This window comes from Centruroides vittatus, unplaced genomic scaffold, assembly GCF_030686945.1.
Source record: "Centruroides vittatus isolate TY-2023 unplaced genomic scaffold, ASM3068694v2 contig_394, whole genome shotgun sequence".
NCBI classification, from domain to species: Eukaryota; Metazoa; Arthropoda; class Arachnida; order Scorpiones; family Buthidae; genus Centruroides; species Centruroides vittatus.
The window spans coordinates 230,194-302,282 of record NW_027122210.1 but is presented as its reverse complement, the minus strand read 5'-3'; the positions used below and the strand labels follow the sequence as shown (position 1 = coordinate 302,282).

Below are 72,089 nucleotides of genomic sequence, written 5' to 3'. Positions count from 1 at the left end.
AAAGGCAAATAACAAGTATATGAAAGATTATGATAAAAACAAAGAATCTAATTATTTGATGTATTTAGATGCTAATAACTTATATGGATGGGCTATGAGTCAATATTTACCATATGGTGGATTTAGATGGTATTCTTTTTATAAGAGTTTATCTCATTTTAATGATCAATTCTATGGAATAAAGGATATTTCTCTTGAAGAAAAAGAAAAAAATCCTAATGAAAATTCCTGATGACAGTGAAAAAGGATATATATTAGAAGTTGATCTGGAATATCCAAAAAAATTACATGATTATCATTCTGATCTCCCTTTGGCTCCAGAGAACAGAATACCAGATGGATCAAAACAATCCAAATTATTAACCACATTATATGATAAAAAGAAGTATGTGCTTCATTATAGAAATCTTAAACAATATTTTAAAATGGGGATGAAACTCAAAAATATATATAGAGTATTAGAATTCAATCAATCAGATTGGTTAAAGAAATACATAGATCTAAAATACATAGATCTTTTTCTTGCAACATCCGATACACGAGAAGCAGCGAAACACACATTCATAAATAAGAGAGATGGAAATGCATTCATAACAAAAACCCCAATACTGTGGTTCGTTTCAAACATTGATAACCAGGAACAAGAAGAGGAAACGATATTTCCTCCTGCGACAATTGTCCAAATCAACAACAAGAAGGAATAAAATTCTTCAAAATTGTCCACGATTACCTTGATTTTCATAAATTCTTTGGGCAGATGAGAAATTTCTCTGCAGAAGTCTTCAGGCGTACAATTCTCTATTTTACGCAATAATTCGATAAATTCCATTTCTAATTCTTTGCAGATTGAAATGAATAATATGAAACAGAAATGCTGTGGCATTGTTAGAAACACAATCTCAGATATGTCTATGATATTTAAAGTTGCAAGTAAAATATTTTTCGTGATTGCAATTCCGAAAATAGTTTTTATATTATACGTTTTAATTAGCGTTTTCTTCCATTTTGGTAAAATAATAAAAGAAAAGAAGTATATGAAAACTACAGCATGGATCCAGGTTAAAGCTATTAATATTACCGCGCTTTTGATATTTAATTGTTTTCAATTTCTTAAAGCAAACAATTCTTTCAAATTACATATAAGATTCTTTTTGAAGATTACAAATAAATAGAAGGCAATTACTGACATAATTGAAAATAATACGTAAACTGATGAATTTAGCAATTGACTCACCAAATGCTTATCCTTATATCTAGTAATTGTTATGTAAGAATTCCAAACGATATTAAATTTCTGTATAATTAACAGAATGACACAATAAAGCGATAACTTTTCGTTTTGCATGTTTAAACCTAAAATTTTCATATTTAAGAAGAGAATTTTCCACGAAATCGATAGCCGATTCGTCTGTTGTTGTATTCTTGGTTGTACGTTTACCACCAAAGATCTCAAGATACTTCTCTTAAAACATAAATTCATATCAATGTCTTATTAAATTTTTCCGTGCGAAACAACAACTGTTTCTGACCTTGTTCAAGTCACTTTTAAAAATAGACTGTGACGACAACTGTATTAAATGAGAGACAAATCAATATTGGTAAACAAATATTAACACGAGTGTTTTTATAAAAATAGTGCTATAGCAGTAATTTCCGCTTTTCACAGACGTGACAACTTGAGGACTTTCTCAACAAAGACGTCATTTTGTATAGCTTAGAATATATGAAACTGTAATGTTTCGACGTCATTAGCACGATGTCATTAGCAAACATCCCCGTTTAATTTTTAACACCCCGTATTATGATATTAAATCGATAAGAAATAGGCATTCGAGAAGCATTTTCTAATGAAACGAGAAGTCGCGAAGTTTTGTATACACCAATTTCAAAATGCAAGATGCAAAAAATCACGCAAACGAAATTAACGAACCTGGATGTAGAAAACTAATGAATTTCAAAAATAAAACCATATTTAAATCGATAATAAAAACTGCAAAACTTCGAACTGCTTTATAACACGACTGTTCATTCTGTTCGTCCATTCTTTCGTGTTTTTTTTTTTTCGCTGGCTTGTTTATTCAACTGTATTAAATTTGCCTTACTTATATTATGAAGTTTAGACTATTTACAAAATATTTTTACATTTTTGAGTCTATCTTTTAATCCTTTACACTACTCCAGAAGTAACAGTTACTATGGTTATTTTAAAGAATAAACTTTTTTTACAAAGGTAAAATAGGTAAAAAATTCACAAAGTTAAAAACGATCCATTGTCAGCCTTTTATTAGAGGTTCTGACACTTTTCCATTAACAACACAAAGAATTCTTCTCACCATACTATCCTTTTCCAATACTTCATAATATGAAAAAATAATATCCTGAGTCAACATTGAAAATTGCATTTCCTAGCATTGTTTCGTTATCTTGAACACATATTAAGGAACCCATCTATCATCTTGTCATACATTTTTTTTAATAGACCTATTATAATTAAGTGCGTAAAGATTTCATTGTAGAAAAAAGTTATTTTTCATTCAGAAATTCAGTCTCATTTAATGTATTTTCAATACTTTTTGCAGTAGATTAAAATATTGACAACATTACTTTAACCTGAAATATTGACAAAAATCTGCAATCCATCATTCGTCTGTGTGTGAAAAGAGTTTGCTGTGTATTGCGTATGCTTTTTCTGTGACAGAAAAAAACGTTCTTGAGTACTTTATGTAATTGTTTTCAATTTAATAAGATAGTAAATATCACGTACTATGTTAAATCCACATATAACACAATACATTACTTAAAACACAGCAAACTTTCTCCATCCAGCGCCATTTGTTATGATATTTTGTTATAAAAATTTTTTATATTTTCAATTAATATAAAGTCATGAATAGCTTAATTTTGGAGATAGGGCAAATTTTATGAAAAGGTATACATAACGAATATAATCTCCATTAAGTCTTGTCCCTCTCGAGATTTAACACTCGACATACTTGTGGGCAATATTTGCTATTTATGGCGAAATTGTTAACGAAGGACACCGGTTTAACTAAAGTGTATGTCCGTATAATATACGTTGACTTGTCCATTTACAGATGTTTAGATAATAGCGTAACACAGCTTTAAACTAAACAAACACGTCTTATGTATTCGTTGTAACTTTGCGTATGTACAATTGACATCACAGTGTCGCTGTTTTATAGACTTTACTTTAATCACCGCAGTGTTAATATCTAACGAATCCACACCACTTATCACGATCACCTCGCGACCACATCCTCACCGAGTGCCGCTCAGCAGTCATGATGCTCAACACGATAGATGCGTCACATGTGGTACGTAACCGGCGGTCGCTGGTATAGATCACACGACACGTACTCTCCACTCTCGTACATCTGTCTATGAAATGCATCTATAGCTATACCCCTGTGTCGACAATAGCCCTCCGCGTCTACTGCATAACTAGCCCGCGAGCGAGCCACTCGTCATCGACTCGTTGCTGTGCGCTATCCGCTGCCGGCCTCCAACCACGTGCTCGAACTCTCGTCTCCTCCTCTACAGTGACTCAGACTCGAGTCTCTATACGTATCCTACTGTACAATAGCTGTTGAACACGAACAACTGTAGCGTCTGTGACTCTCTACCCTTGTACGATACACACTCGAATAACTATGCGCGTCCATCGACGCTAACTACCGCTAGTGCTGTGTAGCTACCACCCGCCTCATATCATGATCCCTACAATGCGCTCCTCATCTCAACTCTGAATATACTGTGTCGATTGCTGTCCTCCTCACCATCGCTACATATAACATGTCACTCAGCTGTTCTATGCTGAGACACACTGATTGCTAATCGTGTGTGACTCAACTCCCGAATAATCATGACATCGTTAGTTTAAATTACATACTGTCTATTTCTCAGTGAGACTATCGTGAATATCTATTATACACACTAACAATATCCTTCGACTCTCATCTTCTGCATACGATTACGCCGGTAATTCTCTCCATTGTACACGTGACAGACCTCGTACCATTATCCTGATTATTGATATCGTCATTATCCATCTTTCAGAGTTTCTACACATCTCTCAGTCGATCTCTCTCTCCTGCCTCGAATTTAATGAGGTGTGGTGTAACTCGCGCAGCGTTCGCAAATAACGCAGAGTGTTTTGAACGACTTATAGCAAGCTGAAGATATACAAAATATTGCTCTTCCCGAATCATCGCTCTGTATACTATCTGATCTACGCAGATTGCAATTATGTCGATCTCTTACATCGCGATATATAATAAACAGCTATTCTCCTACTATCTGTTTCATGAGCGTCGCGCCGATCCTCAGCTGCTCACTGACGAAATCTAGTTACAATTCTATAAAGATTCTTCATGATCCATTACTATTGGTTCGAATCCACTTCACAAGTAGGCGATACATCAGTTTCACTCATCTAACTAATGGAAGTCCTGTACCTGAGATTGACACCCCTTCCAGCACTGTCCAATACTGTCTAATCTGTTCTCATCTCGACGACATCTTACAACATCCACGAACATCTCTTTTATCGCTTATAGAAAATTGAAATATACTATGCGACTTTACTCTAGTACACAGCTAACTTGATTTCCATATCGCTCTGGTTCTTCACATAGAATGAGACACCTCTGCTGACTATTGTGCATGTCCATTTCTTTCAGAGAGAGTGAGCTCGAACAAGGCTCTGAGACTAGTCCTCAAAGATTCAGATGTTAATAGCAGTGTAAAACTTCTTACATAATTTCTTTGTAACTAGACGCCAAGCAATCTCTTGATTGTTCTAACGGTCTACTGCCAGGAGATAAACAAGATAATTTTACTTAATCATGCATAAAAGAATGACAAGTACATGTTATATTGATTTTTTGTGGATCTCACTCAGTTCATCACAAGAAATTATATATTTTATTGATTGTATAGCTAATCTTGTTCGTAGCCAACGAGCATTATACATGTTTTACACATAGGTTAGTCTCAGATCTTACCTACCTCACTGCATACGTCTCTATCACATCTGCGTGAATCGTCTTATCAACGATCCCACACACATTGCTATTATTCTTGTCTTTTTAATAAACGCTACTTTCTATATAATATCTTTAACGGAGGTGCAATTTATTAGAGGATGCGAATTTTAAATACTTCGTTTTCGGGTATAGATTATAGATGAAAGCGTTCTTACTCATACTCGTCATAATATTCAGTCTCCCACCCGGGCATGGTAGATAGTTTAGGTGTACTATAGAACGAACCGTGCAGAATACTGCGTCTACTCACGAACTACTCACTCGCAGTATAGTGCTCAGAAGACGATGCAATTTCGGATTTAATCTTCATTAATAATCTGTACTGATCATCGTGACTCCTTACGCTCTACCAATCACTCCCGAAGACACTGTCTGCAGCGAGTGACACGCGCACAATCATATCAACTATGACAATAACACAGCTCTCTTCGCTATATACACGCCGAACCTACGACGCGTGCGACACTATCGGCAATCTGAGTCTACATATAAACTACATCCTATGCATCGTCGACCGTCTACTGACTCTCCAACGGCTCACCCTAATGAATATCACATGAGCGAGCACTTCAGTCATAATCACTCACTTCTCCATCATATCAAACCAGCTTGCCTCTATCCTTCGCCACGGCTCTGTAACGACACAAATACTCTGACTCTCTCTCAATATCTAAGTACACTTATTCATCTAACCTAACCGTTTCTCTAATGTACGTCTACTCACACAGATCAATAGAGCCAGAGTGCATATACACCGATAGTTATTCTCAGAACGAGTCTGGCGCGAGCAGTGCGTCTAAATATGATATACCTGAACATAAAGTCAGCGACAACTCACAGCATCGATAGTCTCTAGAAGACATATGTATGTCGAGCGTCATCTGAACAAAACACTTAGATCTCACACTAAATCCATACTCTGTACGAGCCTACCGTATCTACTCGCGTAAATGTAACAAAGTCGAATACTTTTTGAAAAGATTACCTAATTTTTACACTGTTAATTTATGCAAGTCGCACTCAACGTCCTCTTCATCTAAGCTGCATATGAAATCAGTTTCCGACAATTCATATCATCACAACCATACCTAACAGAGTGTGAGTTGGAGCGTAGATGCCCACTACTCTCTGCGCGAAATCAGCCTCCTGATACTTATCACACGCTACTCTCCGCCATCAGTTAATCTCCACTTAGCTATACTATCGATATTTCTAATACTTTCTATATATCAACTTTATATACTAACCACTGTCATTCTGTAAAAATGCTACTATCAGTAGCTTGCGATCTCTCATAAAAAGCATGACTCGCTGTATTAGCACTACATTCTACTATGTTTTATAAAAACGGCTACTCGAGTTTACAGAATCTATACTCTACGAACTATAAATTCATACACTACCATCAATATTTGCAATGGAGTGACTTAACTACAGTACATGTTCCTGTACATTGGAAAATCGTTCACATCTTTATTAAAGAAAAGACTAGAGGAATGGATACATTAAATATGAACACGATTGCTTCGTACAGAAGATGTTGCTTAGCGACGCTAGCCTCCAGCATCATAAGATGATATACAGTATCAGACGTCCAACTGTCGCGCTAACATGTGACTACCCACCTTCATCTCAACGTATATAGTCCATATAACTCCACTAATCGAACCTCTCGAACAATACCAATCTGGTACGCATATATTGTCGCAGCCACATCATGGCGAGCTAAAGAAACACGACGTTTATTTTGTTACCGACTCACATCAGAGTACTCGATCAGATGTCTCTCTTACTCTGCTGATCGATCGTGCGACGTGTCATATCTCACTTACGTAGCACAAGCTTCGCCTAGCAGTGATATAGAACAGTATCACCTCTGTCAACATCATCAGCCTGCATCAGCTCCTATGTAGTTTCTTGAACTTGTTATTAATATATATTCCGAAGCTACTGAAAAAGTGAAAATATTATGTGAAACAACCGATTCATTTGTTGTCGATATAGGGGTTTGCAAGGTGAGATTTTCAGCCCTCTGCTTTTTAAGTTTTACGTCAATTATGTGATAGTTCGACTTACTATATCTGATTTACGTACAATTTCTCTCTTTGATCACATTAAGATACCTGCATAATGTATGCCGATGACACTATAATTTCGGCTGACTCTGCACTAATGATACAAAATACATTTAATTCTAGAAAAATTTTGTCGCGAGTATGAGTTAAATACAAATGTTTCAAAAACAAAGATCATTGTATTTAAGAACGAAGGTCGAACTTCACCCAAAAAAAATGATTTCTTAATAACCAAACTTTACACGTTGCTTTAAATTATATATACTTAGAAGTTTTATTTTCGTCTGATAGGATGTTCTTAAAGACTAAAATAACAGTATACAAAAAACTGAATTGGCACTGGGTTTTATGTGGCCTTTTTCTCAAGAGCGAAAATTAAATCTGCTTCTACTTATATGAGTGTTTCATTCGATGATTTCATCCGTATTAGTCTATGCCGCTCCAGTATCAGAATACACTTACTATAATAAACTGGAAAACGTTTTTGCTTTATATTTTAGAACAATTTTCATGTTAAATAATAAAATTCCGGCGTACATGTTGCGATTGGAGTTTTTAGTTTCTAGAATAGCGGCAATTGCTATAGAAGTTATAATTTTATTTTGGATACGTCTATTAAAATTAGACGATAAGAGCTACGTTAAACTAGATTATCATAAACTTCACAGATTGGATTCTATATCAAACGATTACACACATAATTGGGCCTCGACATAGCAAAATCTGTTGGATTGACTTTTCTATGGCTATTTCAGGTTCCTTATTTGATCGAATGTTTTCATCCGTTAATTATAAAACTGTACTGTGAACAAAATAAACAAGAAAATTGGTCTCTACTAGAAAAAATTAAGTACTTTTAATTATATCATAGCATTAAAACGACGTTTACCTGTGAAGATTATTTGCTTATGGATATAAATGATTACGTTAAACGATTAATTTTTCATTTGAAATGCGGTCAAAATTATATCTTAACGTATAATAGCAGATTAACAATAGATCTTGAAAAAGATGTGTAGTAACTGTATTATGGTGATACGGGAAACTTGGGAACATGAATTTCTTCATTGTGTTAAATAATATCAGTAATTTTTGTTTTTGTTAACCCTTTGTAACGAATTCAGGTTTATATATTTTAATTTATGGTTTTTGTAATTTTCTTGTATTGTAGATAGATCTAATGAATACCATTTATAAGGCAAGATTTAATTCAAGAACGATTAATGAATAATTATTCGATTTAACGATGATAGCAATTTGTCAATTCTCTTAACTTCTGTCTGTGAGTAGATGCAAATCTTGAAATTTGTCCAAACGGAAAAGTTTCAAGGCGCAGAGTTAGCATTGAAAGGTTAAGAAATTGTCACATCACCCCTAAAGTCGACCGCTGTTAAACTGCCGAAATAGATTCTGCCAGAGACCTTACTATATTTTCACCCAACTGAACACTACTAGTAAAACGGAATTATGAGGAAGGTTTTAATTTAAGAAAGATTAATAAATAATTATTCGGTTTAAACAGTGATAGAAATCTTCCAACTCTCCTAACTTCCTTCTGTGAGGATGCAAACCTCGAAACTTGTCCAAACGGAAAACTTTTAAAAATATCGATAATAATTCACATAAAGTTTTATTTACGATTTCGAACCTGGAGTATTTTACAATAATTAACATGTTTTGTAAGAAATAATCAAAATACGTGTTAATTAAAAATCGATTGTTCGTAAACAGCAGTGAAAATTATAGAGAAATTCCGCCATACTCTCAATAATAATAAAAAAATTTCGGTTATATTCTTAAACTGAAAAAATTCAATTGTTCTAGTACAGCATTATTTTAATTTATAAAGTAAACTTTTTCTTTAAAATAAATATATTTCGAAAAATGCGCTATTTAAACAAAAATTTCGGATAATTCTTATAAATAATAATTAAAGTGAAACATGATTCACGACTAAAACGCAAAAGACACATTTTTCCAATTCAAAACAAGTTTGCGTGATAAAATATAATTAAGGAAAACTAAGTTCTCTGTCTACTCACAGGCAACTTTAAAAACAATATAATGACTAAATTTTTCTCTCGTTTATTTTCAATTCGTATATACAAGAAATAAAAGAAAATTAAATAAGTACATTCATTCAATAAAAGAAAATAACAGTTTTCTGCTTAGCTTCTTTCCGAATATTTAAATATAAAATTTCATTAACTTTTTTCGGCAACATTTGGTAACTCCATTTGTTATTATAATTTTGGGATGTATTTTTGTGGGTAAATTAACACAGAACGTCATTTACAATTCAAGAAAATGTTCTTCATATTATGAGTAATTATCTGCATTATAAAATAGCTGTAGCTGTTCTGAGAGTTTTACCATCTGATCTTGGACATTCAAAATAAATAATAGCCTATTGTCTCACAAAACAATTCATGTTGTAAAGTTTTCAATGTCGTTTTTGTTATTTTATAACAAGGTTTTTAAAAAAAAGTCTTTACTATGACGATTGTGACTTTTGATAGCAGTAAGTGAAAAAACAAATACGGTAATTTGGTACTTACATATGTATTCAAATATATGAACATTAATGCAGAACGCCAACGATTATTGTCATAATTACTATTTAAAATTAATAAATTTTAAATAGTAATAATGACAATAAAAATACATTCGTTTCACAAACACATACTTTAATAACAACAGCTTTATTTATTAGTTTGTTTTAAAGATTTTTAATTTATGTTACTTGTCAGTAAATATAAGAAACAAAGTAATTACTTTTAAAACACAATAAGAGTGTGTTTTGTAAAATATATGATTAAATATAATATCACGTGTAATTAAAAAGTTGTGAGAATAATTAAATAGTAATTTACAATACTTTTTTCTTGTTAAACCTTCTTTTTCTATCTCTTTTACATATAAAACTTAGTTCGAACTGAGCGCGATTCGCTGGCGAAAGCGAAAAACAGAGTGAATAACACGTCAGATATGACGTCGTTTCCGGCGAATTTTACCATTTCGTTAATCGCTTCGAAGTTCGGAACTTTTCCGCTAGCGAAAAAAATATCGCACCAATCGTACTCCCGCTAGTTGTCACGTGGTTTTCGTTGGTTTCAAGATGGCTACATAAACATTTTCACGTAACAGAGTACACGTTGTAATTACGAATTTTTAATATTTCTCTCACCCAGCATGTTCTTTTTTTTCGTCTTATCTTTCTTTCTCAAGTTAAATATTATAAATAGATAACACCAAACCAAGTTGTAAATTTTACTGGGAAAGTTTAATAATACTCTTGCATTTTCTGCAAAAAATATTGACAAATGTTTATTCTTTACGCTGCTGAGGTTAAAGATTTAGTAAGGAAAAAAAGAAACAAATGTGTTTCGTTTATTCTAAACTAAATTTATGATAGTAATTTTTTTTCCTCTATTCGTTTTGCAGTAATTTTGATAGTTTTGAGTAAATACAAAACCTTAAAATTAACAGATTGTTGTTTCCGATACCGGTTTTGATAATAGCGATGCTCTATAGAAAAAAGAAATTTTCAAACAAATTTTACAGAAACCAAGATAATTTTTCAAATTGTTTATACCTATAGATTTTATCTATAAGACAATAGACTATTTATGATCTGAAGGTTGCAGATAAGCGTGGTAAAATTTGCGGGACGACATCAGTCAGAATAATAGTGTAATTAATATCTTGAATACAATTGTATTAAGTATCAGATATTAGAAATAACATGGAAATATAAAAAAATGTTCAATATCTCGGCCTCACCGAAGGATTTCATTTAATTTTTATTGATGTATTTTCCTTTATAGAATGCATTCCCAAACTTATCGTAAAGACCACAAACTACTTACAGTTACTATTGTTTATTTATTTATTTTTTATTCATATGTACAATATGTACTACAGAAGAAAATTTCTCACTCTTAAGAATAATTTTATGGAGGAAAAACGATGTTTTCCATAAATTAGAATGTATGTTTTCTTGCAATTGCTTGAATTTTTTCCTCTGTACGGATAATTCTCATACACACACTGGCATGATTATCTACACTCATAAACGTAAAACATTGATAAAATTTTGCAGATTGGTTTATACACCAATTCTGATATTTTTCAGTAAATATAGAAATTTAAAATAATTAGATTGTTTTTTCTAATTATCGGTTTGAATAGTGACGATGCTCTACCAAAAAAATTTAAAAATTTTTCTATACCTATAGATTTCATTTTTAACTCGATAGATCACTAATAGTGTGAAGGTTGCAGATAGCGTGTTAGAATTCGCGGAACTACATTATTAGTTAAAATTCAAGACAAAGGCTTATATACGTGAAAGTCGACGGCCGGATGGCCGAGCGGTAAAGGTGGCAGCTACCGCTCTGGGGGACCCGGGATCGAATCCGAACGGGTCGAATAATCCCCAGGAATTTTTCGGTGGGGTGGTCTGTTCGGATATGTCGGGCCCCGTCCCTCACCACCCGGTCGCCCCATTGTGGGCCTGGCCGAACCCATAATGGGCCTACTAAAAGACGCCCTCTTAGTGCCCACAGGGCGGAAAGAGTTAAAAAAAAAAAATACGTGAAAGTCTTCCGTGAATTTCAAAATAATTTTTGCTGACGTCGTTGTCGTTTTGCCAAAAAATATGCATAAAATTTCCATTGAGAATTATTAAAGGTACTATTTTCATGAGTAATAGACACTGATAGTTCTTGTATTACGATTGATATTAATAGGAATGTGTGTTTTATACAAACCATAATATTTACTCTAATGCACAAGAATAATTCAATACATTTATTTTCGTATAATACTTGATTAATATTCGTGTTTAACAATTTATTCACAAAAAGCATTTATTATAATACATATTTATTAAATTGATAAGTGTTTTCTAAAACGATTCAAATAGGTTTAATGAATAAATTCTAAACATAATTACTGTACGAATGAAATAACTATTGTTGTAGATAACAACTGTAAATGTTCAAAGATACGATTCGTTCGTTTTTGTGGATATAAACTTCAATATTTTAATAATTTGGGGTTAAATTTATTAATATTAAAGTTTTAAGAATCGTCGCAATTTAGAACTTCTCAAATTGCTTCGTAAAATAATTTAATTAAATTTACATAAAACATTCTTTTAAATAATTACGTGATTAATTCTTCGATAATTACTTATTATGACTGAAATATAATTAGGGCTGTACAAATAAGTTTAAACAATAAATTCTTTACAGCTTACGAAAAAATCTAGCAACGAGATGCATAAATTTTTCGACGTAACATTGAATATAGGCCTATGTGGGGCCATCTGTTTCGATATTTTATTCAAAAAATTGTTTATGTTAATAATTAATATAAACTTACATAAAGCATAATCAACACGATAGAGCTGTCTTTATAAAAAGAAAATTGCAAAATGTACTTATGAGCAAAATCTTTATTAAATTTGACTCTTCTGGAATATTGTCACGTGGCTTCCTCTCTCTTTTCACTCCTTGACACTGAACCATCGAAATTCAAAAGCGTCAACCCGCTCGTACAAACAAACCACTATGCATAATTTCAGAAATTTTCGAAGAGAAGCAGTTTTCCTCGCCCACTTCGAAGTTACTAAGCTTCGAAGTGGGTGAGGAAAACTGTTTTTCTCCCCACACTAATTCTACATTTACAGAAAAATCTTGCAAAGTTTTTGTATTTCTCAACGTTTAAAGCTTCTCCGAGTCTAAAAATGTAAAATTTTGAGGATTGTTGTTTGACTGATCGTTATACTTTTTTATGTTATATAACAGCGGAGGAAGAAAAAGTATCGTAGTAAAAAATTTAGTTACAAGTAACGAGGATATAGTTTTATCTTCTACACGTATACTAACATGAATCATTATTTTATAAACAAAAATAGCAGGCTAAACATTTCCTTATCAGGTATGCTGCATGACGAGTGTGGTTATGAAGACAATTTTAAGTCTCCATAACCACACCTGTCATGGATTCGGCCAAATTCTCAGGTTGGGCCAGGTGCAAAGATTTGGAAAGTTGTATCATTCTATTTTTTATAACATGTTTGAGGAAAACATAAAATTTCCAAGATTATTTTCATTACTATAATTTTTTAAGATTGATTATGGCCGTCATTATGGATAGAATTCTCTTACTTCAATCGTGAAAACAATGCACAATAGATAAATTTTTTGATGTCATTTTTCTTCAAATGACTGCTACCGAAATAACTTCCTTCATCGATAAAAGACACGCGATACGAACCGGGAAATTAATTAAAGATTAAAATACTTATCATTAAAATTAAAATTCAAAACAATAGTAAAAAGGATACCACAAAGAAAAAAGGCGTTTTCTTTAATTTTTACAAATGTAAATTATAGATAAATGTTCCACGCATTAATAAATTTCGTATTTCTTACGAATGAAAGATCAAACTATAAAGTGAAGTACTCATTCAGCAAATAAGATTCATTTTTAAATAAATTAAAGCCATCGTTTCTTGCTTGTTAGTCGTATGAAATAGAGTTTACCCTATAAAAAGCGGAGGAAAAAATAAAATTAAAAATAGAATTTTTTTAAGGTTATATTGTTTACATCTTTGTTTAAGAAAACATTTTTAGGCAGCTTATTAAATAGGTTTTTTTAATACAGTCAAATATTCGATGATATTTTGTTAAAATTTATTTTAATATAAATATGCAACGTTCAATGAAAAAGTTTTTGAAAAAATCTATTTAACAAAGACTGGTTTGGATTGGTTAAATTCAAAAGAAATCAACCAATGAGACGTAGAACAGAGGAAGGATATGACGTGACAAAACAACTACAGTTTACAGAAGCACTGATTTTCTACTCAAAATTTTCAATAGATGAGGAAAATAATTTTAAATGTGAAAGGTACATCATTCAATCTGATTGAGTCAATCTTCGTGAAGCAGTTTATGCTGAATAATTTAAGGACAATTCAGAATTTTCATAAATCAAGATAACAATGAATAAACAGGTAAAATCACTTCACTATATCAAACATTTCAAATGCATATGCTAAAGTAATTTATATTTAAATTTTTTAGGTAAGAAGAATCGACACTACAAAGAAAACGAAATGTTTGTGTCTGACAAACACCGTATCTAGTATAATTGGTCGACTTGGTGTGGTAGTTAGTCGATATCCCCTTTATTTTGTCGTTGTTCCTGTTATTCTCTCTGGTTCATTATCAATCAGACTAATCAGAATTCAAACCAATGACGACATCGATTCTCTCTTAAGTGCGGACAGAGGTAAAGTTTTTGATACCAAACAATTTATAGATAAGACATTCCCTATGAAATCGGATAATTTCGATTTTTTACGACTTACTAAACGCCCGCTTTTTCCAATGATATTAATAGTTAATGACAGAGAAAGCAACATTCTACACAAAGAATTCTTAGACGAAATACAAATTGTAGATAAGGTTGTAAAAAATACCACAGCTTTTGTAGATGGACAGAATATTGTTTACTCGGACGTGTGCCAGACTGTAGAGAGCAAGTGTTTAGAAAATACACTTATTGATCTCCTAATCAACTCCGAATATGCAATTAATAAAATATTAAAAATGAAGTATCCCGTTAATATGGATCCTGTAACATACGCGTACAAAATCCTTTGTCTGAATTTAGGAGGGGTGACGACAGACGACAAAGGATACATAAGTGAAGCAAAAGCCGTTCGTTTATATTATGTACTAGACGAATCGGATACAAGTAAGAAAAGTTGGAATGAAGAATGGACGAAGGCAGTTTACAAGAAGTTGAGGGATTACAGCTTCGAACATATTAAAACATTTCCCGACCCATTCTTTTCTACCGCTTCTCAAGTAAAACGTATTTCACAGAAATTAGTATCGTTGATAAGCGTGGCTGTGGTTGTTGTGGCCATTTTCTGCATGTCGACGAACATGACTAACAATTGGGTGAAATCCAAACCTTGGTTAGGCGTAGCTAGCGTCGTATCCGCTGGTTTATCCGTCGCTACCAGTTTTGGAATATTATCCGCCTGTGGAATAGAAAATCTTCAGTGGAACGTCAGCCTTCCTTTTATTATTCTTGGTAAGATAAACCAGAAAATACTTGCAAATACTGATACATTTTGCTTTACTAATTTTTATTATTTTGATATACTAAAGCTACGGAAGTGGACGACTCGTTTGTCGTATTGGCTTGTTGGAAGGTGACAGATTGCGGTGACAGCGTAGAAAAGCGTATGGAACAGACGTATAAAAACGCAGCAGTGTCCATCACCATAACGTCGCTAACGAATTTCTTCTCCTATTGCATTGCCATGACGTCCCCATTTCCGGGTGTAAGAACGTTCTGTTTGTATGCTGCAACGTGCATCTTCTTCAGTTATTTCTTTCAGTTATTATTTTTTGGCGGGTGTTTGGCTATAAGTGGATACAGGGAAAAAAAGAATCTTCATCCTTTTACATTTAAACCAGCTTCTGGTAAAAATTTTAAAATTATTTAACTTAGAAATTTTTTCATAGATTTTCTGATAATAATTTGATAATAATATTTAAACTGTACACGCCTTTCTTTTTATTATAGAGCATTTCACTTAAAACATAGACTCTGTTAAACTGATTTTAAATAATGGTGACTTTGTTATAGATAGGAAATTATAAAAGTAGTTAATATTATGTATTAAGTGTTTTAATTATGACTTATCTATATATATAAATGAGAATGTTCGCCACTCATGCCTAGGCCGTTCGACAAAATGCTACAAAACTCAGTAGTTACGTTTATAAACCGCTAACATGGACAATGTTGGACATCTCACCTTAAAATAAATATTGCGTTTCTGTAAATCAATTGCTTTCTATTTCCATTCGATTTGTCGATTTACACGTAGCGTTTTCTGTTGGCAAAAAGTTTAAAAAAATAATAAACTAAATATAATTTTTGTAAAAAAAGATACAATTTAAAAATATATATATTATATTCACTTAATTACTGCGACAGAGATAGAGTGCGAAATAGAAGCGCTATATGATTACTGCGACAGGAAGTATATAGCACTTGCCTGCGTGCAATCGAAAGTGTTATCCTGTGTAATGTGTGTCAAAAGGTACTTAATTTTTTCATTTTCGAACAGATTTCCTGCATGGGTTTATTCATTTCTTAACGGTACTGACTTAATTCTAATAAGCACCATCCAGTATCCGAGTACATAAAACCACCGAACTCTGGTAGTTAGTTAGTCGTGGGTTCGGGCATAGCAACTCGGCTGGCCATGTACAGTTTTCCCGGTTTTTTTCATTTAGATAGAGTTCAGGTTTCCATAAAGATAACTTCGGACGCATTCCCGCAGCAGTCGCTCACGTGTCGTGTTGCAGTAACTAAATAAATCGAATTGTTTCTAACGAGCGATTATCTATTGTGACATCGTCAGAATGCCGCGCTGCGAATTTTCGTCACAATGTTTCCAGTTCTTTTATGATATACTTTATGACAATTTTTCGTCATAATAATAAAATAGATAAAAGAACATTGGTTTAAGGTTGAAAACGTTTGTTACGCTTAATAAATAATTTTCCGTGAGATAAGATGTTTTTGAGTAGTTACAGGTATAACAGAAAAACAATTATTCCCATAGTTTTACAAAATTTTCTTAAACAGGTCATATGAAGTCTTTCGGACATTAAGGTTAGCAACTCGATCACACAAAGAGTTATCACGACCTGTCTAAAGGTGATCGCTCTTCAAATAAAAATAAACCAGTATTAATTAGTAGTGTTTGACCATTTTCTCTTCCAAGAGAACGTCAGCGATTACTTTTGCTGGAATTACTCCATTCCCCTCCGCAACAGTCATTTCTTTTTATCGGACCGGCGATATGGTAGGATTGGAATTGCAAAATCCGAAATAAAAAATTACCGGCTTGCACAAAATATGATTTAAGAGGTTTTCGAAGGTGTGAGCTTTAAACAAAAAGACTGTTTCTCGCAAAATTTGAATTGTTGTCGGATGACCATTTGATATTCGGCTGTGAATGGAACAGTTTTTTACAAGTAACATTCTTAGAGGTAGAGAAAATATCATATCTGAACAAATTTAAGATACCACATTTTCAATTGGTGTCTACTTCAAGCTGGGCCGGATTATCGAATAGGCAAAGTAGACAAATGTCTAGGGCCCGTAATTCGGAGGGGCCCGGCTTTAGTGCAGAAAATTTCTCTGTTTGAAAACGAGTTAAAAATTATTTAAGAAATTCGACAGGACGGAAAAGGCTGTATTTAACAATTCTTTTCTTACTAAGCTCCGCTCGACTAGCCATTACCTAAAAAAAAAAAAAAAATAATAATAATAACAGCCACCCGTGCATCAGAAGTAATGTACAGTACGCCACGGGATCTCTCGCGCCATTTAGAAATATTCCTAGGGCCGCGTCTCGTGGTAGTACTGATGTATGGATGGTTATGATTTATTTTCTAAATTTACACTTATACGTCGCGACATCACATATTCGATATAGCGTTCAAGTTGCTCGAGTGTGAAGATATTACAATTCAATAGTGTTTTATAAAAGAGTTATAATGGGTGACACTACGGTGTGACTTGCACCGGGTGTCACCCATGCTAGCTACGCAAATGTAACATTATATAAGATTTGTTTAGAAGCAACTTATTTAAATGGGGCCCCAATTTAAATTTTGTCTAGGGCCTGCTAGAGGCTTAATCCGGCGCTGACTTCAAGAAATTATCCTATTTCGTACCGTTAGAATATCGTGATAAACGTGACAATAGTAGGTTACAACATCCAAACTGTTTGTATGGTTTGCGTATTAATATTCATTATATTATAGTATTTGATTTATGTAACTACAAAGGTTATGTTAGATTGATCACTTGGTATGATAAACCCTTACCTAACACATTTTCAAAATTCTTTATTCTTCTACTGTATAAAATTTATACATAAAAATCCTCGAATTGTTTTCATTATGTGGATGTTAGCATCATGCTTAGGGACGAATTTACTCGTTATTGGAATGTACAATTTTTTTTTCAAAACTTGTTTCTACCCTCACAATTAAGCTTTTTGGCACTTTATGATAATTAAAAATATAATAAGATTTTAAAGAAAAAAATCATAACAGATGGCACCACACCAATTTTGAAAGGTTTCCGGAAAAGTTAAGAAACTCGTTGCTGAATTTTTTCGTAATTTTCACTATGAATCTCGCATTCTAAACATGTACATTATAAAAACCTTCAAAAGTACAGCAAAGCACTTTTACAATCATACAGTACAAATACCATTTATCAGTATATCAAAAAAGAAAACAGAGACTTTGTTGCTTTTGGACAAATGTCTTCACGGTGTTTACAGTATTTTGTATTACCCACATAGAATATACATTAATTAAACGTTCTTTCGTTGTGCCTCATACAACGAACATTTGAACCGATTCAAAATATAAACTAGATCATATAGACAATTCTGTGAAAAAAAAAACCAGTTTAAGCGGAGAAATCCCAGACTATACCGACAAATACCTACCAAAAATTCTATTGAAACGATATAGAACTTGATATTAAATTATAATTATTAAGTTTTTGCGATTGAGATTAAATCTTTAATATGTGTAATTAAAGAATAGAACTGAGAGAAAATTCAGGTTGATTATTATCATTATCACTTACTTAAAATCCATATTTTGATTACGTTGCTAGTAATTTCATTTTATCCTCCAGTAGTTTGTGAGCTTCTCTCATCTTCAATCGTCAGACAGGCTTTTTTTCTTGTGTACAATGGATACAGTCGTAGTTTTTCTGCTTGACGTCTATATAACATTTGTGTAAAATTTCTTCAGATTTTGTTATTATACACTCATTTACATTATTTTGAATTCATAATTTTCATTTCAATGCAATAATTATATTTTTGAAAATATATAGTATATAAAATGTGTAAAGGTATATAATCTTAAATCTTGATTTCACAGACGTGAATATAACGAATGCACTTAATAAATTTAATATTTTACCTATCAACATTTATAGTTATTGTTTACAACGATATATAGATATTTATTGCTTGTTTTCCTCAAAGATCCTTTGTTTCTGATTTCAAAAAATGGTTTCTTTGTAGGTCCATCTTTATTTTTATCTGCAGTAAAATTGTTAGTTAATCTGCTGTACATTATAATCGCTTTTATCCATGTGTTGTATTAAAAAAAGGGTTAAATGGTTTTTAAAGTTTTTATAAACTCATCTCTGTTTAGCTTATTATAGTTTCAATGATATTTTGTATCATAAGAATTTTTTATTATTATCAAATATTATGCAACTGAAATTAATTCATCTATAGAAAATCATTTAATTTTACAGAAACAATCGGACAAAGTGACTGTTACAATGAAGAAAATGAAGACTGCTTTATGAAGTTCTTCAGAGACACATTTTCAGCTTTTATTTTTCACCCTGTATCACGAATTTTTATTATCTTATTATATTTTATATTACTGTCGACAGGCATATGGGGTGTTATGTCCTTAAAAGAAGGGTTGAATGTTTACAAATTCAATCCAGAAAGCTCTGAAATTACACGGGGATTTCATGTTTTTTATAAATATTTTACCGAATACCCTTTCACTGTGCACGTGGTAATTAACGAAACTTTAGATTATTCTAATCCACGAGTTCAAGAGTCAGTGCATGATTTTATGCAGAAATTTCATACTATTGAAAATATAGCCGGATTCGAGTACGAATTCTCTTGGTTAAAATATTATAAGATATTCCAAAATCATTCTATTTCGAAGTATTCCTTGAGCGGTTACGATCTGTCTCAAAAGCAGGATTTTATGGATGCTCTTAGAAACGTTTTTTTGAAATTTACAGGAGCCAAGCAATTTAACAATGACATCATTTTTAATCACAATTGTACTGATATTGTCGCCAGTCGCTTTTTATTCTTAGCGAAAGATGTTTCGAATAGAGTCACCGAATTCAAAATAGCAAATGATTTAGCGAAAATAGCCGAAGAAGCGCCATTTTCCGTTGTAATTCACACACTAATAACACCTGTAATCGAGCAAGGAATTGTTATCAGACAGATAACATTTCAACTGTTCTGGATTACTTCCTTGTTAATCTTTGTCATTTTTGTTACTTTAATTCCAAATTTGCGTTGCGCTCTTATCGTCTCTGTCTGCGTTGTTTCCATTACCGTGCAGACAATCGGATTCATGTCTTTATGGGCAATCAATCTGGACATCGTGTCTCTGATGTCTCTGATTCTCTGTATCGGGTTTTGTGTCAATTATCCTACTCATATATGCTATTCTTTCATTATTTCGCCACTAACAAAGACTGAAGAAAAATTAAAAAATAGTTTATGCCACGTCGGCTTTCCGTTAATTCAAGGGGCGATGTCTACTGGATTAGTATTATTAATTTTCGCCTATTATAATATATTTGTGTACACCACATTCGTCAAAATCGTTTTCGTAATTGTACTGCAAACAATATTTCACTCATTATTTCTTATTCCTACAATAATCTCGATAACTTCGCCATATACAAAAAAATGTGAAGAAAGCAGAGCATCCATACTTTTTGGATGCACATAGATGTTACCATTGATAAATGTACTCGTAATTTTCCGATTTACTTAATTATTGTAAATTGGCATATATTAACGAAGATCAATATTTCTTGAATTTGCTTTGGCGATTTCAAGTATTCCAGATGTTTGAAAATTATTTGTTATAGTTTGCTTGGTTATTTGAAAATATTGTATACATGCCTTTTAACAGGAGAAATTATACATTGCACAATGGATTGAGAAAGTAAACTACAACGAGGAATGACGAAAAATTGTTTGCAAGATCTTGAAGGATAAAGGTGAAGTAGTTGATTAAATTAAATCTGGTTTTAGATCATAAACTTACTATTAGGTGAAATTTTAATGGCAACGTCTTTTGAATAATTTGAAAATTTGTTTTTAATGAAAATATGATGGAGTAAGAAACATAATACTTGAGCGATCTGAAAGGAGTATCTTCGCAGATTGCTTAAATGTTGCATAATAACGGACACTTGACTTTTATTTATGTGTTGGACATGTGACGAATTCCGAAACATCTCTCATAGTCATCTGTATATTTTTGTTGCCTTATTAGCAGATAGATAAACTTTTGTGAAAAGGATAAATTATTGCAAATATTAAACATGAAATAGGCAGGAAGCGCGCCATTATTTGGCTTCTGATATAAATAATCGAGTAATTATTGCTATTTATGAACTGCTGACATTTTGCTACTGTATAAATTCCATATTTCCGACGCATATGCGATTAGAGCGCTTCCAGATAATATTGTGCAGGATTAACGAGTTTCTAATGTTTTAAAATAGCGTTTATAAAAAGATTTTATTGTGGAAGCTGTGTAATGTTTCTTTCATATTCCACGGAATGTATAAAAACTTTTTTACAAAACGTTTTGTTAACTCACCAGAAGTATATTCGAAAAAATCGCGTAGAATTTTAAACACGTTTCTTTTGTTCTATAAAATAGATTTAAATATATTTAACGATAAAAATGAGCGAACGTTATTTTATTAGCAAGGTTGAGGCGGAAGTTTTAGACGTAAAAACGTGTACGTCAGACGTTTAGCGCCGCATTCCTGTAAGCCTATTTGTTTGACAATGGAGTTTTGGAATGTCGAGCACGATTGCACTGACTTTTCAAACTCCATTGTCAAACTTTTAAGCTTACAGAAAAGCGGCGCCGAACGTCCGACGTACAGATTTTCGCGTTTAAAACTTAAGCCTCATCCTCGCTATTGTTTATTTAATGCTCAATTGCTATTGTTTTTGTAATAATGCTTTTGTTCAAAGTTCATTCCATTTACGTAAACTCCGGTTTCGTGTATCTCTCAAAAAAAGAAAGTCTTCAATTATGTTAATTCAGAAATTTTTATAATAAATAATTTCAATTTTATTGATTGAAAATGTATCGTTTTTTAATAAGGACATATTTAACAATAACATCAGGTTGGTATTTTAGTCATTATTCTACTGAATTATTATGTAAAATGATCACAATAAAAGTAAAATTATGAAGGTACATGATTTAAATGTCATCAATTACTAGACATAAACACGTTAAGACCATCAGATAATATTTTTGAACATTTAATTTATTAGTACTATTCGAATAGAACGAACGTACTCAGTTTTTTTGGTGCGTTTTTTAGTAAAACGGGCCGAATAAGCAACCAAATGGCACAGTGCCTGCCATATGAAGCGGGTAATGTCATTGGTTTGCTTATCTAGTGTATTAAAGTTTCTTTTCCATGCAACGTACCTTTATTTGTGTCATAGTTACCTGTTTAGTGGAAACCCACTAGATCTAGTGTAAATATCTAAATTTGATTTATCCTTTTACGCAAAATTTGTTGTTTGAATAAATTCGGTAAGTATAGGGATGTTCAGCCTGAGCGATACTCGAGCTCACGTGTTAAAAATATCATAAAAATGTTATATCAAGAGATCAAGCTTTAATTCTAACGCTTGTAAAAATTGGAAGAAAAACGTAAATAAAATCGAAAAATAAAAAAATTATTAATCGTGAGAGAAGATGCTTTTACATAATTTTAATTCTCGGGATATGGACAGAAGGAGAACCCCTTTCGTCCATATCTTGAGATATCTCGAAAGTGGGCTTTAAAATTCCCTTAAAAAGGGCCTTGAGTTATAACTTTTCCAAAACTGTATGGATTAGCATATATACTTCGATATCTATCATCTTTGCAAATTTCATGAATTATTTTTGCTGCGAAATTTTTTATGACTATTTATTAATTAGCTAATTAATTGCGCTTTTGTTTTTTATGGGAGTTCTTTTTTTTATCAAATCAATAAAATTGTTCTAAACTTCTGTTTCACGGATTTGAGGTCTACAAAGTTTTTTAATCCCTATTAAATGTTTTTCATGACATAGGCTGGATTTTGTTTAGTAAAATTTTTTCTCATACGTTTTTTCAGTCCCACATATTTTAATAGCATTAAAATTTAAAATTTTGTGTAATATTTGAACAGACGCAACGAGTTAGCTCTTCTCCAGTTTTAAACCAATATTCCCCAGAGGTGTACATGAGAATGGCCCAAAAAAGTTGAGACCGGCTGTTGTCAAGATCAACCAGTTTGTAAAGAATATAGCCTGCACCTGTGAAATTTTACGCTTTATTAAATGAAAGAACAACAATTCATGCAGTATATTTTTGAAATAAAGCATTTATTTTAAATTATTTTAAATTTTAATATAGTTTTTCTGTAAAAACACTTTTTTGGGTATTTATTTTGCGGAAATTATTTCCTGGCAATTTTTTAGTTGTCAGATTACCGTTTGAGTGGAAATAATTATTTAATATAAAAAATCAATTAATCGTGGGTTTTCCAAACGACATTCCGGGCAGATCAATTGCCTTTAGGGAGATGAATATTAGATCAGTCAATTTCGAATACTTGCTTCAGTATAGAGACAAACTTTCGTTTCATGGAACGGTGCGAAGATTTTTAATATGTACAGTATATTGTATACAAATTATAGTTATTAATTACTGAGTCTTTGGTTATTTCCTACTTTGATATAACCTGCCAGCATAAAACTAATTAGTAGGAAATTCTAGTAAAACTATTTGAATTGACTGAAACAGAACGGTTCGTTGCTCTTCACTAGTAACACGCAATAAAACGTGATAAGTTCGTTGTGAAATGTCCAGTCGATGATGACAGTTCGAATGACAGTTGTGCCGATAGCAGATAAGTGCGATGAAAATGAGAAAACTCGCAGACAGGATTGATAACGATTGTTTTTCGAGTTGACAGTTAGGCGGTTAGGAAATTGTTACATCGCGTTAGAATGGCCGAGTGGTTTAATGCGCCTAACTTAAGATCTGGTCCTCGTGTGAGAACGTGCGTTCGAACCCCACTTCTGACAGATTGTTTTTCTGGATGTAAACATTAATCTCGGTTCAAGCTTGTTGTTACATTTGCATTCAGGATGTTGTATGTTTCCAGTAATTCGGAAAATGTCAAGAATAAAATATTATGGTTAACGTTAATTAAAAAAACTGCATTAATGAAGCATTATTAACACTGAATTGTAAGCAGTCTCAAAACTGGTTTCGTTAAAACAAATTTGTTGTTTTCGAAATTGAATTTTTAGTACTAACAAGTACTTCAAATAAAACGAAAAATATCAATTTTCCTGTTGTACAATAGTAAAAGAAATTAGAACACAAATTTAATACACACTTAGAATCATAAGTAACAAAAGAATTTATTTTACTTTATTATGTACATGATTACGTACTTTTTATTTTGAATTTAATTTCACCAGTATATTGTGTTGTACGTCTCAATAAAATTTATACTTGTGTTTCATTGAAATTGATTTTTTTTAAATAAATTCTTTTGTTATTTTTAATTATTTGTATGTATTTGTAGTTCTAATTTCGTTTACTTACAGTAATGTTTAGTAATGTAGTCTTTACAGTTCGAGTCTAATATAATAAATGTAAAATAAGAAAAAATTCGAGCTAACCTTTAAAAAATAGTGGTCAATATCATTCAGTGCTTACATAAGAAAATAGATGAACAAACCTAATTTATCATGTGCCTACTGTAGACAAACAATATGAGATTCCAATTTTGTGTTTTATCTAATTTTATTGTTTGAGATATTTTTTAACAGAAATTCTTCCTCCGTGTTCTGATATGATTGTCTCAGTGTTACGACGAACAGTAGACGTTTGTAATATTGAAAAAATAGATATCTTCGAAAATTAAGTTTAGAATTTTCTGTTAGATGTTAGGAAAGTTTCCATTTTTTTCTGGTGCGAAAACTGTGAATCGAAGTGTCATTTGTATAATATTAAATGTTGCAATTGCATACACTCGTACTGTATTAATAATTCGGTTGACAGTTAGATGACAAAACGTAAATTTATATATATAAAATATTTATTAACAATTGTATTATAGGTATTAATTGTTTAATGTAAAACAAATTATTTCCACAAATTAGTAGTTGCTAGCTGTATATGATACTTTTCGTTTAACAATAGAGTCGTACCGGTCATCTATCTAACATCTTACATGAGAAATATTTTGAATTGAAATACAGTGAAACCCTGGTTAACGACCAAATCGGTTAACGAACTTTTAATTTGAAAATTTTTTTTTCTGATAACGAACGTGATGGTTTTTTGTTTCAAATTTTGGCTGCTGTTAGGCATGCGTGAGTTAAACTTTGCTTTTCCGAGTTTTTATGCTTGACTTCTTTTTCAGTTTTGTGATTTATGTATTTAATCAATATGGCATCCAAGAAAAAGAAAAGTGAGAGTGGCAATAGAAAACGACAATGCCCTATCGCATTTCAGAAAAATTTTAATTAAGAGTAAGACTCAACTTTATACCAATTTGTTGTTCCTTTCCAAAAGAGACCTGGAATCGAAGAATTTCCCGATGAAGTGCTACCCATTATAATTCTGGAGGGGGATTTTCCTTCTAAGCATTAAGCTCTGTATATCTCTATTTCTCTGCCACCAACTACAACAAACAAAGGTATGTACAGTGCTATTTTATTAAATAAAGCTTACATGTTTGTTGCTGTAATGATAGATACTATGTTTTATACGTTTTCATCAAATAAAATCACAACAATTTTGGAGGATAGAACGTATAAATTGTATTTGCATTAATTTCTATTGGAAAAATTGCTTCGGTTAACGAACGGAGTCGCGCAACGGATTAAGTTCGTTAACTGGGGTTCCACTGTAACGTTACTTCTGGTTAATTGGAAGTTCTGATATAGTTAATCAGGGCCTCCTGAGCTTAAGCTTTCCATATTTGGTCTTGCCTTTTATCTGTTAAAAAAAAGACAGGCAGACGGGCAGAGAACAGTGGGAATACATAGGTGTACAATTTTTCAAATTGCAGCTTAACAATCTGTATTCATCCACATAAAGTTCGCTATACGCGTGTATGTGTAAAATTATAATGTGAGATCTGGAAATCCCCTTGAACGTAGAGTTTTAATAAATTATATCCGAATTAATAATTACCTCTTTCTTATATCCGGATATAATCCGAATATAATACGAATTATAATAAAATTGTTCCCTATATCGAATCGAAAATTTTCCTAATATAAACAACCTGCCTAAAAACGGTCCTGGACGAGAAAATATGCGTCCCCGGCCGTATAACTGTCAACTATCTATTGTTCTTACGCTGAGTACAGATCATCTTGCAACTTAAGTTTATAGTTAGCGCCCGAATTCGCCGTATTGTTTCCAATCCCGGGAACACCTATGGCCTAAGCACATGCACGTGACCAAATTCCCCAGCAAAAAGCTATATAAGATGCTTCCTTCCCCCCTCTGGGGAGTCAATCATCGATTTAGATCGAGTCGCGATCTCGTCCATTTTTGTCCTTTGTGCCTAAGGGAATATTTGACGTTGTGCCTCAAGAGTTACCGATCCTTCCCTTCAAAAGAATTACCGATCCTCGTGACCGACAGAATATTGGAAATACTGATTGTCTAAGAGGTATGGAACCCACTTATGTGAACTCTCTCTCTCTCCTCGCGTGAGAGGGATATGTAGCTTTTTATATGTCACCCCTTTTATGTCAGATTTTTGTAACGTATATTTTGTTTTCCATTAAATCGTTGTTATCCTGTTAAATGGTGTCTTGTTTGCTCGAATATTCGCTTATCGCCTTACCACGACTCCACCTTCCCTCCTACACTCGACCAGATAAAAAGTAGTCCGTCCCTACGGGATTCCTACCGGCAAATAAGCCATCCCTGACACGTGGGCAAGTCCCTCTGACTTGTTAGCCGAAGATAGACAGAGGGCTGTCCTCGTCGTCCCTCCTCGGTACCCACAATAAATATATGGCTGTATATACACAAAACACTAAAAACAATAATATAGAGCAGTGGTTTTCAACCTTTTTGTACCTGCGCCCCCCTTTAAAAACAATTGTTGCGCCCCTTAATTTTTCTAACAATCTAATTTCATAAATACTCAAAGCGCGCTCGGCTCCAAACGCGAAAGCGAGATGTTCTCGTTCCAGCAAGAGTATGGATGGATGTTTTAGCATTTGTACCCGAAAAATTCGCGGCGAGGATTGTGGATTACGTATACCTATTTTGCTGATTCATTTTTTGACACCTATTCGACTTTTTTGGTTTGTATTCGAAAATGATATTTTGGAAACAGCTGCATGCCCCCTTGCAACAATCTCACGCCCCCCCTAGGGGGCGCGCCCCACAGGTTGGAAACCACTGATATAGAGTGTTCAGTTCAGTATGAAACAAGATGTTTTCAGCATTGCGCGAGTATAAGCAAATACATTGCTTTTGTTGCGATATTTATATTACAATAGTGTGTAACATTCAAGTGTATGCATAGCAAGAGCCCAGATTTGGCAAATTACAGTGGTGATTTGATAGAGCTAGCTAACCTTGTCTGCTATGAATCTTTTTTCGCCTTTAATGGCCGTCAATACAAACAAAAAAGAGGACTCCCAATGGTAAGTCCTATGTCAGGATTGTTGTGTGAACTTGTATTGAGAAGGTTGGAAAAAAGTGTTCTTTGTGGCTTCATGAATGACATTGTATATTTTAAAAGGTACGTGGACGATGTCCTGGTAATATGGAAGAATGACCAAAAGGTCGAGGAATTTATTAGTAAGATCAACAACAACGATGACGGCCTCAAGCTAAAGATTGAACAGACGTGTTCCTCACGGATACATTTTTTAGACATTGGCATTGAATTCAAAGAAGGACATTTTGTCACCAAAGTGTACGTAAAACCGACGCATAGCCCTCTGTACATTCCGTCACGTTCTAACGATCCTTACCAATACAAAATGGCTGCTTTCCGTGCCCTCATTCACAGGGCTTTTCTCTATTGCAGTAGTGTGGTTGATAGACAAAAAGAAATCTACAGAATATCACATATCGCTAGAACTCTAGGGTACAGGGCGGATATGGTAACAGCACTAATCAAAAACTACAAGATTAACAAAACAAAAGCTCAGGGAGGGGATTTCGGCAAATTCACAAAGTTCACGTATGACAGAAAGAAAGAAGCTATCATGAAGGAAATCTCAGCCCGCAAGAATTCAAAATTAATTTTCAAGAGGGCTCCCAACCTGTACAAGTTATTAAGAAACGACAAAGACAACATTGATAAAGAAAGAATGGCTGGAGTGTACAAAATTCCTTATGAAAACCAAGAACTAGGCATTTATAAAAAGTACATTGGGGTCACTAATAGAAACCTAGGGATTAGATTAAGGGAACACAGGTACAACATCAGCAAAAAATCTAACGCCACAGTTCTATCTCAGATGGCGCAGGTTGAAGACTCGATAGTCAAATGGGGCGAAGCAGGCATTATTAAACCTGTACATTCCCCGACTTTAGCGTTTAGCGCCGAAAAAATTAAAATATTTAAGAGCAGATTGCATAATACCTGCATTAATGCCAGGGATGCTGAAGGGTTGCCCTCATCCTGGAAGTATTTAAGTAAAAGATTTGAGAGCTCTTAATTTAATGCCTTGATTTTGTTATCATTGCATATCTTGCATTTATTAGAATTTTATGTAATGTATTATTATGTAATGGCTTAATATTTATTTATTTAACCTATACATATTTTTATATTTCTTTGTTATTTATTATTATTTTTTTATTATATGTGTATTTTATCCGTTATTTTATTTGTATTGAAATTTTTGTTCTATTTTGTTTGCATTTAAATATGTTTAGCCTGATGATGGCCAACGGGTTTGGCTGAAAACGTTTGCAACGTTATTTATTAAATTTTTTCTCAGCAACATAAGGTGTTTTGTTTTTTTCTAATTCAAGTGTAATATGTGTACAATACATTACGTAAAAGTTCATACATAGCAAATGTGGCACACAAAATAGTATATGAAAGTAAATGCTTCAACGTGTAATTCAAATGAAATAATCTTAATATTTCATACGTTTTATAAATTAGGTCAGATCATTAGGAGGTCCCGGAACCGCCATCTTACGTCTAGGCCATTCGGCCATAAAGTCACAAGTCCATAAAAACTATTAATTAGTAATAAAATACAGTGGAAGTTTATTAATTCGCAACCCGATAATCCTAAATTGTTCGAAAGTAATTTATGCCTGTGTAGCTTTTGTGAATTGATGGTAGGCAGTACATATTTGAAATATAAAAATTGAAAACACATAAATCATCGCCAATGCTGATTTTGTGCAATAAAGTTTTACAGAATTATTGATCAATTTCAATGTAGTACAGCCGTGTTATTCACCATTTCCATGGTGGTTAAAAAGCGTGCATAAACGATTGGGAAGCATAACACAACGTACTCTGGTACGAAATATGCAAGTCTGTTGTAGATATTGAAAATCGCAGGTAAATTATCGAAATAAGGGAAAAATTCGTTTAAATAATATACCTGGATGTATTGTATAAAAATTATATTTATTAAAAAATGATTTTTTCATACTTTTATGATACGAAAAATCTGTAAATCTTGAATTTTAAAAAACCAAAACTGGCCAGTTTTAGTTATGGGGACTTGTACTGTACATACGGATTAGAATAATTATGAAAAGTACAAAAGTATTCATTCGAACGCAAAGTACAAAATAGTAGCTGAAAATGTAATTTTGCGATATATTTAACTGAATCATTATAATAAAATTATATGAAAAAATAATAACTTAGTATGAATATACTTATATCACAAAATTACGTTTTTATGACTCAGAGAATGTACTCAAGCAATACATTTTGCTTTATAGTTTAATTCAAATTTAGATATTTACAATAGATCTAGTTGGTTGCCACTAAACTGGTAACTCTGCTCATGAATAAAGGGTACGGTGCATAGAAAACCGACTTTATTACACCAGATAAACAAACCAATGATATTGCCCGTTTCATATAAACTGCGATCTCATTGGTTTAATTATCTGGCCATTCTACTAGAAAACGCGACAGAAAAGTGTGCGGATAGTACACAAGACACAACATTACGCTGATATTATGGTTACGTAGGTTAAGATATCATTATATAACCGAATAATGTAATATGGAAAAAAATTGTGCACAATTATAAGATCTTGATACTGTTTATATGTACATACGTTTTATATTTTTTATTCGTTATGGTAAGTATTCTGATAGCCTTTCTGGAGAAGAATGGCATCTATTTTTAGTAATATCTACAGATAGGTATTCAGGAAAACTTACTTCAGTAATTTACAGATATGCAATCTCGCATAGTAGCTAAATAAGAACAATCGTATTGGCATAAAGAACAGAAGGTAAATTCTGAAAAGACATGGATATAATTTTTTGTATTCTACGCAACACACATAAACACAGGTAAAATATCTCAATATAGGTATATAATAACTACTAATGAAAAACTTTACTTCATACAAAGCTACTATAAACGGCGAATTGAAGATGCTAAATTAACAATTTTTTTATTGAAGATTATATTTGTTGTGATATTGTTAACACTAATTCTTAAATTCTAACAAACATAATTTTTATACGATAATACAGTAAAAGTCAATTCATTCGACAATTGATATTTAACGCCTTGTCAAGTGCTTGCGAATTAACCGAAAATGTCAGTACTCTGCAAATCGGAATTTTCTCGGGCTCGGTGTGCAGAAATGAAGTCAAAAGTACGATTTGTGATCATGCACGTTGATACATCTTGTGAGGTCTAGAAATGATCTCATTATACTGATACTTTGTGTTATCTCATAAGAGAATCTGTAAACAAATTAGACGAAGGCTACACTATACGTATTACAAAACATCGTAACATTTAGATCACGTATAAGTACATTTTGCAAAAATATGGCAATCCTCCGATAATCCCGTAGGTGTTACACAAACTAACTTATACTGTATTACAAATGCACGATTCAAGTATAACCAGAATTATATAAAGCTAAAATTAGTATTATTCTAAAACTAATTGCATTTCGCCATCACAACACATTTTCCATGTTAATTATCAATTATAGATTGAAACTTAACGATCACCGTTTATTCTCTAACAATACTCAAGGGTAATAAGAAAAATTATTTAATTTATTGAATTTTAACTTCTGAATAATTATATTAATAATTCATCGTATGAAAAAAAATGAAAATTTAAAGTACTGAGAATTAGGAATAGATCAAATTTTATAATTTACTTTGAGAAAATTGGTTTATTATAATTGTGTAGGATATTGTAAGTCCTATAATAGTAAATATCAAACCACGATCGACATTGAATATATTCCACCCCGTGAAATGAGGGACTTCGTCAAGACACTTAACCGAAAATTTGTATGCAGAATCCTGCACGGACACATCACAAGACAGTGACTTTGTATAGACGACTGTGGAGATGTTTCTTGCAACATCCGATACACGAGAAGCATTGATACAAACGTTCATAAACAAAAAGAACGGAAAAGTATTTAATATAGCATATCCAATAAAACTTCGTAAATTCATCCCATGTAAAGCGAGAATTAACAACTTGCAGGAATAAATCGTAGTACCTCCTGTGACAATTGTCCAAAGTAATAGAATCGAAGAATAAAACTCTTCAAACCTGTTCAGGATTTTCTTGATTTTCATATATTCCATTGGTAGACGAGAAATTTCTGTGCAAAAAACTTCATACGTGCAATTCTCTATTTTATGCAACAATTCGGAAAACGCAATTTCTAATTCTTTGCAGATTGAAATCAATAATATAAAAGAGAAATGCTGTGGTATTATTAAAAACAGCAGATAAATCATTTCAAGAATTATTACAATTGAGATTGACTTATTTTCCTCGATGGCAATTCCGAAAAATGTTCTTAGATTATACGCATTTATCAGATCTTCCTTCCATTTTGGAACAACAACAAATATAAATAAATGCATATAAATTATACCATAGATCCAGGTTAGACCGATTAATACTATGATATTTTTAAATGATTTTGAATAACTTCTCAAAAGTAATAATTTTAGTAAATTGCAGTGAAGCTGCTTTTTGTAAATTATAAATAAGTAGAAAGCAATTAGTGACATAATTAAAGATAATATAAAAACTAAGGAACTCAGCAAATCCCTCACTGAACTTTCAATATTAAAGTTAGACATTACGGCATAAACATACCAACTAATATATATTTTCTGAATAATTAATACAAAGACATTGTAAAATGACAATTTTTCGTTTTGTATGCTTAGACCTAAAATTTTCATATTTACAAAAAGAACTTTCCACGAAAATGTTACCTGATCTAATTGATTTTCTATTCTGGGACGTATTTTGATCATAGATGATCCCATGGCTGTATTTTAGGCTCTGTAAAAAAATTTGTACAAATTATAAAATTTTGTCATTTCGAAAATAAGTACATATATGTTACCTCGATAGAGTTTCTTTTGAAAATAAACCGCGAAGGAAAATGTAGCAACGTTGACAAGTCTTTGTGAGAAATGGGAAACAATCAATATCGTTGAAGAAATATTGACTAGTATTATTGCTACCGAAACACTAATCAATAGCGTGTAGTCGCATGAAAATATATTGTTATTACGACTGGTGAACATAAAATACGTGGAAAATAAATTTCAATATTCGTTTGAATTTTCTACATTCTGGCATGTGATTTACATGCAAAATATATACTCAAGACATTTATTAAACAGCGTATGAAAATGAGTTACATTTGGAAAATTTATATATCTAAATCGTATAATAATAAATCAGATAATTCTTAACATAGTTGAATGGTTTGTAAATAGTGTCGGTTGTAATAGGACATGTTTTATTGAAATCATAAATTTGGCTATGCTCGCAATAAGAGTGACTTAGTTGTGAGAGTCTCGTCCAATATATCTGGGAATTACATTCATGAATATCGATGGCGAGTTAACCTGTCACGATTCGATTCATTATTACTAAATTTTTTTGAATAAGTTGTAAAATGTAAGTTTATCGGATACACGAGAAGCGGTGACAGATGTTCATAAATTACACAGTGAAAATTCATTTAGTATGATATACCCGCTAACGTCACTTAACGCTATGTTATATAAAGAAGAAAACCAATAGACAATTCTATTTTCTCTTGTGAAAATTATGTCAACTAGCGGTATAGAGAAATAAAACTTCAAAATCTCTCACGATTGTTTTAGCCTTCATAAATTTCATCAGCAGATGGAAAATTGCAATAGGTATTCTCGTATATAATTTTCTGTTTTCTGTAATAATTCAACACATGCCATTTGTAATTCTGTGTAGACTGAAACAAATACTACCAAACAGAAATGTCGCGGTGTTAGAGAAGAAAAAAACTGATATTTCTATGGAATAGTTACTACAAAAACGGATGTGTACTGGCCTTATTTTTGGTTAATAAAAACCAATGAAAGACTATTAACAATTTTCATATTGTGGAAAAAAAATTTATATTGTAAATAATTATTATCTTACAATATGTCTTGTAACTTAGACGTTTTAAATTAATTTTCAGTAGTGAATTATGAATTTTTAATAGTCCGAAAATAATACTTTTTCTTTCGATAAATTCACTTTTCAAAGTAGTCTTTTGTAAATAATGTAGCAATATTTCAATGTATGTGTGTCAAATGAGAACACACAAATCAATATCGTTAAACAAACGTTGACTTTATTCTTTCTATGGACGTAACAATCGATAATGTTTTGTTAACATGCATAATGCACATTCGTTGCTGCAAATTAATAACAAAGTTCTTAATTGAAATTTTTATTTATTTAGTCAAATAACAAATTAATTTTCAGTACTTATTATAACAAATTTTATATAAATTTCTAAAATTATATATTTAGGTATTCTTGTTAGCAACATTCATGCAGGAAAGTAATATAATGAACATGATATGTAGTTTATGTAATAGAATAATTTCAATTGAAAATAATCGTAATTAAAACAATTTTTCTGAGAATAAATTAAAATAACTGAAACAATTTTTATTTGATAATTTTATTTTTATTCGTTATTTTTAAAAGTTCGATTATTATACAGTGAAATAGCCATTAACTGTAAGCTGTATACAGAGCTCAGCTTTTTCACAAATTCATTTTAACAAACGTCCATACAAAACAACTTCCGAAAAATTACCACGTTTTTGTTTACGTTCTTCACAATTTTGGCCAAATTAATGGTATATTCTATTAGAGCTTTTAAACTTAGAATTATGAATATTACACATTTAATAATTAACAATTATTGTTGATATTGGGTTAGTATGATAGCGTAAGAAATTGCTATCCCAATGATAGTGAATACCAAAGCACGATTGACAACAAATATGTTCCGTCCCGTGAACTGAGGGATTTCTTCAAGGCATCTCATAGAAAATTTGTATTCACAATCTTGCACGAAAACATTACAAAAAAGAGATTTTGTGTAGACGGCAGTGTTGATTTTTTTTGCAGCCTCAGACATACGAGTAGCAGCGAAGCACACATTCATAAATAACAAGAATGGAAATAAATTTATAGCTAACATCCCAATATTGTGATTTCTCTCGAAACCAGATAACGAGGCTAAGAACCAACAAACAGACAGAACAATATTTCCTCCCGCGACAGTTGTCCAAACTAACAACATGGACGAATAATATTCTTCAAAATTGTCTACGATTGTCTTGATGTTCATAAATTTTTTAGGCAAATCAGAAATTTCTCTGCAGAAGTCTTCACGTGTATAATTCTCTATTTTACGCAACAATTCCACAAATTCCATTTCTAATTCTTTGCAGATCGAAATGAATAAAATGAAACAGAAATGCTGTGGTATTGTTGAGAACACTGCGTTAGATATCTCTAAGACAATTACAATTACAAGTAAAATATTTTCCGTAATTGTAATTCCGAAAATTGTCTTTACATGAAATTAATTAATTATTATTTTCTTTTCTGTTGGAATAATAACAAATAAGAAAAAACTATATAAACTACAGCATAGATCCAGGTTTGAGCCATTAATAATACGACGCTTTTAAAATTTAATTGTTTTGAATTTCTTAAAAGAAACAATTCTTTCAAATTACACACAAGATTTTGTTTGTAAATTACAAATAAATAGAAAGCAATTATTGACATAATTAGAAATAATACGTAAAGTGATATATTTAGCAATCCACCCACCGAATGCTCAAAGTTAAATTTAATAATTGTTACATAACAATACCACACAATATAAATTTTTTGAATAATTAATAAAATGATACTGTGAAGCGATAACGTTTCGTTTTGTATGTTTAGACGTAAAATTTTCATATTTAACAAAAGAAATTTCCATGAAATCGTTAGCCCATTCGTCAGTCGTACTATTCTTGGTTGTACGTTTACCACCAAACATCTCATGATTTTTCTCTTGAAAAAGAAATTGATATAAATGTATTATTAAGTTTTACCCGTCCAAAAACGATAATTATTTCTTTACCTTGTTGAAATCACTTGTGAAGAAAGAACGTGACGACAAATGTAGTAACGTTTAAATGAGAGACAAATCAATATCGTTAAGCAATTATTAAGAGAAGTGTTTTAATCGAAATACGACCGTATGCGTAAAACAAAACGACCTGCACAATTACTGCGCTTCATCGACGTGACAACTTGCGGACGTGTTATTTTGTATGCGTAACAATATAATATTAAACTGTATATTGTCTTAATGCTATTAACAATCGCTGTTCTCTGTATTTTTATTTTTGATTAGTAAAAATGTCTTCAGTACACAAATTACACTCAAATTTATCAATTTAAATTTCAAACTGCATTTGATTATAAGATTTTGTCAGCTCATTCGTATTGTTTTGTAAGCGAGATATTCCGACTCTGCCAGATATGGCCACTATGTTCACGTTTTGCTGAAAACACTAAACAATTATATTTCCTAACATCACTCTTAAGTAGTGCCCACCAGTGATCGAGTGGATAAAACTACCAAACACCGATGGTTGTGGGATTCTCGCCTGGCCACATGGAGTTTACCGTGTTTTCTTCACGTTTTTAATATTTAAATATGGACCAGATTTTAATAAACGTTCTCTTGGGAAGTATCTCCCTCAACACAACCCCCAATTGTCGCGTATTCTTAAAGAAATAAATTCTCTTAAATAGTGTTGTAATTTAATTTTCTGTTTTTGTCACGTAATTAATAATAATTTTTAAACGATAAAACTAATATTGTCATTATTGAATAGGCTATGTATGACGTGATCTGTCGTCCTTCGGTGCCGATCATTCTCGCAGAAAGGCTGAAATGCAATACTGTACACGAAATATGAAATCCGAGTAAAGAGGGAGAACAGGATGTATGATATAATTAACATTTTCACGGAAACGGAAAGCATAGACGACTAATCGGAACGTGACGAATTATTGAAGGACAGATTAGCAATAGTGTACACTTCCGAATAAGTATTTAATTGTTTCATATACTTTCCAATATTATTGATTTCTCTAAATATTAGGTACAGTACATTGCTATTTAATTTGTTTTTTAATTTTCTTCCGTTTACTACTAATTCTACAATACATTAATATTTGTCATTTTGCGTTTGTCAATTTAATTCTTATTGTTTAATAGATCATGATCATGTAAAAATGCACAGCTTGGCGCTTATTTGACGTCATTTATTAGCATTTTTCAGATTTCACTTACAGAAGGAACTGCTAGATTATATGTATAACTTTTTTGAAAATATTCTATATGCAGTGTATATTAAAATATTTAACCTGTTGTTTATTCATACCCAAAATGGAAGGAAATTCGTTATTGGTTCAAATATTTATTTATTCGAAAATTATATTTACTTTTCCGTCTGAATGACCTTCTAAAATTTAATATTGTTTGAATTTAACATTAAATTTAGAAATCGACTGCCGAATATAATTTCGTAGTGACATTCCCTTATCAACAGTTTTTCCAAGAAATATAATTATAAAATCATAAAATCGATGGTATGTGAATCAATATTTTCGATGGATTCTTGAGTATGTTGTGTGAAAATAACTAATAATATTTTTAACATTATTCTCCTAATCTGATGCAACACTGATGGTGGTAATGTATTGTATTTTGTAAATCATTGATAAGCAATTCACGGTTCACGAGGTCATTAGTCAACCCGTAACGCTATGCAACACTAATTACACAGATATTCGTGACAAAGAAGATTCAAAATAAATTTGGCTGGTGAAAAAATGAAAATATATTTCTAGTAATTCTAATTTCCAAAAGTATTTCTAGTTTCCAGATCGTTACAATATATTATGTTAGTACCTAGAGTATTGAAGGTTATGCTGATATTTAGCGAGCTTAAACACTACAACACCGTAATAAAAAATGCATGCGATCAACTGTAATTGTACGTGAAATGCGAATCCAAACTGCTTGCTTACCACTGCTGTAAGTGAAGATAATTCTTGTAAACATTTTACAGATACCGATTTTCTAATACAATATATCTCGCTGTAAACAGATCGAATGCATATATCTTTATCTATTTTCCTGGCAGTTTCTGTTGACGTAGTAAAAGCCAAGCAACTATCAATGAACTAAGCGAACAAAAACAGAAATAAACTCATTAATAAGCTGAAATATAATAAACTAAGAAAATCAACATCTATAAAGAAACAGTACAATGAGACATAGTGTTACCCACAATAACAAATGATCATCATAGAAATAACAAAAATGAATTCTCTTATACAACGATGTCGACAATTTCTACAGTTTTCAAGCAATTGCTCGAGATAACTAAAGATTTAGTTACCAAGCTTTCTCTTGTATTAACTAACCTAAATTTGGAAATAAATGCATCTCTATGTCTTTGCAGATCTATCTTTTCCTGAGCTTAGGAAACATACAATTAGTTTTGTGGCAACATTAAACTGACTTTAGTTAATAGCTACTTTGTAGAAAAAATTAGAAATTATAAAAATTGTCGGTTAATGTTACCTGTGATTCCAAAATGGCGGCTCGTCTCTGATTCCAGCAAATAGAAGAAAGGAAACAGTGGGGACGCACGTTCTAACTTAACCTAAAATATTCTAATAATTTTGATGGTAATAATTATGGTAATTTATTAGAAGCCATCTATCAGATTATACCGCTGATATATGGCGCTGATATAAAATAAATGGATATCACTTGATTACTGTTGTGAAGTGTTGATTGTGGTATACTGATGTTAATGATGTCAAAAATTTGTAGTGCTTTAGAATTATCTATATAATTGTTTGTCAAAAAATTGTTTTAATAATTGGATGGTTTTAGTATGTTTATTATACACGTGTGTGAAAAGTTTCTTAAAACTTGTAAGTATAAGTATTGTTTAAGATATTACCTGTATTAGCCTTATATTGTTTTGTACAAAAAAAGATAATTGTAATTTTAGGATCCCTATAAATGTGTGCAAAGTTTACCACCCTTACCTATGGAAATATCATTGTAACTACCACAAACGGTTATTGTAAGTTTTTCTCCAAAGTTTATAGTTATGGTGTAGCTATACATCCATGTCGTGTTTTAGTTTAACATTTCACGTTCTTTGTTATTGTTTTAGCACTGAAGAGGGACTGAAAGATATTACACCAGCCCGAAATGCATTTGATGTAGTCTTTACGAAATAAATTTAATTTGCCAATAAGATTGCTGTGAGATTTGTCTACCAAGAATAATTTTGGATTACAGAGACTAAAATCGTCATATTTGTACAATAACGTTTTGCAGACTTATTGATTAATTTCAACGTAGCACAGCCTTGTTATGTGTCATTTCTAGAGTGATTAAAGAGGGTGCATAAACGAATGGGGAACGTTAAACAATTTAACCTGGTTAAAAATAATACAACTCTGTTGGAAGTATTGCAGATCGCTTATGTAACTTATCGAAATGTGTGGAATATATGCCTAAATAATATACTGGGATTATATATATATATATATATTGTATAGAAATCATAATTATCAGAGAATGATTTTTAATACTTTTAACATACAATGATAAAATCTGTAAATCTTAAATTTGAAGAAACCAGCAAATAGCCAGTCTGAGTTATGAAGATTTCTACGTACGGAATTATAATACTTATGAAAAATACAAAAGTATTCATTCAAAGGCAAAGTACAAAATAGTGGAATAAGAAATTAATTCCGTGAAATATTGAATTTATTTATATTTATTATTATAAGAACAATATATGAAACAATAATGTTTTAAATAAATATATTTTTACCTACGTCACGAAATTATATTTCTGTTTATTCAAACAATAAATTTTGCGTAATAGATTAATTTAAATTTACATATTTACACTAGATCTGGTGGGTTTCCACTAAACTGGTAACAATGCTCGTGAATAAAGGGTACGTTGCATGAAAAAGCAACTTTCATACATATAATTAGCATGGCATGCGCTATGTCGTTGATATGTTTATCTAACTGTTTTACTATAAAACAGGCCAAAAGTGTGTGCGGGAACCCGCTAAATTCATCTAGTTTGGTTTAAGCACAACTTTAAGATACGTGAGATTTTATTCGACTTTAGGGGTAGACATAACACATTATAGTATACAGGGTGCCCCGGAAGCAGCAACTGGTTCGACTTAAAAAAGAATTAAAGGTTTTAGTATATTAAAAGCTTAGTTTACATCAAACGTATATTTCAAATAAAAGAAATAAAATTACGTGTTTGTTTCCTTTATTTAATTCTACACCTGTATATTAAAACTCATTTAAAACATAAACTAATACAGCAGGGCTTCTGAATACGCCGCGTGGAGTAATGTATCAATAAAAACGTTTTGTTACTATTCAAACAATTGCAGAGACAATTTTCTTATTACATTAAGTTGAAATAATGTTTGTGAAAATGTAAATTGTCCATTAATTACTATAAAATCTTAAATTGTAAAACAATTGTTAAACATATTGTATACTGGCGTTATTAATAGTGTTCTGTAACTATGAAATGAAATTAGAAAGGGAAATATCGTATTGTCAGACGTTATTTAGACGTGGGAAGATTAGACAATATTTAACAGTTTAAATAGTTTATCTGCAGCATTTTAATAAATACAATAAAGAAGATAAATTACAGGTCATATAATTTATATATGTTACCGGCCAAACTAGTTTGTCCTATGTGTGTCAGGACAAACTAGTTGGTATTGATTAGAAGTGACAAAACACTTGTACAAAACTATAAAATAAAAATAAGCTAATCAGTTCTTATCAGTTTGTATTTTTTTATTAAGCCATGCATTTTTAAGAGTAATTAAGTTTCGAAAATGTTTTCAAAAATTCAGACGAAATAATAAAAAAAACTTTTAAAGCCAAACTAAAATTAAAAATGAACTTGTTTGTGTTTCTTAGTGTAACATATAGAATATTTCATCTTTTATTTATTTTTACAGGGTGGGTTAATGTTACCGTAGGTATCGAAGATGGCGGTTCGTCTCTGATTGCAGCAATCAGAAGACAGGGAACAGTGGGGACGCACTTTCTAACCTAAGCTAACCTCTTCTAATAATTTTGTTGGTAATAATTACGGTAATTTATTGAAATAGGTTAGGTTAGGTTAGGTTAGGTTAGGTTAAAACGTGCGTCTCCACTGTTCCCTGTCTTCTTATTGCTGCAATCGAAGACGAGCCGCCACCTTCGATATCTAAGGTAACATTAACCCCGTTTTTTTATAATTAAGTAGACTATGTTTGAATAAATATTGTTCATCTAATTGATTGCCTTTTAATTTTATTTTAACTATTAATATACTTGAATAATAATTCTAAATCAGTTCGGCCTAGGACAAACAAGTTTGGCCTGAAATCGGGTTTAGCCGGTAACATATACATTACATTTTCGACAGAAAGATCGAACAATTAGGGGCTAATACTATATCAAATATGGTATATTAATTATATCCTAATTAGAAAGATGTAATCATTATTGAATATTTCAGGAAATCACAAGTTCAACTATTTTAAAACTACAGCGAATTATGTAGGCTGTACTTTATCTGTTATCATGGATCTGGTAGAATATTGAAAATAGAGTATACTCTCGGCACAAGAATAGTTTAGTACTTTAGAAATTCATTGTAAAGATATAATTACAATTGATCTGATGTATATTGTCATAGTACAATAATTAGTACTACAAATGTAAACATATTTTACAAAACTATAATAAAATGAGTACATTTCTCGTATTCATAGAGGCCATTTACCATTATAGATTTTCTATACATTGTTAAACTGTTTGTGAGTGACTTCTTTCATCAATTTAATCGAAACATTTTTATTAAAAAACAATTTTCATATTATTAATACAATATTGCTATTATAATTACATGTAATACAGTCGACTCCCGATATAACGCGCATGTCGGGCGGGAAACAACACCCGCGTTATACCGAGCGGTGCGGTGTAAAGAAGCAATAAGTGTACTTTAGCAATAATGTCAAGCTTTTCTTTTACTCATCATGCATACAATAATTAAACACTATTCAAAATACATTAAGGAACTCAATACATACACAATAACTCAATACGCAGTAACAATAAAATGGGCTACTCACTAACGCCGCACGGACCTGTATAAACGAGTTTGAGCTTATCGCGTCGCGAACATCGCCCGCTCTATAACCGAGTGCGCGGTATAGTAAGCAGCGCTATAACGAAGGTCCACTGTAGTGAGTTTATCAACTGAGAAACAGATTTAATTTAATCAACTGCTTGAACATTGTTCGCTCGTTGTTTCTTTAAAATTTTGAATTCCGAGTAATTGCTGAACTTTACTTTCTCCATCCAGTTTGCAATATCTAACATAATGCTGTTACAAATCATATATACGAGTACAATATACTCATGCAAGCGAAATATACAAAATAATTTATATACATCTAAAACATCGTTAAAGCAAAATCAAGAAATATTGAATTCTGTTTATGTATGCCGATTACCAAAAATTGAATTTATCCGAAAATCACATGTATTGTACATTATATCTTCAGTTTTTAAATTACTCGTATATTTATGAATGATAACATCTATATTCACCAACAAAGTATGGATCTCTGCTTTTTTGACATGTTCTTGTACATAACGAAGTTATCGAAATTATTGCAGGAATAACAAATAATGCGTGAAATGTGCTTTGCACTACAATTACGAAAACGATTTTAACGAATGTAGTGTACACAAATATATTATGAAATGCGACAATTAATAATACTAATCCAATAGATATAGCTCCTTGAATTAACGGAAAGCCTACGTGGCATAAACTATCCTTTAACTTTTTTTCAGTTGTTGCTTGAGGCGAAGTAATGAAACAATAGCATATGTGGGTGGGATAATTGACACAAAACCCGATGCAGAGAATCAAGCACATCAGAGACACGATGTCCAGATTGATTGCCCATAAAGACACCAATCCGATTGTCTGCACGGTGATGGAGACGACACAGAAAGAGACGATAAGAGCGCAACGCAAATTGGGAATTAAAGAAACAAAAATGCAGAAAATTAACAAGGAAGTGATCCAAAACATTTGAAACGTTATCTGTCTGATAACGATTCCTTGCTCGACCAAAGGTGCTATCAATGTATAGATTACAACGGAAAATGGCGCTTCTTCCGCTATTTTCGATAAATCATTTACTAGTTTGAATTCAGTTACTCTACTTGAAACATTTTTCGCTAGGAAAAAGAAACGACTGGCGACAATATCAGTGTAATTGTGATTAAAAATAATGTCATTGTTGAATTGTTTGGTTCCTATGAATTTCAGGAAGACGTTTCGAAGAGCATCCAGAAAATCCTGCTTTTGAGACAGATCGTAACCCCTCAAGGAATACTTCGAAATGGGATGATTTTGGAATTCCTTATAATATTTTAACCAAGAAAATTCGTACTCGTATCCGGCTATATTTTCAATAGTATAAAATTTCTGCATGAAATCATGAACTGACTCTTGAACTCGTGGATTAGAATAATCTAAAGTTTCGTTAATTACGACGTGCACAGTGAAAGGGTATTCGGTAAAATATTTATAGAAAACACGAAATCCTTGCGTAATTTCAGAGCTTTCTGAATTGAGTTCGTAAACATTCAAACCTTCCTCTAAAGACATAACACCCCATATACTAATTGACAATAATATAAAATATGATAAGATAATAAGAATTTGTGATACAGGATGAAAAATAAAAGCTGAAAATGTATCTCTGAAAAACTTCATAAAGCAGTCTTCATTTTCTTTCGGGTAATAGTCATTTTGTCCAATGGTTTCTGTAAAATTAAAACATATTTTACACATGAACTAAATTCATTTGCATGATATTTAATATTAATAAAGAATTCTTATGGCACAAAATGTCATTGAAACTATAATGAGCAAAATCATAAATTTACAGAAATTTTTTAGACCAATTAACATTAAGTTTTTCAATACAACGTATTAATAAGTGGAAGCGCTTGTACGTCGTAGTAGATTAATTCATGGATAACTATAAAGCGGAAAAGCAGATAATTTTACATAAAATTAGTGTTAATTGGTTCGTAAAATCTGTTAGTACAACAAATGAATGAATGGAACCGATTGTATGTTGTAGCAGTTTAACTAACGACTTTACTACAGACGAAAAATTTAAGATGGAACTACATATAAAACATTCTTTGCAATCAGGAAATAAACGTAGCTTACATTATTTTTGTTAAAAACAAGAAATAAACACCCATACATCGATATCAATAGCTTTAACATTTCGGGGTTGAATATGACATTCATTACGAACATTCGTTATATTGACGTCTGTAAAATCATGATTTAACCGTACACACTCCCGTAGATATTCTATTGAATATGTATGTTAAAATTATAAATATAGTATTGAAATTAAAATAATGAATTTAAAATAAAGTACAGTGGAACCTCGGTTAACGAGCATAATTCGTTCTAGAATTTTACTCGTAATGCGAAACACCCGTTAAAGAAAACAATTTTTCTCACAGAAATTAATGTAAAATACGATAATGCGTTCTACGCCGAAAAAATGCTCAAATGTTTTATGTATAACGTTTATTCAAAAAAATTGTACAATGTACACTGTTAAGGAGCGTGAATCATCATCATCATCATCATAATCATTTCTTTTGGCGCGGAATAAATCATCCTGGAATGAGAATTAGATTTGCAGAAACAAAAAAATATCACAGCTAATATGTTTGATAAACACTCTAAACAATATGCCAAATTGTTGGGTTATGTAAAGGCTATAATTAAATATTAGAAATTAATTTGACTAGAGGTTAGTAGTTACGTTTCCATCTCGTATTAAATTTAATAATTATAAATATTTAATTTTTAATTCATACATTTCTAAAATTTAATTTGGAATCGGTCATTAAATTTAATGACCCAAAAATTTGGAATATCATTTCGCATGTTTATTATATAACGGGCTATGGTTGTTAATGTTTATAAGTAATATGTGAACACAAGTTTGAAAAAATATGTGATTACAAGCGACACTAAGACACTAGTAGAACGAGTACTAAACACAGACTGATGGGGCATGCCGCGTGCGCACGATTCGGCACTTTTCCTCTTCTCCTCACTCGTTATGCGAAATATCGCTCGTTAAGCGAGGAATTTTCTCAATTTGTTTTCCTTGTTACGCGAAATACTCGTTGTGCGAGGTGCTCGTTAAGCGAGGTTCCACTGTAAATTAATATAGAATAATGAAGGAACATTTTACTCAACGGTTGTAAAAAACAATAAACAGAACAATTGTAAGCCTGTATGCATTGTACACTGCAAGAATTGTCACTCTGACAATTGAGGATTTGTTGGGAGAGTTTAATTTAGCAAAACTAGTGAGAACGCGAGGGGTTGCTGCAGTTATTAACACCAGAGTTAATGAAGCTAAAGTGGAGTATGTTGAGCATAACTAAGTCTCCTGTATTCGTTTGTTTAATAATTTGTAAGTAAACGTTGTTAGATTATAAGTGGAAGTGTCTTTTTTTGTGTGTGGAGAAACGTCTAATATTAACAGGATTACAGGAGCTTACAAACAACTGGAGAATATAATCAAATTACTGGAAACGTACTCAAAATACGCATTCCATCTGAGTGAAAATGGTAATAATAGAACCGAATTTGCACTTAGTTATACTCTAATTAAACATGTTATTGACTTAACCTTAATTGCAAAAATTTAATAACTATGATTTTATATCAAGTCTGTGTCAATTTTTGGTAGGTATTTGTCTGTGTTGTTTGATATTGTGTTGCTCAATCTGAATCTTTTCGCTGTATGACGAGCATGTTCTGGATTATTTGCTACTACCAGTTGAGATGTTCGTTTTATGACACGCCCAAAAGAAGCATCTAATTAGTGCTTCTATTTTTACGTGCGTAATAAAGGTAATGTTTCACACGATACTGTCAACACCGTGAAGAGATTCGTCCAAAGCAACAAAGGTTATACCGTTTCTCATTCGAAGACCTAGGATTCAGACTAGATTAGTTTAGAAACATCATCGGTTGTTTCCTTATACGCGAGGAACATCCGTCCGATTGCCTTTATTCTAGGCACAAACAAATACATAAAAACGTTAACATTAATTAATACATGACATTAGAATACGTCTCTTTGCTATCTGTTGATATACTGTGTATACTTATAAGTGATAGATGTAAAGATTTTATGGGCTGCAAAAAATGTTTTGCTTTAATGCTTTTAAATTAAATCTTTAAATCGCAAGATTTATTGTGAAAAATATGAAGAAATGCAGCAACTGGTTGCTTAACTTTTCCGGGAAACCAATAGAAATTGGTGTGGAGCGATCTGATATGATTGTTTCTTTTATACCTTTTTATATTTGTAATTATCATAAAGTGGGAATAAGCTAAATTTTGACAGTAAAGGCGAGTTTTATAAAAAATTAGAAAACTCCAATAAAGATTAAATTAGTCTTTAAGCGATGACCTATTCGACATATTATATAGGTATCTCCATACCCATTCGACCTTTAATCATCAAAATTTAATGGCATTAATCCTTCAATATTCAAATGTCCTGCAATATTTAAGAAATTTTAGACAGATAGTACGGTCATTGTTCAGCTACAAAGAGGGTGTACAAAATCGTCCTTCTGTACACTCTATGAAAAACATCCATATTTTTCCGCATTTCTCATAGTTTCAAAACCGTCAGATTCCAGAAGTATAAAAATTTTAAAAGGTCATATATTTTTAAATGTTTAAACGTAGAAATAATTTTTACATTTTACGTTTAAACATTTAAAATTATATAACCTAAGTTATAATTAAAACATTTAAGACATAATATTAACTATTTTTATAATTTCTAATCTACAACGAATTCTCCATTAATTAAAGTCACACTAACGCAGCCTCTGTAATGTCTCAAGTGAAATGCCCCGTCATTAAAAATAAAAGTATGTAGCACAATAAAGTTTAAACTTTAAACTATAGGTAGAAATCTAAGAAAATAATTAGTAATATAAGATAATAAATTTAAAATTTTTACCAAAAGCTGGTTTAAATGTAAAAGGATGAAGACCCTTTTCTTCTCTGTATCCGCTTAAATGCCAAACATCCGCCGAAAAATAATAACTGAAAGAAATAACTGAAGAAGATGCACGTTGCAGCATACAAACAGAACGTTCTTATCCCCGGGAATGGTGACGTCATGGCAATGCAATAGGAGAAGAAATTCGTTAGCGACGTTATGGTGATGGACACGGCTGCGTTGCGATACGTCTGTTCCATTCGCTTTTCTACGCTGTCACCGCAATCTGTCACCTTCCAACAAGCCAATACGACAAACGAGTCGTCCACTTCCGTAGCTTTAATATATCAAAATAATAAAAATTAGTAAAGCAAAATGTATTGATATTTGCAAGTATTTTCTGGTTTATCTTACCAAGAATCGAAGGCAGACGTTCCACAAAAGATTTTCTACTCCACAGGCGGATAATAATCCGAAAGCGGTGGCCACAGCCAAACCGGCGGATACGACACTAGCTACGCCTAACCAGGGTTTGGACTTCACCCAATTGTTAGTCATGTTCGTCACCATTGAGAAGATAGCAACTACGACCACAGCCACGCTTATCAAAGGCACTAATTTCTGTGAAATGCGTTTTATTTGAAAATCTGTTGACGCTACTGGCTCGGAAAATGTTTTAATATGCTCGAAGCTATAATCCCTTAACTTGTTGTAAACCGCCTTTGTCCATTCTTTACTCCACTTCTTATTATTTGCATTCGATTCGTCTATTGGATACAGTAAACGAACGGCTTTGGCTTCGAGTATGTATCCTTTGTCGTCTGTCGTCACCCCTCCTAAATTCAGACAAAGGATTTTGTACGCGTATGTTAAAAGATCCATATTTACAGGATACTTCATCTTTAATATTTCATTAATGGCATGTTCGGAGTTGTTTAACAGATCAATAAGAGTGCTTTCTGAACACTTGCCATCTAAACTCTGGCACACGTCCGAGTAACTAATATTCTTCCCCTCTATATGAAATATAGAATTTTTTGCGATCTTATCTACAATTCGTATTTCGTTTAAGAATTTATTTCGTAAAATGTTGCTTTTTCTATTATTTACTATGTAGATCATTGGAAAATCTGGGAGTTTAGTAAGTCGTAAAAAATCAAAACTACCCGAATTAGTAGAGAATGTCTTATCTATAAACTGTTTTGATTCAAAAACTTTACCTCTGTCCGCACATAAGAGAGAATCACTGTCATCATTGGTTTGAATTCTGATCAGCCCGATTGATAATAAACCAGAGACAATGACAGGAACAAAAAGAAAATAAAGAGGATATCGACTAATTAACACACCAAGTCGACCAATTATAATAGACACGGTGTTTCTCAGACACAAACATTTCGTTTTCTTTGTAGCGTCGATTCTTCTTACCTAAAAAGATTTAAATATAAATTACTTTAGCATATGCATTTGAAATGTTTGATATAGTGAAGTGATTTTACCTGTTTATTCATTGTCATCTTGTGTTATGAAAATTCTGGATTGTCCTTAAAATATTCAGCATAAACTGCTTCACGAAGATTGACTCTATCAGATCGAATGAACTACCTTTTACCTGGAAAAATAATTTCCTCAAGTATTGAAAATTCTGAGTCGAAAATCAGTGCTTCTGTAAACTGTAATTGTTTTGTCACGTCATATCCTTTCTCTGTTCTACGTCTCATTGGTTAATTTCTTTTGAATTTAACCAATCGAAGCCAGTCTTTGTTAAATAGTTTCTGTAAAAACTTTCTCATTGAACGTTGCATATTTATATTAAAATAAATTTTAACAAAATATCATCGAATATTTGACTGTATAAAAAAACCTATTCAATAAGCTGCCTAAAAATGTTTTTTTAAACAACGATGTAAACAATATAATTCTAATGTTATTTTTTCCTCCGCTTTTTATAGGGTTAACTCTATTTCATACGACTAACAAGAAAAAAACGATGGCTTTAATTCATTTAAAAATGAATATTATTTGCTGAATGAGTACTTCACTTTATAGTTTAATCTTTCATTCGTAAGAAATACGAAATTTATTAATGCGTGGAACATTTATCTATGATTTACATTTGTAAAAATTAAAGAAAACGCCTTTTTCTTTGTGGTATCCTTTTTACTATTGTTTTGAATTTTAATTTTAATGATAAGTATTTTAATCTTTAATTAATTTCCCGGTTCGTATCGCATGTCTTTTATCGATGAAGGAAGTTATTTCGGTAGCAGTCATTTGAAGAAGAAAAATGACATCAAAATATTTATCTATTGTGCATTGTTTTCACGATTGAAGTAAGAGAATTCTATCCATAATGACGGCCATAATCAATCTTATAGATTTATAGAAATGATAATAATCTTGGAAATTTTATGTTTTCCTCAAACATGTTATAAAAAATAGAATGATACAACTTTCCAAATCTTTGCACCTGGTCCAAACTGAGAATCTGGCCGAATCCACGACGGGTGTGGTTATGAAGACTTAAAATTGTCTTCATAACCACACCCGTCATGCAGCATACCTGATAAGGAATTGTTTAGCCTGCTATTTTTATTTATAAAACAACGATTCATGTTAATATACGAGTGGAAGACAAAACTATATCCTCGTTACTTGTAACTAAATTTTTTACTACGATACTTTTTCTTCCTCCGCTGTTATATAACATAAAAAAGTATAACGATCAGTCAAACAACAATCCTCAAAATTTTACATTTTTAGACTCGGAGAACCTTTAAACGTTGAAAAATACAAAAACTTTGCAAGATTTTTCTGTAAATGTAGAATTGGTGTGGGGAGAAAAACAGTTTTCCTCACCCACTTCGAAGCTTAGTAACTTCGAAGTGGGTGAGGAAAACTGCTTCTCTTCGAAAATTTCTGAAATTATGCATAGTGGTTTGTTTGTACGAGCGGGTTGACGCTTTTGAATTTCGATGGTTCAGTGTCAAGGAGTGAAAAGAGAGAGGAAGCCACGTGACAATATTCCAGAAGAGTCAAATTTAATAAAGATTTTGCTCATAAGTACATTTTGCAATTTTCTTTTTATAAAGACAGCTCTATCGTGTTGATTATGCTTTGTGTAACTTTATGTTAATTATTAACATAAACAATTTTTTGAATAAAATATCGAAACAGATGGCCCCACATAGGCCTATATTCAATGTTACGCCGAAAAATTTATGCATCTCGTTGCTAGATTTTTTCGTAAGCTGTAAAGAATTTATTGTTTAAACTTATTTGTACAGCCCTAATTATATTTCAGTCATAATAAGTAATTATCGAAGAATTAATCACGTAATTAATTAAAAGAATGTTTTATGTAAATTTAATTAAATTATTTTACGAAGCAATTTGAGAAGTTCTTAATTGCGACGATTCTTAAAACTTTAATATTAATAAATTTAACCCCAAATTATTAAAATATTGAAGTTTATATCCACAAAAACGAACGAATCGTATCTTTGAACACTTATAGTTGTTATCTACAACAATAGTTATTTCATTCGTACAGTAATTATGTTTAGAATTTATTCATTAAACCTGTTTGAATTGTTTTAGGAAACACGTATCAATGTGACATATATAAATTATTATAAATGTTTTCTGTGAATAAATTGCTAAATACGAATATTAATCAAGTATTATACGAAAATAAATGTATTGAATTATTCTTGTGCATTAGAGTAAGTATTATGATTCGTATAAAGCACACATTCCTATTAATATCATTCGTAGACTGCATTTCTTAATAACTATACACACTCAAAACATTTTGTATAATTGCAGCCGTATTCGCTTCGAATCTAGTAATAAATACGGCTATAATTACACAAGGTGTTCTGAGTGTGTGTAGTTAATATCATTCGTAATACGAGAACTAGCAGTGTCTATTAATCGTGAAAATGGTACTTTTAAAAATTCTCAATCGAAATTTTATGCATATTTTTTAGCAAAACGACAACGACGTCAAGAATAATCATTTTGAAATTCACGGAAAACTTTTACGTATTATCAGCCGTTGTCTTGAATTTTAACTAATAACGTTGTTCCGCGAGATCCTAACACGCTATCGAGTTAAAAATAAAATGTAAAAGTATAGAAAAATTTTTAAATTCTTTTGGTTTCTGTACAATTTTTTTTAAATTGATTTTTCGTAGAGCATCGTCACTATTCAAACCGATAATCAGAAAAAAATCTAATTATTTTAAATTTCTATATTTACTGAAAAATATTATAATTGGTGTGTAATGAATACTGCAAAAACATTATGACCAAAAATTTAGTTTAAAATAAACCAAACAGATTTGTTTGCTTTTCTCTTACAAAATGTTCAATCTGAGCAGCGTAATGTGTAATTATTTGTCAATATTTTTTGCAGAAAATACAAGAGTATTATCAATTAACTTTCCCATAAAAATTTACAACTTGGTTTGGTGTTATCTGTTTATAATATTTAACTTGAGAAAGAAAGATAAGATGAAAAAAAAACATGCTGGGGTATTTCTCTCACCCAGCATGGATTGGTGCGTAAAAATGCGTGATTACAGCCGAAATTATAGTGTCATCGGCATACATTATGCAGGTATCTTAATGTGATCAAAGAGAGAAATTGTACGTAAATCAGATATAGTAAGTCGAACTATCACATAATTGACGTAAAACTTAAAAAGCAGAGGGCTGAAAATCTCACCTTGCAAACCCCTATATCGACAACAAATGAATCGGTTGTTTCAGATAATATTTCCACTTTTTCAGTAGCTTCGGAATATATATTAATAACAAGTTCAAGAAACTGCTTATTTATATCAATTCTCTCTAGTAGAGCCCATAACATTTTATGATTACAGTGTCAAAAGCAGATAGGACGTCCACGATAACAGCATAAAGCTTTTCTTTCTGTTTTTTTTCAATCTTAACTGTATCAGTGGGTTTAATATATATATTTGATCTTGACAAGATCGGCCAGGTTTTCGCCTGACACAAAATCTCATATTTAAGTATCCATTCCTCTAGTCTTTTATTTAATAAAGATGTGAACATTTTCCCAATTACAGGAACCATGTAAATATAATAATAATTTTTCGGATTCTTAACGTCGCCTTTTTATATAGTGAAGTAATAATCCAGGCTTCTGACAAAGTATAAGTTTTTAATACTATTATAAATTTAAATTACTATAAGCAGAACTGTGGAATCGGAGTCGGAGAAATGTCGATTTCAACTGTGACTCCGGCATTTTAAATTTAATTAATTTTTTGTTTTATTTAAATGGGAAAATTTAAAATGACATTCGGTGAATTAACAGTGTAAAAATTTAGTAATCTTTCCAAAGGTATTCTTGAAACATAACTCGATAATCTTTTACGTCCGAAGCAGTTAATTTTTCGCCAAAATATTTTACAGTTGTTGCATGTCAGCGATCTTCTATCCACGTTCGAAAAATAGGATTTTGTTTTCTGTTGACATAAACGTTTGTAGTCTTTTAAATAGTTTTTGTATAAATTATAGTATATTTATCTGTATTTGACTTTCTAGCCTTCTTAAGTAACTTTTACAAATTTGTTCTCTTGGTTAGCACTTATTATCATTTCTTTGTTATGAGTTTTACATGATACAGAATTAACGTTATAGATTAAATCCAAATTGCTGTTTTAGCTATACATTCTACTAGATTATCAGGTATGACGGTTCTTCTATACTCATCTAATAAGAAATTATTTAATCTAACAGCAAACGAAGATTTAAATTCATCCCTCCAGATTGCACGTTAAATTAAAAGTTGTTTATTAAAAAGACAAGATGATGCCAATGGGATCGTTGTAAGTAGAACTGGTGAATGATCTGAGCCTACCTCTGTTAAAACACTTAAATCGTTTACCACACAATAATATATTTCTTGTGATACTATCACAAAATCAATTACACTTCATTCTTTTATTGCATGATAAGTAAAATTATCTTTTTATCTCCTGGCAGTAGACCGTTTAAACAATCAAGATTGTTGTCGTCACAAAAATTATATGAGTTTTTCTTTCTTATTAACAATTGAATCTTTCGAGGCACTCAGAGCACTTTGCCAGTTCCCAGAAAAACATGACAAATAATCAGAGTGTCTCATTCTACGTTAAAACCAGCATATAAAATCAAGTTAGTTTCAGGTAGCAATTTTTCAATTTTCTATAAGCGATAAAATCTTCTTTCAATCGTCATAAAATAATTGTCAGGGGGTATATAAGACTCCATTAGTTAGATTGGTAAACTGTTTATTCTCTACTTGTAAAATCGAAACAAATCGTAATTGGAATATAATTTTAATTTGAGACACTGTATCTAATCTGAAACTAACAATGAAACCACCACTGAGTCATTAATATTTATCTTATTAAATTCCAGATGTTCGGAAAGCAATATTTTGTATATTTCTTGCTATCATGATCAAACACATAGTGCGTTATTTCGATTATAACTATTGAATACAACACCGAAATATTTTCACCAAAAAAAAAATTCAAAGATAAGAGTTACACAATGTACTGTATACAAATACAACCCAACTATTTGATTAGTTGGAGTTTCGTCACAGATACACTGATTTAAGCTTCTTTCGAAAACAATTTATTTAATAACATTCCATGATTTTCGCAGCACACCGGTTGAAAATCAGTGTTCTAGATCTGAAAGAATAAGAACAAGTGAGACCCTGAAGACCTCTGAGTTGAGTAACATCGAGTAAGAATGAGAGCTGCAACTCTACTCTTCTCAATTCTTCAATTTCTTTCTCATAAAAAATATTCTTTTTTGCAGAATGGAGAATTTCAAAAAATTAATGAAGTGGGACACTTTGGGAGATGATAAGAAAGAGAAGAGCCTGGTCGTCTTCCATTTCGATTCGAGTGATTCCGAAGAATTTCGAGAAGAGCGGAAGAGACATCCGACTACAGACGGGTAGACGAGTAGTTATCATATCTCTGAACGATAACACCTCGTCTGTTGTCCGTCAACTACATGGAATGACTATACCCGGAAATTCCAAAATAGACAGAATAGAGACGATACTCAGAAGTTTTAAAATGAATAGTGGAGGACTCGTTATTCCACTGTGATGAAATTAAAAGTCTATAGAACAGCGACAGTGTGATGTCAATTGTAGGCAAAGTAACAACGAATACATAAGACGTGTCTGTTGAGTTTAAAGCTGTGTTACGCTATTATCTAAACATCTGTAAATGGACAAGGTAACTTATATTATACGGACATACACTGTAGTTAAACCGGTGTCCTTCTGTTTCGCCATAAATAGCAAATATTGCCCACTAGTATGTCGAGTGTTAAATCTCGAGAAGGACAAGACTTAATGGAGATTATATTCGTTATGTATACCTTTTCATAAAATTTGCCCCTATCCCCAAAATTAAGCTATTCATGACTTTACATTAATTGAAAATATAAAAAAATTTTATAACAAAATATCATAACAAATGGCGCTGGATAGAGAAAGTTTGCTGTGTTTTAAGTAATGTATTGTGTCATATGTGGATTTAACATAATACGTCATATTTACTATCTTATTAAATTGAAAACAATTACATAAAGTACTCAAAAACGTTTTTTTCTGTCACAGAAAAAGCAGACGCTATACACAGCAAACTCTTTTCACACACAGACGAATGATAGATTGCAGACTTTTGTCAATATTTCAGGTTAAAGTAATGTTGTCAATATTTTAATCTATTGCAAGAAAGTATTGAAAATACAGTCAATGAGACTGAATTTCTGAATGAAAAATAACTTTTTTCTACAATGAAATCTTTAAGCACTTAATTATAATAGGTCTATTAGAAGAAAATATATGACAAGATGATAGATGGGTTCTTTAATATGTGTTCAAGATAACGAAACAATGCTAGGTAAGGCAAATTTAATACAGTTGAATAAACAAGCCAACGAAAAAAAATGACGTCTTTGTTGAGAAAGTCCTCAAGTTGTTACGTCTGTGAAAAGCGGAAATTACTCCTATAGCACTATTTTTATAAAAACACCCGTGTTAATATTTGTTTACCAATATTGATCTGTCCTATTTAATACAGTTGTCGTCACAGTCTATCTTTAAAAGTGACTTGAACAAGGTCAGAAACAGTTGTTATTTCGCACGGAAAAATTTAATAAGACATTGATATGAATTTATGTTTTAAGAGAAGTATCTTGAGATCTTTGGTGGTAAACGTACAACCAAGAATACAACAACAGACGAATCGGCTATCGATTTCGTGGAAAATTCTCTTCTTAAATATAAAAATTTTAGGTTTAAACATGCAAAACGAAAAGTTATCGCTTTATTGTGTCATTCTGTTAATTATACAGAAATTTAATATCGTTTGGAATTCTTACTTAACAATTACTAGATATAAGGATAAGCATTTGGTGAGTCAATTGCTAAATTCATCAGTTTACGTATTATTTTTAATTATGTCAGTAATTGCCTTCTATTTATTTGTAATCTTCAAAAAGAATCTTATATGTAATTTGAAAGAATTGTTTGCTTTAAGAAATTCAAAACAATTAAATATCAAAAGCGCGATAATATTAATAGCTTTAACCTGGATCCATGCTGTAGTTTTCATATACTTCCTCTCTTTTATTATTTTACCAAAATGGAAGGAAACGCTAATTAAAGCGTATAATATAAAAACTATTTTCGGAATTGCAATCACGAAAAATATTTTACTTGCAACTTTAAATATCATAGACATATCTGAGATTGTGTTTTTAACAATGCCACAGCATTTTTGTTTCATATTATTCATTTCAATCTGCAAAGAATTGGAAATGGAATTTATCGAATTATTGCGTAAAATAGAGAATTGTACGCCTGAAGACTTCTGCAGAGAAATTTCTCATCTGCCCAAAGAATTTATGAAAATCAAGGTAATCGTGGACAATTTTGAAGAATTTTATTCCTTCTTGTTGTTGATTTGGACAATTGTCGCAGGAGGAAATATCGTTTCCTCTTCTTGTTCCTGGTTATCAATGTTTGAAACGAACCACAGTATTGGGGTTTTTGTTATGAATGCATTTCCATCTCTCTTATTTATGAATGTGTGTTTCGCTGCTTCTCGTGTATCGGTTGTTTCAAGAAAAATCTCCACGGTCGTCTACAGAAAATCACTTTCATGTGATGCTTACGTGCAAGATTCTGCATACAAATTTTCTATCAAATGTCGTGAGGAAACCCCTCATTTCACGGGATGGAATATATTTGTTGTCGACAGAGCTTTGGTATTTACTATTATTGGTATAGCAATTTCTTACACAGTCATAATAACTCAATATGAACAATAATTTCAATTTATTAAACTTCTAACATTTATAATTGTTAACATTCTAAATTTACATGTGAAAACTGCCTGTACTACGATCAAACACTTAGAAATGTTTTTCTGAAATAAAAATATTAAATGAAATTTGTTATTGTTATTTTAATTTACTACGAGAAAAGTCATTTTTATTAAGATTCAATGTCATTATTGAAATTTTTCTGATATGAATGGATTCGGATGAACAAACGTAATTATTTTCTTTTCAATATATAAATCATTATTTTATCATATTTTATTACTGTATTATTGAATCACTGCGTACATTATTATGTGGATGTGTTAAATTTCAAGCATCTCAGTTTTGTTTTCTTAAACTCGTCTTCAAAAATATAATTTAGGATTTTCGTCACTCTTCGTGGAGGAATATCCTTATAGCTTTGTTGTAGCCCATTTCTGACAGACAGCCGTATAACAGATCGATTAGTGTCATCGTATTGTTCTGTATTTCTAGTGAATATCCAGATGAATCGAAAATCCCGTAAAGTTTTAGGGGTGACACGTCTTAGATATGTCGGGTGCCATTCCTCTACACCCTGTCTTTTATCGTTGGACTGGCGAACTCACGATAGGGTTGACTGAAGTAATTTCCTTCGTGTTCGTTGGACAGAAAATTAGAAAAAATACCTAGATTTCTTTTAAATTTCTAATTGCTTTTAAAATGAAAAAAAAGATGTTTACAGTTCAACAAAATGAACAAAAACAAACCAGAAAGTTAATTCATAATACAGTAGAAGGTTGATAGTCCAGTACCACACAAGTGACAAATTGTCAACTATACCGGAATACCTGGTGTTTTTCTAAAAATTGTATATTTTCTGCACAAGAGTACGCTGCCATGTGCTTTCGATCATTTTTACTCATAGTTACATATTATGTCACAAAAATCGAATAAGCTTCAGACGTTACTGCGAACAGACAGAATAGAGCAGCTCGATATGAAAATAGGGTAGCCTAGTCGCAGCTTTTTTTCATTATTAATGTTATAAACAATTTCCTCGTGTTTGTTACATTTCGGACAAAATGCGCACTAAGTTTTGTTTGAATCGGAGACTCGAACGTTTGGCCCTCTCCTTGTAACCTTCGCGACCATTACCGCAATTTGCGTGTTAAAAAATGATATACGAAGGGTTTAAATGTATTTTAAGATAAACATCATTGAGTTTCCCATTTAAAGTTATTTTATCAATATTTATATATTTCATTATTATTTTCTAAGATTTCACTAAATTAATCAAATTTTACTTATCTTTACAGCTATAAAACATTCCTCTGATAACTACTATGATATTTATGGCTGAAATATAATAATTTCTGTTCTATATAAACCTTCATTTCTCCATCTGGTGAGCAGAAATTTTAAATTTTAAGTACTTTCCTAAGAAAATCGTTCATATTTGTGAAATTAATTTTCAATATATTATGTTTAATATAAAATTAAGTATTAAATTGACTAACGACTATTTCTATGTTCTAGGTTTCAGGATCCAGGGTCGAGTTAAAATTACGAATACTAAAACAATATACTGGCTTCTATCATATTCTTTTATTATTTTAAATTTTTATGTTATTTATTATCGATTAAGCCAAGTAACAACGATGAGACCGATTGCTGAAGTATCCGAGCCAAACTATCGAAGAAAATTTCAAGGAATTTCAACCTGCTTCTCTGAACTCGAACCGAAATCCTTACAGCGGCAGGATGATTTCTTTAAATTTCGATCATTTGCTTATCAATATGCATTTTTCCTACAAGTGGCTAAGTAAATAACACTACTAAACATTGGTAGTTTGTTGTAGAAATCGTTTACTCCTGACCAATGTGTTGGCATCATATAGTTTTCCGTGTTTCTTATGGTTTATATCTGAGATTTCGTATGTGTTATTTTGCATTAATCCAATCCAAACGGAGTTTTTGTAATTACAGTTTTTAAAAGAAAAACACAAAAAGTAATTTATTTACTTCTATCAGATTTTATTCAATTTAGGTATTTCTTGATTTTCTGAAATTGAAATTTTTAGTAATATAAATGAGTCATCCACAGTAGGTAAGTTTGGAAAAAGATTGAATTCGATTTCATTTCCTTCGCCTTCCGAATCATCGTTGACAATTTTGTTGTTTTCCTGTAACTCTTCTGTTTCCGATTCATCATCTGTAATCACTGATATTGCTTCTGGATCATCCAAGTCTACTGTTAACTCTCTTACTTCTGGCTCATCCTTTTGTTCTGTTTCTCTTTCATCCTTGTCTATAATTTCTCGTTGACTATAGTTAATTTCTTCTGTATTACTTTTTATATTATTTCTGTATTCTGTACCAGTTAGAAAATAAAATTTAGGAAAAAATAATAAAAAATTGAATAGAAATCAAAGACTAACCTTGTCTTAGTATATCTGTATTAATTAATAAAGAATTTCTCTTAAAATAATTCCTGACAAGCTGCAAAAATACAAAAATGATTTGAGACATAGAAGAACGGGGCAATTTTTTTCAAAATAAACTTACCAGAATAGGAAGAGTCATGAGGAAAAGTGTAGAAATGATCCAAAAATTACACAATTTCTCAATAAACGTCTCCTCTGCCTCGCGTTCGTAAGGATAGAGTAGATTCTTCCCCATTTTACTAAATTTCTCCATTATACAAAAGAATCTGTAAGCTGTTATCTTCATGCCATGCAGGATTTCGATGGATAGTGGCTTAATATGCGCACAGAAACGTGTATAAAACGTATTCATATATAACTGCATCTCTAAACAAACTTCATTTAATAGAGGTATGCATTTAAAATAGTGCCAGACTGTATGTAAGCATAACTTCATACTCGAACGAACTTCAAATAGCAGAAAGATATTTTTTAGTTTTTGTGAAAATTTCTTTAAAATTTCAGCGAAATCTATAAATAAATTGTAAGAATTTATATAAAGATAACTCGTGCCGGGCCAGATTTACTCGCGTTATGACCATAAGCTATAACATAGAAGAATCCCTTCCTTCTCCATTAAATAATAATAAATATAAAGACACAAGGCCTTAAATTGTAGACTTTTAGCGCGATGGTCTATGCTGTAGCTTGTTGAAAATCAGCTGTAATGACATGGTAAAATACGCTTACATTCACGTTTGGGTTTTAATTCGGATCGAAAGTCTTCTTGTGCATTTTCTGCAAATCAAAAAATAAATTTAAAGTTAAAATTTTATTCGTGAGTTAAATTATATTTGCTCTTACCTTCGTTAACAATTTGTAAGCAAAGGTTTTCTGAAATTGCTGCAAAAACGACAAGAAACAAAAATATCTTTCGAAGATTCATTGCTGTAAAAACAATTATTTGCTTAAATCAAAATTGCTTCAGAGAGAAAAATTAAATTTTCAACGTTCTTTTCGTAAAGAAAACAACGATGAAATGTACTTAAAACGAGATTAGAATTTTAAGATTTTCTAACAATAAAAAATTTGCAACAATGATGATTTTGACAATGCACTGTATTGTTTCTCGAAAATAATTTTAAAAATTTCATAGAGCGAAATTACTGGATTGTAGCGTCATCCTAATGTTTTAGAGATCTGAGTTCGAGTTTTGATTGATTCAACAATTTCCATGCATGGGTTCATTCGGGTATGCTAGGTCCCCATCTATACAATATATCTGCTTTTATTGTAATGCATATCATTAAAAATAATCTTGTCAGGTATGTTAACATATCGCCAAATTTAACTATTTATGACCTGTGGGCACTGAGAAAGTTTTTTTTTTGATTTTAGTAAGTTAAACCCACAATAGGGATGATAGAAACTGAGCCTTATCTCAAAAAGTTTCTCGACAAGTCTGAGATTTGATTCTGGATTCTTCAGAGCGTTAAGCTGTTATTTCATCTTCTTGGCCACCCGGTGGTCGATATTATTAATTAATTTATGATTATCTTTGTCTAGTTTTAAACACTAATTTTTTTTATATAATTATATAAAGAAATTTTCAGTTTTTTCATATTACTTAACATTGTTTTTAAGGCAGTGTCAATGTAAGGAAATTTTGGGCGTTCTTGCAATTGCAATCGTCTAGTTTGCCAAGGCCTGATTCTAATGTTGTTTATAAGGAAACAATTCGAATACGTCTTTGATAAGTTTATAATATTAGAAGAATTTATGGTATACTAGTATAATGTATTAGTAAAATCGCCTCAAATTCGCCAACAGAAACAAAAATACCTGCCAAATCTTCTCCGACATGTCTGAATTGCCGTTATTTTCCACATTTACTACTACTGCTACAGATTTTTTAAATACCTACTTTTTCAGGAGGTCCTACATATTCGACGGCATTAGACGAATTTATTTTTGAGGGATATTAAAAGTACGCAGGTAGTAGAGGGTATATTTATTTAGTTGTACATTAATATGAACATAAAATAAATTACTAGAAAAAGTGTAGGCCTACATTACATTTAAAATAAGTGAAAGATTTAATAGGTGTTCAGAAATTGGCTTGCAGAACTACTCTGCCCTTTTTTGCACCAGTTTAATTTATCAATTACGGAAGAAATGTCCAGTTCTGCAGCATTATCTCTTTCAATGGACAAAATAAAATGTAAAAAAAGTCTTTGTTGATTGGTCTTGATTAATTAAATTCGCTCGAAAATTTTAAAAATATTCGTTCTGATGTTGTAATAGATTTCGGTTAAATTATATTTTCATTATTTATTAACTTGGCGATTTTACTAATAATATATACTACAAAATTTGAGGGTATTCTGTAAGCAAGAGGCTACAATCGTCATTTATTTTTGCCTTTATGGAGTGATTTCTAAAGTCAAAATTTTAAAAACAACAAATCAGAAACAAATTCTATACACTCATATGAAATTTACGAGTGTATAGAATTTGTTTCGTACAATTCAGCAACGAGTTGCCTAACTTTCTCGGATGTTACATAACTCATTAACAATAGAACAGTATTAAACGGAAAGAACAAATAATCGATTTTGTGTCTTTTGTGTTCTTTTTTTAAATCTTTCTTTAGAACTACATAATATGGAAATTTCTCAATTAGTGAAATGTTAATGCTGAAAATTTGAATGTTCATTCTTCTACTTAACTTTAAAAGTGGCATTTTTGTCCATCAGTCAAATAATTATTTATTTCAGTACAATAATATTATTTTTTTAAATATCATTTACTTAATATTTAGATGTTAAAATAATTAAAATTTTATTTATTAGTGTGAAAGAAAGTAAAAATGTAATCCCTGTGTGCTAAGTCACTAAGACATATTTTGTATTAGACGGCGCTATGTTGGCGAGCTTCACATTTTTTTGGTCGTAGGTCACCGTCTTGTTTGGTGTGCTATCGCTCTGTGTGACACGGTGTCTCCCCTCGTCCAGCTTTTATTCGTGTTACATATAACTGTATATTTCTGTGCATCGTTAGATTCGTTAATTTGCTTCATTTCCTGACAGGTTATGGGCCCAGGATTGCTTACAAAGAACGAATATCTAGTATAAGAAGTAAGTAAACGAATTTATTATCTAATACGGTATGGCGGGTCCTAGCGGATTTTCAAATATTGAGAAGTTGAACGAGGACAATTACGAACATTGGAAAATACAGATGAGAAGTGTTCTCGTATATAATGACCTGTGGAAATACGTTGACGGCAGGGAAATTAAACCAGAAAGAAGCCCAGAGGAATGGATCAAGCAAGACGCAAAGGCGTTGGCGCTAATAAATCTAAGCCTTAGTCTTGGACAGTTGAACCACGTGAAAAACGCCGAAACGTCTAAAGAAGCGTGGGACAGACTTAAGGCAATATTCCAGTCACGTGGCCCCGTTAGAAAGGCAACGTTGTACAAACAGTTACTACAAATGGAAAAGAGGCAAAATATGACGATTACGCAGTACGTAAACGAGTGCACGAGTAAAGCTGATCAACTGAAGGAAGCGGGAATAGAAATCCCGGAAGAATTACTATCGATTATGCTCCTCGGATCACTTCCGGATGAATACGAAAATTTTAGTGTAGCCATAGAGTCACGTGATGACATACCGTCGCTCGGAAACCTCAAAGCGAAATTAAAAGAGGAGGAGGCAAGACAGAGGGAGCGCGTTACGAAACTAACTGAGAACTTATTTTCAAAGAGAAAGTTCGACCGTGTAAAGCAGTCACGAACGAATTCGACAGAAAACAGTACAAGATTCAGAGGCCAAAGGTTTAACGGAAAATGCTACAGCTGCGGTAAAAATGGACATATCAGTAGAAATTGTAAATCGAAAATGAAACGCACAGAGGTAAAAGTTGCTAGCGGTGCCCTTACTACAATTGCATGCAACGTAGAATTCACAAACGGATCGAAAAAGTGGTATTTAGATAGTGGTGCGACAAGACATATGTGCAACGACAAATACAAATTCTTAACTCTGGATCAAATTGAACAGTCTAAAGTATATACTGCCACAGAGAATTATGTGCAAGCAGTTGGTATAGGTGATGTGAATCTCAATTTGAAAATAAAGCAACAAGCAATAAGTTCCGTAAAACTACAAAACGTATTATATGTACCGGAATTGCGCCACAACCTTTTATCGGTAGCAAGTGTCACTGACAAAGGATACATTGTTGTATTTAAGGAGAATTATGCTATCATCAAACGTAAAGATGGTACTACGATGCTAGCAGCTACGAAACGTGACCACCTATATGTTGTCAATGAAGTGGAAGACCAAACAATGTTTTCAGCAGAAACAACTGACAAAAACTTATTAAAGTGGCACCAAAGATATGGGCACATAAATATTAATGATTTAAGAAAAATGAAAATGGAACAACTGGTTGAAGGTATGGACCTTTCAACGAATGCAAGAGAATTAAACTGTAAAATATGCCATAGATCCAAAATACATGTTCAACCATTTAAGAAGTCGCATCATCGAGAGAAAGAGATTTTGGGTTTAGTGCATTCCGATATATGTGGTACGATGAAAACAGTCTCATTAGGAGGTGCAAAATAATTTGCAACGTTTATTGATGACTGTACACGTTATATGGAAACTATAATGCTAAAAAGTCGCTCAGATATTCTCCAGGCATTCAAAGCTTATAAACGAAGAGTCGAAAAACAAACAGGTCATCGAATCAAAAGGCTACGTACGGATAACGGTAGAGAATATTTATCGAACGAATTTAACAAATTCCTCGAAGAAGAAGGAATCGTACGACAACTAAGTGTCGAATACACCCCACAACAAAATGGTGTAGCAGAACGTGCAAATCGGGCACTTGTCGAAATGGCGAGGTGCATAATGCTGCAGTCAGGTCTACCTCAGTCACTATGGGCAGAAGCAATCAATACGGCCACATTTCTACGAAATATAAGTGCGACAAAAGCCCTCGATGGAAAAACACAGAATGAGCTATGGTTTAAACGTAAACCTTATGTTGGTTTCCTTAAAATTATCGGAAGTAAAGCTATAGTGCTGGACAAGACTCGAAAACGAAGAAAATTTCATTCGAAAGATGACGAGTACATGTTAGTCGGATACTCGAACGAGTCAAAAGCGTATCGACTCTGGAAACCGGGCACTAAGACTGTCATCATAGCACGTGACGTGAGATTTCTTGAAATAATCTACACAAGTAACACTTTTCTGAAGAGTATCTCCGCTGAGCCAGATCTTACTGCTGAAACGCCAAATGACGTCTGTATGATGCCACTAAATCAGACGACAGAGATGAACAGTGAAGACGATACAAAACTAGATGAAGAGTCTGATAATGAATCTAACGTGGACGAATATCTTGAAGAAGAACAACGAGAAATTCAAGAGGAGAGTCGCATGGGCCAACGAAAACGAGGTCGTCCAAAAATTCAAAGAACGGGAGAACGCGGAAGACCGAGAAAAGTTTATCAAGTTGCTAAAAACAAAATTCCAGACCCCGAACATGTATCTGAAGCGTTAAATAGAGAGGCATGACTAACCGCCATGAAAAAGGAATATGAGAGCCTACGTGAGAACAACACATGGATCTTAGTACCGAGGCCAAACAACTAGAAAGTGTTAACAAATCGTTGGGTGTTTAAAACAAAAACAAACCAACAAGGTGGCATAGAAAAGTATAAAGCGCGACTTGTAGCTCGAGGTCATACTCAAGAAAGAGGTATAGACTATGATGAAGTTTTTGCTCCAGTCGCTAGATACGAAATAATAAGAACATTATTAGCTGCCTCCGTAAATGAAGAAATGCACGTACATCAGATGGATGTAACTTCCGCATACGTGCAAGGTGATTTATCCGATGAAATATACATGAAACAACCCGAGTTTTTCGTCATGGGCGAACAAGAAGATAAAGTTTGCAAACTATTAAAACCTTTATACGGATTAAAACAGTCTGGAAGAGAATGGTACAAGAAGTTAGATGGCTTTATCACAAGTATTGGAGGCGGGCGCACAGCAGCTGATCCATGCGTTTATGTATTCGGGAAGGAAGAAGATCGAGTGATACTCATCGTTTATGTAGACGATTTAATATTGGCATCGAGGAAGATTGAAAACCTTGAGACCATTAAATCGAAACTAAAGTCAGCATTCAAAATGGTAGACCTAGGCCTTATAAGTAACATTCTAGGCGTTGAAATAAAGAGAGAAGGACCAACAGGCAGCATCCGTCTGACGCAAACAACATATATTAATGAACTGGTGAAGAGATTCAACTTAGTGGATGCGAAAACTGTCGCTACACCAATAGAGTCAAATATGAAAATTTCGAAGGAAATGGGTCCAATCTCAGAAAACGAGAGACAAGACATGAGAAATCGGCCTTATAGAGAGCTCATCGGAAGTCTTATCTACCTAGCAAACGCGACACGTCCAGACATCGCTTTTGCTGCGAGCACATTAAGTCGTTTTTGTGCTGATCCAGATAAAACACATTGGATGATTGCGAAGCGTGTTTTGAGATATCTCAAAGGTACTTCTATGTATGGAATAACATACGTCAAGAACAACGAAGAGCTTAAAGCCTACACGGATTCGGATTGGGCTGGAGACGTAAACGACAGAAAGTCATGTACAGGTAACATTCTGATATTAGCCGGAGGTCCGATTAGTTGGAAGTCAAAGAAACAGACATCTGTTGCAATGTCGACCATGGAAGCAGAGTACTCAGCTCTAGCTGAAGCTTCGCGAGAAATAACTTACATAAAAAGACTGTTAGTACATATGGGTTTTAAAAGATGTGTAAAAAACCCCATTTGTGTTTACTGCGATAACCAAAGCGCGATACAGTTATCGAAAAACGCGGTTTTTCACAAGCGTAGTAAACATATCGACGTAAGCTATCACGTCACTCGAGAATTAGCCGAAAAAGGGGAAATTGTGATTTATTATTTGAGGACGGACCTAATGATCGCAGATGTCCTAACGAAACCGCTAACGGGAACTAAGTTTCATAGATTCGTGAAAATGTTAAAATTAAATTGAAATAATTGATAATTGTTATGTATGTAGCACACAGCGATAGAGGGAGTGTGAAAGAAAGTAAAAATGTAATCCTTGTGTGCTAAGTCACTAAGACATATTTTGTATTACATTTACATTTACCAAAGGATTAGAAGGCCTCCACCAATAGGTATAGCCTTGGAAAGAGAAATATGAAGAGTTATAGAAGTTAGAAGAATGAAGAAAAGAAAAGAATGACAGGAAAGTGTGAAATATGAGACTACAATGTGCCACATATTTTGTATTAGACGGCGCTATGTTGGCGAGCTTCACATTTTTTTTGGTCATAGGTCACCGTCTTGTTTGGTGTGCTATGGCTCTGTGTGGCACGGTGTCTCCCCTCGTCCAGCTTTTATTCGTGTTACATATAACTGTATATTTCTGTGCATCGTTAGATTTGTTTATTTGCTTCATTTCCTGACAATTAGATACCGTTTTATTACAAATAAAATGGTGTTTCATATTCATAGTAAAAGTTTTTTCTTCCGGGAATATCAAACAAAGTCGGGAAAAAACGCTACAACAGTGGTAAATTTATGCGATATTTATATTATTTATTATTATTACATAAATTTTTCTGTCACTATTATACTTTTTCACAGATACAAAGAATATTCTACTAACAAAGAAATTTATTCATCACGTGCTATCTATTGTTGTTGTTATTACGTATAACTTATTGTTCGCGATAGTTTTTCAAGTTTATTTTTATGAATGTATTATCGTAAAATCGAATCAAAATTTTGAAATGAAATAATAAAATTCGTAAAATATGTTAATTCTGCTAAATACAGTCAAACCTGTTTTTATGCAAGGGATAGGGACCGCATTAAAAAAAACGCATTAAAAAAATCTCACGAAACTTCACGAATGGCTGTAAATAATAGTTTTCGCAACACAATTAAAAAATATTTTTTTATGCGGTCAACAGGGACCGCATAAAAAAAGTCTCACATAGAAAATAACTCAAAACCGTACGAAATAGAATTTATTGACAACAGATGTCAGCACTTGACTGCATCGTCTGGTCTATCGTCTGTTTTACATATTTTTGTCCAGGTGGTGTTTTGTTGACTTAAAAAGTAAATTATTTCATTTTTCGCATATTCATGCAATAATATTACTATAATAAGTGCATTTATGCTATAATAAGTTTATTTAGCTATAATAAGTCAACGTAAGACATGACGAATCGCACGAGACTAGTCGCCAACTATACCGCACAAATTAAAAATTCGCATTAAAAAAATCGCACAAATAAAAATCGCACATAAAAAGAGCGCATAAAAACAGGTTTGACTGTATTTCATTCTGTAGTTTCCATGCTTTATGAAATAAAAGAATTATTTTCCTACACTCAATGTTCTATAATTATCAAAATAAAACTAAACGAGAGTGTAATGCAGATTCGAAGAAAGGAAAAAAAAAGTTTCGTGTGTATATTAAACGAGTTACGTAAAAATAAGAATACTATTAACTAGTTATAAACACTCATGGCTATATTACACTTAACTAAACAAGCTGCATCATAAAGCCTTGAGTTCTGAGGCTATCGCTCAAGGCTTCACATTTTTGTCTATATCATTATTTCATAAATAACAAGGACATGCTATATTTTATGTTATAACTTAGGCTAACAACGAGTCTACGGCCAGTCCTGTAACAACACCGAAACTACATTTTATGTATCAAAGTCTTTTTTTAATTATAAGTAATTAATTGTTTATGTTAAATCTAGAATCATTCTGACTGAACACAAGTCTCAAATTTTTTTTTAGCGGTAACTGCTGACACGCCCTACCCACCCATATCACTGCCATATTATATCAAGTTAGCCTGCCGTCCTGAGAATCCGGGCGAGCAACTCTCCAAGAATTTTTCGTGGGCAAGCTGTTTCGTTTTAATCTGGTCCTCACCTTTTCTATATTATAGTCCTCACCTTTTCTCTATTATAATATAATGCTTTATTTTGAATCTGAGGATTTGAAAAGATTACTTCATTAGAACAATATTTAACAATACAACTTCGCTTCGTTCTGTCCATTGATAAATTACATAACAACGGACAGAACAATTGTTATGGGCATAACAATGGACAGCAGTGTATTCTTATGTCGTTTAATAATATCAGAATAGAAAAATGATTTACATATGTAGGTGTGTGTAATATTAAATATTCAGTATAAAATAATATTAAATATTGATTCGTATTAAAATTAAACTAATGTTTTAAAAGAAGCAAAATAGCGACTATTAGCTTATTGAATACGTTTAATGTTAAGGTGGAACAATAAGTAAACATCACAATTATCGCAAATCAGAATTTGCAAATATTATTTCGATTAATACAGTTATACAAATCACGACATCATGAAGGCCAGTGGGCATCACACGGAATAAATTGAAATTTAAATTATCTGGAAAATAATTTCACCAATTACACACATCGCGAAATCCTTTTAGACATTGTTTGGTTTGATGGAATATGGCAACGTATACATATGCAATCTGCCAAGAATGATTCTTTCCTGGAGGACGTTATATGGGTAATTGACCCTTATTTAGTACACTCCACCATATCCTGAAAACTTCGCAAGACCATCCCGTTGGCCAGATGCAAACAATCCGAGATTTTAGCCATTTGATTACAGATAAGCCGAAAGCGGTGTTATGTGGTTAACATAAAATGACTGCTCAAAATCTGAAGTGATAACAGGTATGCTACTGTGTATGGGAGAAGTTACGATTTTTCTAGCATGTCGGTGTATTGAAAGATATTTAAGAAATTATAGTGCTATTTTAGTGTGTTTCTCAATAAAATAGCACAAAAATAAGATAATGGTAAAAGTCGCCAAAATATATACCTATCTGTTAAAATTGATCAACATTCTACGTGGTGTGTAAGACACGACTGACAGTATTGATTTATTTTAATCAATTCACTTCTACAATTTCACTTACATTCAGAGAAAATCACACATCTTCCTGAAACTTCTACATTTAAAGAAATTATCATAAAGTGTTTTATGTTATCATTTGTAAAATTTGACAAAAAGGACAGAGTATTCCAAAAGTCACACCACGTCTGCAATTTATTATAAAAATGGAATGGATCGGTTTGGTTGCCCCGTTTTTCTACATAATTTCAGACTTGAATAACGCACGAGTTTTGAACTTATTTGAGGCATGAATTCGGTGAATTCTAACATGATGGCGTCGTGCATGCTGTAAATGCTGCACAGAACACTCAACAACAGAACGTAATTGTATGGCACATGGGAAGTTTTGAAGTTAAGACAGCTAGATTGGAAACACGCTCCCGATTAAAGACGATTTTTAAGTAGCCCATAATCAAAAGTGAAACGCAAAATTATTTTCCTAAAATGCCCAATAGGCAGTGGACCTCTTCGTAAACCTTTTCAGAGTCAAAATTTCTTCGAAGGAAGCACTGCAGTATTGATTAAAAAAAAAAAACTTATCAAGTAACGCGCGATTAGACAAAATCAACCGCATAACAGTTTACGTGTCGGAGAATTGTGAAGAACGTTTCGCGCATTCTGTTATTACCGAAATTTCTCACAAAACGTACGTAGTATAAACATTAAGGGAGCATCAAGGCTATATTTTTTACTATCGGTTCAACTTTAAGGTTAATTTTTCTCCGAAAATCGAAACTGCATCCACGAGACAATAGGTTTACCGAATTCGGTTGAACTGTTCAAATAATCCTCTCTACAGAGAGCTGTAAACAACAACTATTTAATTATGTTCGTTATTTATTTTACTTGTGCAAAATATTATTCTCCATATTTGAAATGACTAGTGAAAGTTACTAGCACGCAAATGTTTCATAATAACTGATCAGTCACGAAAGCTGCAAGCAATATCAATTCAGAGCAACTAGCGTGTTCAAGGGAAACAGTACAGGTTGCTACAGAAGCATTTCTAAAGATAATTTCACTTTCGCAGTAAGTAATTCTGTAATTTCTTTATTGAAAGTAACAAAGATAATAATTCTCTAAATCGTTTTCTTAAACTAAAAATTAAATGTTTCTTTCTGGTAAGAACATTGATATATTACATAAAGTAGTTGTTTCCCTGTATACAAAATATTCTTGTACTAATATTCTTTTCGTTTGCATAATACCGAACAATACAATATCGCTCCATTCTTGTGTTTCTATCCATTTTAATCTTGTGTATTACATAACATTATAAAAGTAAAAGTTTGTTATTTTAAAAGAAGGCAAACTATAGTTATATTGTTTAAATTTATCTTTGTAAACTAATTGAATATAGTTATATTGTGTTGATTTGCAGATGTTTATATATAAACATATCCACCTGTGGGGACTAAGAACGACATTTTTATCTGTATCGATTATTAGTACAATTAAAAAAAAGCAAGACTACAAAAACAGAGTATGGTACACGGAGCCTTTGTATAACCAAGACACACAATATTCCAATAAAAGCTTTCAGAGTTTTTCATGGTCCGTAATTGATCTCGGGTTCAACGGAGTAATATGTTGAGGTCCTAACCAAGTAGGCCAAATATAAATATAAATGTGTTGTTTGCGTGAAAAGTTCTTTTCACTATGAAAATAGGAATTCAGTTCAATACATTTTATTCTTCACTCGTAAGATTAATCTGTATATTCTATAGTTGAATCAATAGTTCTGTAAGTGTACGATAATTTATCTACTTAATTTTCCATTTTTCAATTGCTTCTTAACAGGAAATTATTTGTAAGCTACTGTCTGACACGAAAAAGAATCGATTGTTGCCACAACGATCGATTCTTTATTTTATTCTGTAGAAAATTAATCTATAGATTTTTCCTAATTTAGAAAATAATTATAGAAATATTATGTTGAAAGCGAATAATAAGTAAATGTTGTTTATAATTTCACTATTGATCAATAATCAATAAAAACTAAATTTACTCAGAAAATTGCAAAGTATAATATGAAACATAATTTTAAAATATCGAATTGGTTTCTTTAAAAATATTAATGTATAACACAATTCTAGACACTTGCAAATATTAAAACTGAGATGATGACTCTTATATTTCTTGTCCATTTGTGGGCTTTAAACATCAAACTATAAAAATGTAAAAGAAAATACGAAATGAAAAACTTAACCTCATGTTTAACCTCTTAATTCTTTACAAAACCCTATGTATTTGGTAAAACATATTCTTCAAATAAAATTACACTAAAAGTATTGTAATTACATTGAAATTAGTTTTTTTTTAATTTTACGACGTAATGTTACTGTTACTTTCATTCACGTTGTGTAACGATTTTTGCTTTGTATAATTGTATATAAATACTCTTCACGATTTTTTACATTATATAAGATATTTAAAATATTAGCACTTGTTATATAACAGATAAATTTGTTTACTTCTACAGGAATTTGATTCAACAATATAACAGACAACATGAAACAAAAGATGGTAAAAAGAGTATTTAAAGTGCATCGAAAACCAGAAATACAAGACAATAACGAACTCGAAAGATGGAATCCTTTGCTAAAGACAATGGCTTTATTGGGTATGGGATTGAATGCCAACTCACTCACTATCCTCAACGTTAGTATTTTTATATTGGGTGTATTATACACGCTTCATTACACCTACTGCTGCTTCACAAATTTATACGCAAAGCCTGAAGTAAAGATGGCTTTTGCAGCATTACAATTCCTAGCATATGAGATAGTAACTCTATTCTCTTTCTATCACTTTCACGTCAACAAGGGCACAATAATTCTTCAGATGAAACAATTAATCGAAATTTCTGATGTTCAAATAAGAAACAAAAAAACAACCATTTTCATATATGTATCGCTAGTTGTTTTGGATGCGGTAATGTATTCGTTAATATACGTATGTGTAGATACAAAGGATATGGATGTACTCTGGAGATTAAATAATATTTTTGGTATACGAATTTCTCAAGAAAGTTCAGAAATAATCTTATGTATTGGAGAAATTGTTTTTACTGTAGCTTTAATGTTGCCACAGAATTTGTTATACCTTTTCTTTGCTACCATATGCAAAGAGATAGAAAACGCACTTATTTCTGTATCCAGACGCGTTAATATAAGAGAAGATATATCAACTAATTTTTCGGTTATCTCGAGCAATTACTTGAAAATTATAGAAATCGTCGACATCATCGAAGAGGTGTATTCGTTTTTGCTATTTCTATGGTCATTTGTAATCGCTGGTAACCTTATTTCCTCAACCTACCTTTTCGTTATAGATATTAATTCTTTCAATTTAGTAAATTTTATCGTATTGG

General features: G+C 31.9%; 3 protein-coding genes across 3 annotated transcripts; 1 reads left to right on the top strand and 2 right to left on the bottom strand.

Moving 5' to 3' along the window:
* The first annotated feature begins 14,109 nt into the window (after positions 1-14,109).
* Positions 14,110-28,794, top strand: LOC136976139 (patched domain-containing protein 3-like). Its single transcript, XM_067271352.1, has 5 exons — positions 14,110-14,168; positions 14,239-15,259; positions 15,337-15,654; positions 19,547-20,468; positions 27,867-28,794. The coding sequence occupies exons 1-5, from the start codon at positions 14,157-14,159 to the stop codon at positions 28,792-28,794; spliced, it is 3,201 nt and encodes a 1,066-aa protein (XP_067127453.1). The 5' UTR covers positions 14,110-14,156.
* A 13,568-nt stretch (positions 28,795-42,362) lies between these two features.
* On the bottom strand, positions 42,363-43,463 carry LOC136976138 (patched domain-containing protein 3-like). The gene has a single exon (XM_067271351.1). It carries the CDS (start codon positions 43,461-43,463, stop codon positions 42,363-42,365), a length of 1,101 nt encoding a protein of 366 aa, XP_067127452.1.
* A 104-nt stretch (positions 43,464-43,567) lies between these two features.
* Positions 43,568-48,386, bottom strand: LOC136976137 (patched domain-containing protein 3-like). The gene is made up of 3 exons (XM_067271350.1): positions 48,369-48,386; positions 47,284-48,297; positions 43,568-43,621 (listed from the first exon to the last, which is right to left on the bottom strand). The coding sequence occupies exons 1-3, from the start codon at positions 48,384-48,386 to the stop codon at positions 43,568-43,570; spliced, it is 1,086 nt and encodes a 361-aa protein (XP_067127451.1).
* Positions 48,387-72,089: the final 23,703 nt, after the last annotated feature.

What these genes read in the sequence shown, in the direction of transcription:
- LOC136976139 (XM_067271352.1), top strand. An exon ending in TACATTTAAACCAGCTTCTG is followed by an intron (nt 15,655 to 19,546) that starts GTAAAAATTTTA and finishes TTAATTTTACAG; the next exon opens with AAACAATCGGACAAAGTGAC. An exon ending in TCTCTGATTCTCTGTATCGG is followed by an intron (nt 20,469 to 27,866) that starts GTTTTGTGTCAA and finishes ATATTTTAAAAG; the next exon opens with GTACGTGGACGATGTCCTGG.
- LOC136976138 (XM_067271351.1), bottom strand. Translation starts at nt 43,463, where the DNA reads ATGTCTTTAGAGGAAGGTTTGAATGTTTACGAACTCAATTCAGAAAGC.
- LOC136976137 (XM_067271350.1), bottom strand. An exon ending in ACGTCTGCCTTCGATTCTTG is followed by an intron (nt 43,622 to 47,283) that starts GTAAGATAAACC and finishes TTAATTTTACAG; the next exon opens with AAACCATTGGACAAAATGAC.